The sequence below is a fragment of the Megalops cyprinoides genome, chromosome 3, assembly GCF_013368585.1.
Source record: "Megalops cyprinoides isolate fMegCyp1 chromosome 3, fMegCyp1.pri, whole genome shotgun sequence".
Lineage (NCBI taxonomy): Eukaryota > Metazoa > Chordata > Actinopteri > Elopiformes > Megalopidae > Megalops > Megalops cyprinoides.
Genome location: NC_050585.1, coordinates 23,776,661 through 23,842,923, shown reverse-complemented (window position 1 = coordinate 23,842,923; position 66,263 = coordinate 23,776,661). Strand labels below are relative to the sequence as shown.

The 66,263-nt window shown below is 42.2% G+C and overlaps 4 protein-coding genes across 7 annotated transcripts; 2 read left to right on the top strand and 2 right to left on the bottom strand.

Annotated features, from left to right (window-relative positions):
* Positions 1–7,223: 7,223 nt before the first annotated feature.
* On the bottom strand, positions 7,224–30,392 carry taf1 (TAF1 RNA polymerase II, TATA box binding protein (TBP)-associated factor). Of its 3 annotated transcripts, XM_036524165.1 has the most exons (41): positions 30,111–30,392; positions 28,583–28,697; positions 27,471–27,594; positions 27,209–27,325; positions 26,723–26,845; positions 26,378–26,619; positions 25,616–25,831; positions 25,098–25,322; positions 23,650–23,848; positions 23,309–23,422; positions 22,331–22,498; positions 21,891–22,018; positions 21,436–21,543; positions 20,865–21,038; positions 20,421–20,594; positions 20,240–20,344; positions 19,641–19,841; positions 19,334–19,475; positions 18,496–18,626; positions 17,918–17,998; positions 17,675–17,824; positions 17,079–17,198; positions 16,812–16,987; positions 16,397–16,626; positions 16,037–16,244; positions 15,608–15,773; positions 15,013–15,224; positions 14,631–14,739; positions 14,350–14,448; positions 13,705–13,882; positions 13,295–13,362; positions 12,963–13,085; positions 12,702–12,794; positions 12,349–12,433; positions 11,688–11,755; positions 11,435–11,551; positions 11,094–11,198; positions 10,592–10,690; positions 9,983–10,196; positions 9,337–9,508; positions 7,224–8,688 (listed from the first exon to the last, which is right to left on the bottom strand). In XM_036524165.1, the coding sequence occupies exons 2-41, from the start codon at positions 28,694–28,696 to the stop codon at positions 8,454–8,456; spliced, it is 5,913 nt and encodes a 1,970-aa protein (XP_036380058.1). In that variant the 5' UTR covers position 28,697; positions 30,111–30,392; the 3' UTR covers positions 7,224–8,453. The 3 variants fall into 3 exon arrangements, with proteins under 3 accessions (XP_036380058.1, XP_036380060.1, XP_036380061.1); XM_036524167.1 differs by lacking the exon at positions 11,094–11,198 and having other exon boundaries at positions 8,454–8,688; XM_036524168.1 differs by lacking the exons at positions 10,592–10,690; positions 11,094–11,198 and having other exon boundaries at positions 8,454–8,688.
* Positions 30,393–35,457: 5,065 nt separating this feature from the next.
* LOC118774721 (rho-related GTP-binding protein RhoG-like) lies at positions 35,458–37,896 on the bottom strand. Of its 2 annotated transcripts, none has more exons than XM_036524170.1 (2): positions 37,840–37,896; positions 35,458–36,456 (listed from the first exon to the last, which is right to left on the bottom strand). In XM_036524170.1, exon 2 carries the CDS (start codon positions 36,425–36,427, stop codon positions 35,852–35,854), a length of 576 nt encoding a protein of 191 aa, XP_036380063.1. In that variant the 5' UTR covers positions 36,428–36,456; positions 37,840–37,896; the 3' UTR covers positions 35,458–35,851. The 2 variants fall into 2 exon arrangements, with proteins under 2 accessions (XP_036380063.1, XP_036380062.1); XM_036524169.1 differs by having other exon boundaries at positions 37,826–37,880.
* A 3,341-nt stretch (positions 37,897–41,237) lies between these two features.
* On the top strand, positions 41,238–44,772 carry nsdhl (NAD(P) dependent steroid dehydrogenase-like). The gene is made up of 8 exons (XM_036523779.1): positions 41,238–41,317; positions 41,461–41,531; positions 41,815–41,976; positions 42,205–42,351; positions 42,529–42,657; positions 43,269–43,411; positions 44,112–44,214; positions 44,440–44,772. The coding sequence occupies exons 2-8, from the start codon at positions 41,511–41,513 to the stop codon at positions 44,770–44,772; spliced, it is 1,038 nt and encodes a 345-aa protein (XP_036379672.1). The 5' UTR covers positions 41,238–41,317; positions 41,461–41,510.
* A 16,102-nt stretch (positions 44,773–60,874) lies between these two features.
* LOC118775760 (zinc finger protein 185-like) lies at positions 60,875–63,748 on the top strand. The gene is made up of 6 exons (XM_036525837.1): positions 60,875–61,104; positions 62,066–62,107; positions 62,197–62,277; positions 62,848–62,953; positions 63,238–63,336; positions 63,707–63,748. Exons 1-5 carry the CDS (start codon positions 61,007–61,009, stop codon positions 63,334–63,336), a joined length of 426 nt encoding a protein of 141 aa, XP_036381730.1. The 5' UTR covers positions 60,875–61,006; the 3' UTR covers positions 63,707–63,748.
* The last annotated feature ends 2,515 nt before the right edge of the window (positions 63,749–66,263 follow it).

The following is a 66,263-nucleotide window of genomic DNA, read 5'->3' as shown; positions in this document are numbered from 1 at the left end:
TTTCCACAGCCAGAAGCACCATGTACAATTTTAAGTACTTTGATGCTGTGCATAAAGACATGAAGCTAACTGCTAAAGAACATCCAGCAATCGGTGCAAAGAGAATTGGGGGATCATGGCGACACATGATCACCTAAACAGCCTAAACAGCCAAGGTGGATTTCACCGCCATTGCCCAACAGTAAAACTTCCACCACTGAGTTGATTAAAGCATTCTCTGCCATGGAATAGGAGTTTGAGAAAATACACAAAGGACTGGGTTATATCTCTACTACAGCAGACATATCTACAGCAAATAAAAGTTTTTTTTTTTTCTGAATGATTGAACATTGAATTGATGTAACAATTTTGAAACAAGAGGAAGCAGCAATCGCCTGTGAGAGGTTTAAGCGAAGGCACACCTGTGCCATAACAGTTGCAGAGGTTGAACAGATCCTATGGATTGAGCTGTAAAGTGATGGCCACTCTTATTGACAATGGATCTATCTTTGTAAAACCTTTTAAAGTGTCCAAGCTAAAACTGATTTGAAGGACAAGGAAGAAGAGGAAGAGGATCAAGTCACATGTAGCAGCTTACAGACCAGCTGAAGGCATTTATGAGACCCAACACAAACACCTACTCCCTCCACACCAAAGCTGTGCTGTGCATATGCTGAATCTAATACCCAATAATAAAGCTGATAAATAGCTATCAATCAGCCAAAGTAATTTTACTAGCATATATTGTTTTGTGTTTTTCCATGACTTTTTTCTTGTTTCATTTTGATTGTATGTTGGTCCTTTTTGTATAGACTGGCCTACTAGGTGAGTGTGGTTGGTCATGGTTAGTACTTGTAACTAGTGCTTGTAACTGTGCAACATTGTGAAATTGAGCTTTTGGTTAAGAAGACTTCTTCAATGCAGACAGGAAGAGAAAGAGGAAAGGACACCAAAGCAGAGTGTTTTATGCTCAGAAGAGGATTACATCTGGTAAGTAATGAATCAGATACTCTTGTAATCCCCCATCACATTCCTCTCACTGTTGCTCTGTCCTTGGATTATCCAACATCCTCAGAATCACTGCAAGAAGAGCACTCCCTTACCTCAGCTCATTTCTGCTTAGTTACATCAAACACTTGCTGACTCTGCCCCTTGGGAGCCTCCTCCTCACACAGATAGCCTCAGTGCTGAAGAATTGCCCATTCTGCAATGTGACTGATGGAGAGTTGAGAGATTCCAACGTGCTGATGCACAGCTTCCTTTCAGCTAAGACAATGTGAAAATCCTTCCTGCGGCATCACATGTACATTATCAGAGTGTTTTGTCTCAGCTTGGGCCTTTCTCTTCTATTTAAGTACCGCTGCTGCTTCTAACATTGATTTTACACCAGGAGGCTGAGGGCACTGCAGAATATCCCCTGAATGCTGTTATCAGGTACATGCAGCAAATAGTTTTCAAATCATAGGAGTGGAACCCCCCTTATCTATTTCTTCTGTATGCCCAGCACACTACACCACACCAATCATCAAACGGTGAGGGGTACAGATAGGTGCTGGTGAGTGTGGAATGCAAAGGCAATTTGCATTCCTCACTGTTCACTTTTGAACAGTGTTCCATGATCTTTAGTAAGCAACCACTGTCACTAATGCCACCAGCTTGTTGCTCATGAAATAAGCTTTTTAAGGACATCAAATATGGCAATTCTGTATATGAAGATGGTTAGATTCGGAGATTTTGTCAATACAGTCTTGATTGTAGCTGTCCTCAGTAACCTGCTTACCAGAAGCAGTGGTGTGACAATTTCTATGCGGGTGGTGCAAGGCAACTGAGATAAAATGCATTGTTGCTTCATTGCATCCTGCTGGCCTTCAGCCAGCACTGTGAAGAACACTTGCACTTTGGGGGGCAGGCGTTAGACAAGGAGATGTGATTTTGTAAACCACCCTACACTTTCGCATCACACCATTGATGCATACAGTAGCTCGACAGCAGCTATCCAAGATTGTTCAGCATACTCTATAAATCCATTCATACGATGTTAGTAATCTGTGTTAATATAAGGACACTGCAGTTGATTCCTCATCATAAGCAGATGTTTTTCTTTTCCAAATGTTTTCAACAGTAGACAGACACTGGAATTTGTTGCCTGCAAGCTCCATTCATTCTTTCTGCATCTCCCACTGTGAATATCATGTTGGTTGATGAATGACATTTGTTCTAGAATGAGAATGAAGAGCACAGTCTACAATTATCCCTATCCATGCTGGTGAATTTGGAGCTACTGACCATGGCAATAACCACACACTGTAGATACTATGAAAAACACTGGCATTTGCAAAGGCTGCTTGTAAACTGAAAGATGCAACATAAACATATACTTAGATTGTTTTCAAAATGTCAAGAACAGAACAGAAATTTTCAAGTGCAGGCTGAGCCTTACAGCCCCAGTTTGATTCTGGCCATGTTATCAGATGACAATGACTGGGAGCCCACAGTAGCAGAACAAACTGGTTTCATTCCACTGGGGATGCAGGGGCGGGTAGGCTGGCCAGGAGTTTATCTCTCTCATAGCACACCAGCTACCCCCGCTGGTCAACCGTCTAATCACAGAGAGCTGTAGAAAGCTGTGCATGACGTGTCCTCTTTCCTCTGGCTCATGTCTGTGGAGGCTTGGCATGTTTTGGAGAGCACATGCTTGTCTGCACCCTCCTGCATTGTTAGCAAGGATTGTTGTGATGAACAGCACCTCTATGACACTGAACTGGGCATTCCAATTTAGTAGAAAAGTGGAAAAAACACTGGGCATTCCAAATTTTTCAAAGAATACAGTAAACATGCTGAAAGGCTCTGACCTTGACCCTGATTGTGTCAGCAACTGTGGGACAGGAGAGAGAAGCGACTGCAGGTAGTCGGGGTCAGCGGCTACTCGCTTTACTCTGTAGCACCTGACTGTGGTAAGGCAGTGCAGCAGGAGCAGTGAGAATGTTGTCCTTATAAGAAGACTGAATAGAGGAGGAAGCAGAGCGGGTGAGCAGAACCATAAGTGGGGCCAGCTTGCTACTTCTGCAAGGTGTTGGCGCTCTCTGTTGGACATGTAGCAAAGCAGTGTTTGTGTGCAAAGATTTTGTGTTTGGTGTGAAAGCAGCAGCAGCAGAGCTAAGACCAGGCGGGGATGTGAAGGCTGGTGTGGGGTGGATTCCGGAACCCACACAGTCAAGAGGAATGTGACCAACAGTGGAGAGGTCAGCAAAGCCGTGTATTTACAGGCTGTCGACCCATTCAGCTAAGGAGAGCGGGCACGCCTACTGCTGTTGGGTGTGTGTTTGTGTGTGTGACGACCAGGGTGTGTGACGATGAGCGGATACTGAGCCAGATACTGAGCCACCCACCTGTTCAGAGGTCTGCGAGGTCAGCAGCAGGTGCCGTGAGCAGCATCTGGGGGGCATTCATGCAAGAGAAGGAAAGAGAGACACTGGCATGAGAGGGGCTGCAAGGATTGGTGGCATGGGCACTCTGTTTAATTTTTGATGGTGTGCTCGGTCTGGCTGGCAGGACTACAGGTGTGGGGAAGAAGAACATACCTATGGCCTGGACAGTGGAATGCCAGCAGGACTTACAGCAGGAGAAGACAGCCCTGCTAAATGCACCCATCCTGGCTTCTGCTGGTTTTAGTCTGCCATTACGCCTGTACACTGGCACAAGCCTGGATAGGTTGGGAGCCATCTTGACATAGGTCCAGGACAAGAAGGACAGGGTGATCACATACACCACTTTGAGCCTGCCTCCCCCAAGCTCAGCAATCAGAATTGCAGCTCATTTAAGCTAGAGCTGCTGGCACTGAAAACAGTGCTGACAAGGAAGTTTAAGGACCATCTCTGAGGGGCCATCTTCATCAAATACAACCCCCCGGTGCACCTCCAGATGGCCAATCTGGGGACGATGGAGCACTAAGTGGCACAGCTGGTAAATAACCAGTTTAAGCTGAAGTGCTGCCGTGGCTTGGACAATTTGATATTCTCTCGAGGTTGCCAGGGGAGGAAGAAAAGGTGTGTCAGGACCACTTGGTAGCGGTGCCAGCTGAAGCCTAGGCAGCTGTGGAGCTGGTTTGGGCCACCATACAATAGAAAGGGGGGGATGTCCATCTGCAGCAGGCATATAACAACACTGTGCACAGTAGCACCGAGTTCACACCTCAGTTCGTCCTGACAGGTTGGCATGCACACCTTCCAATATACTTCGTTGTGCAGGATTTTTTTTTTTAAATCTCAGTCTACATTCAAACTGCGGGCTCTAATGCTCAAATTGTTGCTCAGATCATATTTTTTTTTATGACTAGTGATATTAATTTTTGAAAGTGGTGAATATTTGATATTAGCGTGACCTCTGACCTGAAATGTCCTACTTGCGCATTTAAACACCAGCAAAAGACGTCACAACTGTCTAGTCACTAGAATTATAGTGACAAGGGTAACTTGTCATGCGCAGAGTGATGTAAAAATTCCTTGGGCCACTTTAAACATGCTCAATTTAGATTTTAGCGTCCACACACAGATCACATACAAATCACATGGCTAGACATCCGATTTATTTCCGCTCATTCATGTGGCCCAAATCGGAACTGAAATGATGCGAGTTTGTGAGTTTCTTTGCCGCTTTAAATATTCTAAAAACATCCGAAATGAGTCACATATAACGGGGAAGAAATTGTAACTGAACCACATTTTAGCTGTAATCCGAACATAGCCTCATTTGCTAAGGATTTGTTCAGGATTGCCATGTGACCCTTCATTTTCTTCTGCAACTCCACCAGGAGGATGTTTTTCACTACTTCAGATAAAATTTGGAGTTGGTGTTCCCAGTGGATAATGGGATGTTCTGGGATGTTCAAAGCCTGATACAAGGAGTCTATACCTTTCTGTCACCATCTTTACTCCAATAAACCAGGGCATAATTGTTGTTATAGATGTCATGGCCCTTTCTCCTGTTGCACTGAAATCCTGACATCTTCAGAGGTAGCTTTTCTTATAAATAAGACCAAAACTGTGTATACAAGAAAAGTATCCGAATCCTATAGGTAAATTAGCAAAGATACCACATGGCACTATAAGACATTCTCAAGAGGTAGCTACCTAATTAAAAAAGGTTATAGGTCCCCATATATGATCATGGAGCTAAGTGTGAGTACAGTGAAACAGTACATCTCTGTATTTTAGAACTTGTCTTGTCTGTTATAGCATACCCCTCCCAGCATACTGCCTCTCCACACACAGTAAGTGCCAACCTAAAAGTTCAGTTATTCATGGCTTAGTGAGTAATGACTTTCCAAACATACCATGCTTTAAACAACCATAGACACTACAAAGAGTCACAAGTGACCTCTTACACATATTAAAAATTTGTATGTGTATTTGCTTTGTCTAGATATCAACAATGCCCACCATGAGCCATTTCCTATCTCATATGTTCCGGAATTCCGTATGGTTCCAATTCCTTATCCTCTCCCTCTGTCATTGTGATGTGCGTAACATTAAGCACACAGGTAAGTTACTAGTCTCTTTTTACGACTTACAACAGTTGTCAATCAACTTTATGATGGAGCACTGAGTGGAATGTTTCAGGTTACTTGGTCAGTATTCTGTTTATTCTTATATTCATATTATTTTTTAGTCAGCCATGAACACAGATTCAGTATAATTATGACACAATCTGGTAGACAGGCCAAGAAGGGGACAGAGTCTACAGGTCTTCCATTACACAGAAAATTACTGTGAGCATAGCCAGCCAATAGTACAGACTGGGAACAGCACTGAGCAGGTCAGAGAAATTTTATTTGTGATAAAAAAAAAAAAAAATAAAAAATGAGGGATTGGAAAATCAAGACTCTGATGGGAGCAATCATAGCCCACCTACCTTCACCATTTGAACAGAGGAGAGAACAATTGGAAGTATTGTGTTCTAAAATAACTATAGTAATTTTGTGCTGAGAGGTGCCCTGACAATAACATTTTGTAGGCTTTGGAGGGGATCAAAGATTGAAGGTATCTGAGGAAAATTGGAAACGGACATTGAACAAGGTTTTGCATTGCATGACTGCAGCAAAGACAGCTTCTCATGGCTGCGAATCTTACAAGTTCAGTGAAGAGCATTGTACATTTCCATTGGACAGCTATGATATCAGATTCCAGTCAGGCTGAATTATTCTCAGTAACATGTCGATTGTGTTTACTGTGCTGTCAGGCTGTCTGAATGCAGATGTTGCTGCTGAAACATTAGGGTTTGGTTAATTATTTGGTTGATTTTTCTCAGCCCCTTCCCCATCTTCCGATTTCTGTCCCTGAAGGTTAGCTCTCCACCCCAGCGACCTCCAAGATGCTGATAAGACAAGAGAAGATCCCAAGAGATGATTATCTAAACAATAACAAAGAGCTGCACCTGAAGAGGGGGTAAAAATAACAAGCTATAAACCTGAAACCCAATGGGATTCACCTTACAATGTACCCTTTTCAAGGGCAGACAATCATTTCTTCAGCTGCTGAAAGTTGCATACAGGCATTTATTCAGCAGTTTTCAACCAAACGAGGTATCGGTGAAACTGTTATCTGTAAGAATATGTAATTGCTTTGAGGGCAGGGTTCACAAAAATTGGCTTAGCACAGGAAGTCAGTTGTAGTGTGAAGAACTGCCAAACTTCAATATCAGAGTTTCAGTACCCCTTTAATATGGAGTCCCTCAGTGGCAGCAAGCAAGTCTAAATGGGCCAGTGCCTAACAAACCTCACCATCAAAGCACAGCAGCTGATGTACACTGGGGTCCAAAATTATTGGGACTCTCACTTTTTTTATGTCAACTTCAGCTTCATCTTCTGTGACCATGTTCCAACCTTGTTAGGTTTATATAGGCTTCAGTATGAGTGTTCAATTAGGGGGCAGGGCAATGTTCAATCAGGCCTAATTGAAGTGATGGTCATTTTTGTTCACTTGTCTGCACTCAATAAGTATGTAGGTACCTTTTAAAATTAAGTTAATGTCATGGAATTGTCAGTTTGTTTGGCAGAATTAATGTCATACATATTATAAAAATGTTGCTCATAAGGGTAGTCATCAGGCAATCATGTGCGAACCACATAAAGAGATGTTTTGAAAATGTTAATAGTTGCCAAAACATGTAACTGTTTTCGCCACACCATAAATTAGGTTTGAGTGATAAAACTAATAGCTACATGGCCACATCCACACTTAACCACAAAATGCCCAGATGCCCCAATAATTTTGGACCCCAGTGTATGTCCTCAAGTCCTAGGAGATTCTCAGGACATATGCATGCATACATGTATAGTGCAGTTCAAAATACAATAGCTCCAATGATGAAACATTTCACCCTGCTTGATAGCTGCTGTCACTGGCCTCACAGCATGTGACTCAGCCTGTAATTTGATAGGGAAACCTTAACTGAAAAGCATGTGAGACACAGCTAAGTTGATTGCAGGCATTTCAGACTTCGGGCAACTTGATTAAAGGTTTTTTTTTTTATCACGAAAAAGTTGAATGCTCAAATACCTGTCCCATCTAGATTCAGCAAGTCAAACACAGCAGCAGCATGTAAGATTTCAAGAATGGAGGGCCTTACTCTCTGAGCTACATTTGATTAAAAAAAAACAGGGGAAACCCTGCTAGGACTAATGGGCAGACATTCTGGGGAGAAAAAAAACAAAAAAACAAATGTATGCTTCCTTTACATAAAGTAAAGATGAGACATCTGCATCTCAGTGTGTAATAATTATGTTGACAAAGTATGTTACAAAGCTTGAAACATCTATTATATGTTACGGCAATAGTCCGAAAAGGTTTCTCGTCAACTTAAGATGCAGGCCAAATGTTGGAAGCTGGTTTCTTCATTTATGGAATGTGTAAAGATTTCTCTCATTGCTGAGAACAGATTCTATGTACAACAGACATTTACTCACATTTATGATCATAAATATACCCAATTCCATTGTTGGGTATATGTCTTCCATAGAAAATACACCATCCCACTACTTCCACCTGATGGCCAGAGGTAAAGAAGGATTACATGTTCTGAGGATCAAATATGGAGTCATCTGCCTATACATATCATAACCATTTTAATTGAGTATTCTTTTAATATTTACAGAATACATGACGGGATTTACCCACATTAACTTTAGCCATAAAAAAATGCACAGGCTACATTTAGGGTCCTTGAAGACACCTAAACCTAAAATAAACCACAGCACAAAAATGGCCCACAAACACAGCCTGTTCATATAAAGCAGAGACACTTCCCTGTGGTCTTAATAATGCACAATACAAAACTGTATACAACGAGAAACAAATGTGGGCTGAAGGTGGGGTAATATTTGGAGTGAGTGTGAGGTCACTGACGAGAAAGTTCTGATTATGTGCAATGCAGCACTTCTATGTGACATCACAGCAGTTCAGAGGTTTGGATTCCTTCTACGTGTCCGAGTCCATGTCGCTGTCCCCCCCGATGGACCTGAACTCCTCACTGTCCTCCTCGTCCTCGCTCAGTTGGACCTGAGACAGCACACTGGGGCCCCGTCTCCTGTTCCCGCCTTCTTCTTCCTCCTCTTCCTCCTCTTCTTCCTCCTCACTCATTCCGTATCCCTCTCCATTGCCCAGGCTGGAGGCTTGTCTCTGGCTCTGATCTACTTCATCATAGCTGCCATAGCTGGGAGAGGGAGAGAAAGAGTTAGAGATGTGTGAGGATTGCCATCAAATGTTTATAAAACAGACCAACACTTGAGAGCTACAATGAGAACATTTTTCATGGAATTGGTCAATACCACGCTCCAATGTGCAACAGAGCAAGTTTCTCTTTTTTGTTTTTTAAATGAATATCAAAACTGCAGATGCACACTAGCGGTGTAAAACAGGGCAGATTCCAACACGGGGAGATAACACTGCAATGACTGTTTTGAGATTTTGATTCTTCTTGTTACGAAGAGGGGAAATGACTCATAAAAGCCTGTACCATGCCATTTTTATATCGATTTTGTGTGGCTCAAAGTATACACTAAAGCAGCCAATAAATCTGACCTAACTGCTGCGAACATCAGTCACTAAGGGAATGCAGCTATGAGGTGACGTGTTTTGAGATCTTTTATGATTAACCACACAGATTAACTGCTAAAATCGAACATTAGAAAAGCGTTACCTGACATAGTTTTTGCTTGATAATTACAGTCCTAAACCTTGCAAAATGACATGGACATTCTGGGTGGTACATCTTTTACTATTAGTTAAAACCTGATTTGTCTTGACTAATACTGCATTGTGAGCTTTTCCTCCAGTGGCTTTGTGGTCAGGAGTCTCTAACCTGACATTACTGTCCTCCATCTGACCCTCGTCTGGCCCCTCGCCCTCATACGACATCATGCTTTCATCCTGCTCCATCCCCATGCGCGCCGTCTCCTGGTGGCCTCTGGGTGGCGCCCCCCGAGGCTCCAGCTCCCTGTCTGAGTCACTGCCGCTCTCCGATAGGTGGATTGCTGGGAGGAAACAGGACAGGACAGGAAGTCAGAGACTGGAGTTCAGTCTGTACCCTTACTCCGTGATTCCTTAATCCTTGACCTGAAATTGGTGTTAAGAGAGTTAACATGGTGATTACAGCTCAAGATTTCAATCTGGAGGGAACAAATGAAGACAGCTATTTGGACTAAGGCAACAGACAGAGATGCACAACTGCAAAGACATGATCTAACAAATCCACATCTCAGAGTGCTTTCACATCTTCATGTAACAAAATCAATAGTTTGATTTCTGGCCTCTACCAGTGGGAGGCTGAACACCGCAGTGCTCTACATCATTTCATACTGTCGGCACTTTCTGTTACCAAGAACATGTCCAAGAATATGACAATGAACCCTATCCCAAGCCAAAATCACTTTGTTAAAAATTCTGAAACTGATACAGGGTCATTGCTTGCAATCTACACCTCAATTCAGCAGTGCCCCCTCACTCACAGGAGAAAGGGTTGTCCCCCTCCTCTTCACTGGCGTCATCCTCCCCATCTGACATGAGCAGATCTTGGTACAGCACACTGGCCTGGGCTGGACGGCTGGTGCCTTCATCCTCCTCATCATCCTCGTCTTCATGGCCATGCACCCGTCTCCTTGGCGGCAACAGCATCTCCTCATCATCCTCTTCATCGTCTAGGTCACCCTCACCATCCTCTGCCTGGGGACACAGAGGTTTTTGTGTGGCCATGAGTTTTCACACATGCAGCATGAACACTGCTTCCTCCCCTCAGCACAGAAAAACATGACACCAAACTCCTACTTTGGTATCACTCAAAACTCCTAGTCAGCATAAGGATCCTTCTTGCTTTCCAATATATGTGCAGAGATCGACCAAAATACAACAACAAAACTGCAATTGTAAAATACTGAACCACTACTACAACAGGTCCATTCCTGTCCACAATGAAGTATTAGTTTTGAAACACCAAACCCACAGCAGGGTTGACCCCACAAGCCAGCCGTCAAAAGAGACAGAAGGGGAAACAAGAGCAAGCAGTGATGCCCCGTCCCAAGCCCACCCCAACCCCCATCTTTTCTCTCCACAAGTCTTACAGGAGCCGGGGTCTTGGGCTTGCCGTCTTCATCCTCCTCGAACCCTTCGATGTCCACGTCCGACTCCTCTTCACCCAGCCTCCCGCGCCCATGGCGACCCTGGGGGACACAGATGGGGGTTGGAGGGCATTGAGGGACAGAGGCCAGGAGAGAAAGAGCGACAGAGAAGGAGGGGAGGAGGAAAGAGGGAGGATGGCTGGCGGCACAGGAGGAAGAGGAAGACAGCAGACTGCCTGACAGGCAACAGAGGGCTGAGAGGGACAGCAGAACAGAGAAGAGGCTGGCAGCACACGGGTAGAAAGAAGCTCCTTTGTTCCATGCTTTCCTGGACCTGACACAGCCCTACAGTGACCTGAGCCCGGATCTGCCCACACAGCCCACACTGCACGCATGGAGTGGGATGGATGAGATGGAGGGGGGTGCGTTTTGGAGAGGTGGCCCTCGGTTGAAACCCGTCCCATCCCCACCACCACCACCCCCCCCACACCTGCTCTCTCCATACCTGCGCCCCCCTCTTGTCGGGGGCTGCGCCAGGAGGGCCATCAGCAAACAGGCTGGCCTCCCTGTGCAGGCTCATAGAGGTGCTGCTGTCGTAAAGGTCAGGAGGCTGGAGGGGAGAAGACACAGAGAGAAAAGAGAGCACAAAGGGAAAGAGAGAGAGCAGCAGGGAGGAGGCTGAGGCCGCAGGGGAGAGAGTACCGCGCGCTCCACCTCTGGAATGGCTTCCCCACACGAACTCTGCGCGATTCTGTGGCAGCTGGCGAGCAGGCGAAATCAGCCACCTCTACATGCGGCGCATGAAGAGGCCTGGGTTACACATACGGTGGCGGCAGGGGAGGGTACCTGTGGTGTGTAGGGTCCGGGAGTCATGGGGTCGAGGCTCTCCAGGTCAGCCGCGTCCAGGGCTGCCTCCTTGGCCGTGGAGATGTCTTTCTCCAGCTGAGTCAGGTGCTCGTCGTACTGAAAACACATATCCAGCACAGAGGTTACTGATGTCAAAAACACTGACTGACAGAGACAGAGACACACATCACACACACACACACACACACACACACAGAGGTTAATGACTCCTTATATTCCCATGATGACTTACCTCTGCCAGGGTCTGCTTGCACACATTGACGATCTCCAGGGCTGTCTTGGTGTAAGGGCTGTCCGGACCTGAAGTGCAGACAATTTCTCGTCAAGTCCAACCTTCACTCATTACTTCACACCCCAATCAGTCACGTTCCCTACACCATCTTTGCCTTGTGGTCAAAGAGAACAGTAAATGGGATCCACAGTTGCTGGGACTCTAGACTCCTGAGAACAGCTTTGCAGTGTATTTATGGCAAAACCTTTGCAATACAGAAAAAGCTGCATCCCCTCCACCGCTCACTGATGCAGAGGCACACGTTCACTGTACATTTTACCACAGCAGCAAGGTCCTCTGCATCATTTAGGCACCCCTTCCAGTCTGCAGCAATAACCTATCTGAATGATTCCATAAAAAGTTACTTTTTTTAAAGTAAGTGTTAGTTATTAGTGCTGACCGTGGGCAAAAAAATTCTAAAGGATATTCAATGTACTAAAGCGGTGATATAGTATGTTTATTCTGAATTTTGTAACGTTATGGTAAAAATGTAAGTTTTTCATGCATCTACCTGTATCTGTGTTTCTGCTGATCCCTGTGGAATCAATTAGATCTATTATAGTCTTCTCTATTCTCAATGACCTCCCCTGTATAGACAAAACTCCACTTCCTTCATACTCACCATTATACTTCACACTATTGGTATGGATGAGGCTGACGTCATTAAGGAAGACCTCCCGGTTCTGGTACTTGTGTTTGGATATATTCTAAACAGTCAGAATGACACAGAGGTGGGTTAGTGTGTAACATACTCTGTTCAAACAGAACTAAAACAGCAGTAGACCTGTGAGTTTAGTTATCAGCAAAGATCATCAAAGTATCTTTTCTGAGTTCAGGCTTCTGTAAGTCAGTGGAATTAGCCATAATAAATATGCAGTGTTCACTGAAATATCTGCAGTACAGTAAACACAATAGTTGCATGTATTTTATCTTTCAAATGAAATATTTCAAAACAGACACTACAGCTCCTCTCACCTTGCGGATGTTCTCCAGGTCCATGGGATTGGCAATCACTTTGTAATAATCTGGGACAAACTTCTTGTTCACTGGGTGGTGGAAGGGCCATGACTAGAGAGGGTGACCAATAACCATGTTGTAATACTTTACACACATATAAGCACTGCTTTCTGCTGATTGGGCAAAATACCCATTAAAGCTCTTTCAAGCTGAAATTAATGTCGCTTATAGAGCGCTCATGAACAGGGTGGCTTGGTGGACGGCGTAAGAAACACTCACATCAGGCACGGCCATCATCTTCTGCGTAACGATGTTGTCCAAGATGAAGGAAAAGGCCACCTGATCATCATCGTCCAGGAGGGGGTTAATGGCTTTCTCCAGCCTCACCAGCCTGTCCTCCTTCTGCACAGAGGAGAGATGGGAGCAAGCAAGAAGGGGGAGATTCAGGGGTAAGGCAAAGGGTCGAAGCCACACAGTCAACCACTGCATCTATGCAACTGGCACTAACTGTAAGTTTTATATTTGAAGACATCATAAAGCCTCTGTCCAGATGTGACTTGATGTTTATTGGCAGACACACAAACAGCGGCTGTGGATTCAGTGGCACCAACCTCTTTCAGCTTCTCATCACACAGGTCCAGCATGGACTGAGCCACCTGAGTCAGAGGGTGTTTCGCCCCTGTGGGGCCAAAACGCATGAGAAAGAGAAAATAACAGCACCACTATTTAGCTGAAGTATACCTTTGATGCTCAGCGCAGCACTATTACAAAATATGGCTCTATGGTCACGTTCACATGTTACATGCTAAAGTTCTACTGTAATTTGTATTTATTTTCTCAGCAATCTGTCATTTACTGCAATTCTGACTGATCTGTGTGCACTGATTTTGCTCATGTTGCTGCTGTGACACATATTTAATGCATTACACCTCATTAGCCTTAAAGTCACTCAGTATGAGACTTTCTGCCAAACAGACAGATACAGTAATTGCAACGGGCTTTGGGATGGTGGACGCTGTACCATTATAGGTGATGCTGTTTTTGACGATGAGCTCCACGCTCTCCCGGAACTCCTCACGCGACGGGTACATGCGCTTGCGAACGTTCTCCCGCAGTGTCTGCAGGTCCATGGGTCGCGTGATAATCTTGTAATAGTCCTTCACCACCTTGGCATTGACTGGCGTGTGGAACGGGTATGTCTGAGAGACAAATACATATCACAGTCATGAACCCACAAAAAAAAAATGAACAGATACAATAAACAGAAAAGTGGGCAACTGAAAATCTCAATTCCACCATTCTTTCTACTTTCACACCTCACTGCATTATGAATTACTCATCTATATACAGTTACGTCCATACCTATTCACACTCCAAATAATTAGGAATACAAAAAAAACCAGCATGACTGAAAATATGAACTGGATCATTTGTTTTGCTTGATGCTTTATCCTTCAATCTTAATAGCACCGCATAAAGCAAAGTCATAACGTTCACAAGTACTGCCTTTTATTCTAGACAGATTATAAATTTAAACCAAAATAATCCAGCATGTCCATTTTGTCTGTTACATCATGTTTCGTTTAATCAGCGGTATGAATAAATACGGAGGGTACTGAACTTCGTACTACATTTGCAGAAGAAAGGGTGGACAAGCTGATCTTACATTGGGGTGATCCCGCATGTCATTGATGATGCCTTCCAGTACTGAGGACAGGGTGACCATGGGGTCTGTTCTGCGTCTGTGGATGGACTTGTGTGGCCGCTACAAGAAAGGAGTTTGAGAAAAGTCAATTACTGCCCCGTAGTCTGACTGACAGATAAAAAAAAAAAAGATCTGACAAAACCAGCAAACCCTGACCTTTAATGCACAAAGAGAGAAGAAGAGACAGGCAGACACACACACACACCTACACCCCCCACCCAGTCACACACTCAGCAACTCACATTGAGGTAGTCGCAGTGCACCGTGGTCCCCACACGCCTCTTCTTCTTGGGGGGAAGCTGCTGTTTGGGGAATTTCAGCACCAGTGACTTCCGGCGCACCTCGTCAGCACTGCAGAACATGGTCAGATGGTCAGCAGGTCAGCAAGATAAGAAAGGTCACACCACACATGCTTAATAAAGTTCAGATGTGCTGTGTGGCAAAACTAGTGCCAATAGTTAATGATTTCGCTTGTCTTGCTTGTTACTTTTGCTTGCTGTATGTTTTTTATGTTCCCTCTGGATAAGAACACATTTACATCTAAAAAATCTTTATGACTACAAAATTAGGCCTTGTCAGACTTGTCAGTGAAATTCAGTACACGATACAGGGACATTGTGATACCTCTCAATGAGCTGCTTGCCCAGGACGATCTTGGTACCCTCCACCTTAATCAGCTCCTCGTTGTCATTGTGGATGACAGTCTTCTCCAGCTCCTCCTCCTGCTCCTCTGTCATGGCAACTGGGTTCGAGGGCGGAGCATTGGTCTGGTAGTATAGTGGGCAGAACTTGTTTGTGCGCATGTGGCCTATGGCCCCGCAAGCACCACACTTCAACTAGAGAGGGGGACAGAGAGATAGAAAAAGAGAGAGAGTGGGGGTCAATATACAAGTTTCTGAAGACAAGATTGGCTTGGGTGAGTTTTCATTCAACTTGTGATATACTGGTAAGGAGTAGGGCTAGTAACTGAAAGGTCACTGGTTTGATTCCCCACCGGGGCACAGTACTTAAACCACAATTGCCCCAGTACATATCCAGGTGTATAAATGGATAAAACTGTAAGCTATATAAGTAGCTTTGGGTAAGAGCATCTGCTGAATGACAAGTAATGATATAATGCAATGTAACTTTTCTCAAACTCTGCAATGCTATCATGTTCTCTCATCATATCAATGTTAAGAGAGCACTGCACATTAAGCGGGCAGCTGGGATAGTGTACCTTGAGGTCAGGGCGCTCCTTGACTTTCTTTGCCTTCTTCTCCGGCGGGCCCTTGAATTTGTCTTTCTCCTGGTTGCGCTTGAGACGCCTCAGCTGCTCCTGGATGCGCCGCCGCTCCTTCCTCATCTCCTCACGGTGCTGCTCGTCGAACAGCGCAAACTTGCGTCTACAGCCACCGGGGGGAGACAATCAGTCAGAGACCAGAACAGATGCTTTGTTCAGGCACCGCGGGCCTCAGGTGATCTCCACTCCCAAACACCCACCCAGAATAACATCAGATCATCCACTTTTAATACAAAATAACCATTCAGAGCTTGACTGAAGATTCTATGTACACTACGTGTCTCTGCATCGGTAGCCAACGTTTCCAGCTGACAAGAGTGAGGCTGACCAGGAAAGAGCATCGCTCAACCCCACACGCGGACTCACATGAACTCGTCGTCCTTGGTGGTGCGGATGCGTGTGTAGGCGTCGATCACCGCGGGCTTGCGGACCGTTTCGCAGCGCACGTACTCCTTGCCCTCTTCGTCCCGGAAGGTGCGGTAGATTTTGAGGCGCCGCCCGGTGGCCGAGGAGTTGAGGCTCGTAACGGAGGAGGCGTCATCGTCCTTGTGGGAGCCCGTAGAGAGGGCGCTGGCTGCAGGGTGGAAAGCCAGACAATACTTACATTAGCTTTACAGACACAAGTCTCACAATACCGCTAACTGCCTAAGAACTAAGAACTCGTTGTTCCACATTATTAGAGACACAAGCACGTGCGTACAGATGTATACACACGGGGGGACTCACAGAAGCCCTTGCGGCGATCCTTGCGCCCCTTGTCCCGGTCGCTCTCCTCTCCCATGAGCATCCTCTGCAGCTCCTTCCTCTCCTGCTCCTCCCTCTCACGGGAGAGCTGGGAGCTGGTCTTCTTGTTCTGCAGCATATTCTCAATGTTCTTGCCCATCTCCTCGAAGTCGCTGTCCTCCGCCGAGCTGCTGTCAGTGTCTGTGGAGAGGACCTCGGTCGACTCCAGCACCCTGGGGTGGAGGGGAAGAGGGGTTTGGATCCACCAGTGCAGCACCAATTAACTGGGTGCAAATGGTAACAAAATTTGGTGCTAACAAATGTGAACATGCAATCAGACAGCCCTAAACTTTACTGCCATTTACAGCCGTATCTGTAGACCCAGATGTTGGAAACAAGAAGAGAGAGCAAATCTCACTTATTCTGCAGGTCAAAGATCCTCTGGCACTCCTCCTTGTAGCGCTCCTGGTGTTCCGCCACAGAAAAGCGGGAGCCACGGGCGAACTTGCTCATCGGGCCCTCTCCGGAGCGAGCCTGCTCCGTGGACATGGTGCGCACCACGTCGATCACCTCCCAGCGGGACAGCTTCTTAATCTGCAGAGGGCACACAGGCTCGTCAGGCCCCGGGTGCTACGCTGCCGGTAATCGCAGTATAGCCGTGTAACAGAGCCCGTTCCACGCCTACCTCCTCCTCTGGCACCCCGAATTTGCGCAGCAGCTGCTTGGCATTCTTAAGGGACAGACGTCTCAGGTCAGCATCTGTCCCTGTCACAGTTTTCTTAGCTGGCTGGGGCTCCCTGTCATCCTGTATGGCAGGAAGAGATTGGTATTGGTATACATAAGTGTGTAAATGCTCTCACAGGGAGATATGATATCCATCAGTGTTCATATACTCACAAATATAAACACGCATACATACAAGAACATATAACCCACACATTACATATCTAACAGAATGTATATGAATATATAGTGAGGGAGCTACATGAAAATGCACCAGGTCATTGTTCAATCTACAAAGCAGGTATAAACTGAGAACAATTTCAAAGATCAGTAAAAATAAATAAATACACATAAATACATTTCTACAAGTTTATTCAGCACCGTTCAACAACAGCTAACCACTGCGTTCATTTAAATGTCAATCGCTGTTCCCTATTAGTGAGCAATATCATATGAAAGACACTGACCTTCTACACAGATAAGGCAGGACTAAGACAATCTTGGGAGCGGAAACACTTTCAAGGACAGTGAACAGTCTGAGAGTGGAGCAGGACTGACCTTCTGCTGCGTGGGTTTGTTGGGAACTTTGACGTAGGAGAAACCCTCCCCGCAGCCTGTGGGGTCGGCCACGCCCGTCACCTCCAGCAGACACTTCCCCTTCATGGCAGCGATGAAGGCCCGCGTGGTGTTCCACGGAGCTGTGCGCACCTAGAAGCGAGAGGGCAGTGCAGAGTTTACATTACACTTCGCTGCAGCAAGACTGTCTCTGAACAGACAAAGCGTGCGTGTGTTCAGTCTGACCTCATCGTCGATCTTCATCTGGAAGTCTTCCTCGTTCTCCTCCTCAGGGGCAAAAAAGGACTTCTCTCCATATCCAGCATCCTGAGAGACAGAAGGACATTACCATACACCACGCTGACCTTGAGCAGCAGCATTAGGACTCCTATTATCTACAGACTAAGCCTCACGTGATTAAAAAAAACACTGCCAGCAGACACGGCTTTAAAGACACAGGGAAAAAGTGTTAGATGCATGAGTGGGATTTATTCAGTACTCCTCACCCTCAGTGCCCTGCAGTTCTGCTCTCTCCATATTTCTAGCTTTCTAAGAGTGGGCACTTAAGCTTGGACTGTAATCAAGCAATTATTTCAATGGGAAATAAAGGGATGAGGTGGAATCCAAAGAGAAAATATTGACCATCCTGAAAGTGCCCTGAGCCCTTTTGAACAATATACACACTATAGCATGCAGACACTGAGGTTCTCAAAATACGTCAGTGATATCTTAGCAATGTTAATGGTCACATTACTGCAACGTAACGGTCACATCACCATTCGGTCAGATGTAAGAGCGTAAGTTGCGGTTCGACCCGACCTTACCTTAAGTCGCTGTTCTGCCACCAGCATGCTGTAGTAGGAGCAACACTGCTCTGGGGAGACCATGGCGCGGATTTCCTCTTCTGTCGGCAGCCTGAAATCCGGCTTCAGGACCCACCAGTTAGAATCCATTCCTATGAGGAGCAGAAAATGACACACATGCTCACATTCTCCCTCCTTTCTTCATTACGGCAAACTGCTTATAAGCACTGCACATTCAAGATCTCTCTTCATTTCACACGACGTATTCGCCTGCCAGACATACTAAGCCAGAATGACTTCTACAGCTTACATTTTTTACATACTACCCACTTACAGCGCTGGATATTTTACATGAGTAAACACTTCAGTTCGGTGTTCTAGGGTGCAACACACCCCCAGGCAAAAAGACAGCCTTCCTCTTAGTCAACATCCAGATTTCTCCTTGACCTCCAACCTTCACTTTGTCCTGACTACTCTTACCTTCACAAAATCCTGAACTCTGCCTTTCCTGATGCCTCTCTGTCCAAGTAATGCACACCGTCACTGAGCTCACCTGCTCTGTAAGTACCCAAAATGCAACTGTTCTCTCTGAAGCCTTCACATCACTAAAGCAGAGGTCATTGAAAGAGGTCCTCAAGAATATTACAGCAGACACGTCTGTTTTGATCACAGACAATGTGATCATATAGCTGATGACCGATATGAGGCAACACGATTTGGACTCTATACGTCAGTATTATGACAGGATGACAAACATCATTAACAAGACAGAGTATGAGGGGACTGTGGAAGGGTGTGATGCAGGATGGGACTGTTTGGATAGGGTAGGTGATGGACATAATCAGTAGAACAGCTGTACCTGTGCGCTTGAAGTCGGCGCACAGTTTGAGCCTTTTGCGAATGCTGCTTTCAGAGTGTGACGGGAAGGCCTTTTTAATGTCTTCCATACGGATTCGCCGGGGCCGGTCCTTACTCTTCCAGAAAAGGCGGTAGATGAACACCTACGAGAGGAAAGGATACAGAAGCAGCTGTGAGGATGCCTGTTTGCGCACGTATGTGTGTGTGTGTGTGTGTGTGTGTGTGTGTGTGTGTGTGTGTGTGTGTGTGTCTGTCTGTCTCTTGGTGTCCCTTAGCACCTGTGTGAGAGCAGGAGAACCTGACTGTACCTGCAGGAAGTCTCGGATGTGTGTGTTGGCACGTTTGGAGTTGGGCCCAGGCACCTCAAAAAGAGGGCACTCCTGGCCCACCACAAAGATGTCCACCACCTCACGGATGTAGTAACCCTGCCGCGTTCGCAGGACCAGGAAGTCTGTCTCTGCGACCTTGTGCAGGTAAATCGGGGCTCGGAACAGGTTGTTTTCAAACGCCTGGAAGAGGAGCACAAGAAAACACACTGTCACAGAATTGTTAGGCCTCAAAATCAAAAGTGAGCGATAGCTGAAGTTGGATCTTATTCTAAATGGATGCACGGTTGATTTGAGCTGAGTGGAGGTGCAGACACTGCAGCCAAATCAGGTCTCTCTTCTTGTACCTTTGAGGGTAAAAAAGGAAAGCACGCCTGCCTGACATAGCTGAGGTGCTCAGAGAACGCATGAACCGTGAATGAACAGACAGCATTTTTCTAGTGCTCTTCCACACATTAATGCACACTGAAAAAGTGAACTGCAAGAGAGAAGGACATAGCTTAAATATTCTTGGCCTAAAAAGATTAGTTACACCTTTAACACTTTAATGTTACCATCATGGCAACTGTTGCCTGACTAACCTGCAGCAGCTGGCCTGGGTGTAGGGACCCCAGGAAAGGGGATGTGTGGCAGTACACGGTCTCTCCATATTTACAGTCTGGAGCTCCAGGATCCTTGCCGGGTTTCTGCAGGGAAACACTTGTTGAACTCCACTGTAGTAACCTGTGCACTAAGCTGTAAGCTGCAGCATGTGCCACTCACCCTCTTGTAATAGTTCTTGATTTTGGTTGCCATGCCAACTTGCATGATGAGAGGGGGGAACTCCTCACTGTACTCGGCCAGGATAAGATCCCCGTCTTTGCCCGTCAGGTCCTGCGCTGTGCGCATGAAGAACATGTCCCCCCCACCAGAGGCCTGCCTCTCCTGCTCCCTCATCTGCCCACAGACACAGGGGTGGGGGAGAAATTCACCATTTGACACACACTAAGAACAAGTTCCACCTACTGCAACATATACAAGTAAATGAGCAATTACGCGCACACACACAGTCACATCCACAGGGCAACTTCCAAAGACTGTAACACATGCAAGCAAAACTATTAAATGAGTGGTCATATGCAGGCCATTAAGACATAGAGTTGGGAGAGCAAGAGAAAAGCTGAAAGGCTGGAGAAGAGATGGGGTTGAGACCAGGATAAAGCATACCTTTGCCTTCTTCTTAATGTGTTTGAGGAGGGGCTGTGCAGGGTGGGGCCCTGGCTGGGACAGCGCTCCGAAGGAGTACTTCTTGAGTGTGGGCCGGTGGAACTGCCTCAGTTTCATGGGGCCCATGTGTGTGGGGAAGAATGGCTGCCTCAGCTCCACTGCAGGGATAGAGTGCTGGAGAGAGACAGGCACAAAGTTTAGATGGAAGTCAGGACCACTAAAGTCAGTTCATTCCTTCAGGAGAAGTGGCATTAGCGCTGAAGCATTTTTGACATCCTAGATTTACTGAGCTCAGAACTCTGAATTCAAACATTCGTAAGTCTGGTTAGCAGTTTAAATTATGCAAAAAAAAAAAGCTGACTGGCAAATTAGCTGACAGAAAAACTGAAAAATGTCATACATTTACCGTGGCAAAGCCATAAAGTGTTCCATATTACAACTTGGCAAAACTGAAATGTGTTTGTCTTACCAGGTCTGCCTTCTTGTCATTAAGTCATATAAGAGTATTTTCAGGAAGCATGTAATGAGGCAAAGGGAAGGGCACAATGGCCTGGGTCCATGTGACACCCACCTGGATGATGTTACCCCCAAAGGTCCCCCTTAGACCCTGCTGTTTCGGGTAGTAGAACTCATCATTAGAGAGGTTCCAGGGGTCCTTAACTTCTGGCTGGGACATGTTCTGCACAGAGGGACAGTAAGATTGCTTCAGAGACAGACTTGCACATGATGGGATCTTTATTAAAGTGGTCTTTAAACTAAGGATCATGTGGGATGCAGACCAATTCCTGTAGAGTCCCAGAATCATACAGAAACAAAGGTAATAATACAATGTTCAATTTAAGAATTTCACAGCTCATCTACTAAACCTTCCAAGGTCTATTCTATGTCAGAATAAATGTTCATCATTCTGTTGCATCTGATATATTATTCCAAAAATTAGAAATTAGATCACCGTGTGATCTGTGGCGGTAGATTGAGAAGTACTAATTTATGCCATGTCCCTCCTCCCTCTCCCCTTGATCTAACCTGCTGGGGCTCGTCTTTGATCACCCCAGTTTTCCCCAGCAGAATACGACTCTTCTTCAAAGCAGATTCCTTCTTGTTCTCCTTAGAGGGAGAGTGTGATGTCCGCTCCTCCTTCTCATCTGGGATTTCTGCCAGGAAAGAGACACACGTGCTCAGAGATAATGTTTCAGCAATACACTTACATGTGATTAGTGCTGTAAAGCATTAGATGTATCATTCTTACTGGCAAGTGGATTTTTGCAATTGTATTTGTTAAAACTGACTGTGTAAATGGATTTTATACGGCGGACTTGAAATCCAATTTATTTTAGAAAACGGGTGCTTTATAGTGTCAACATAACAAATTGCCTTTTAAATATATTGCCATGATACATTCAAAAATGAATTAACAGTGAGGCAGACACAAAGAATAATGCAGAATGCAAATCGTTTAAGCCAACCCAAAATGATGTTTTCATCATTAGGGTCCAAGGTGAGGACGGGAGGCGACAGCATGCGCTCCATGGCCTGGTCGTCCCAGATGATGTTGTCCTCCCAGCGGCCATAGACCAGCTCCTCATTGTCAATGGGGAAGATGGAGAACCAGGGAGAGTCATCCTCATGAGAAGCTGTGCAGGAGTGGGACAAAGGGGCAGAACACTCACAAATCAGGTCCCGTGCAGGGATGTAAACACTCTGTCAACTATCAACTGTTCTGTCAGTCACAAGCACATGTCAACAACCACAAGATAACAAACAAAATTTTATCAGACACACTTTTCCCACCCAAACCATTCAAAATACAGGAGGGCCATTAAACGTTTCTTAGTGGTGCTGCATTATATTCTAGTAGGAGTGAGGTTCTCTTTCCTATTCCAAACACTTCAGTTGAAGAGATGGCTACCGTGCACAGGACTAGCCCATACTATACTAGCCAATACAAGTTTGGATTCAGTTCTGGAACTGCTGTTAAATGATTCACTTCTATGCAAATAATGTGAGGCCTATTCATTTAATTTCATCAACATATTGCTGCTATAGTAGCATATTTTAAAAGTGCATCATAATAAAATAAGTATAAATGGTGAATACAGCACAACCGATCACAACACAGAAAGACACTGCAGTGTGGTCCAACTTTTGTAAGTGGGCAAAAAGACTCTAGCTTGCTAAATTCAGACAATGAAATATAAAGCATCTAGCTACCAATATAAATGTGAATGACTTGAAATTTATAAGCAATCCAGCCATTTATAAAAAAAACCCTGCCAGCCAAGACAGCTACCAGTCTTAACATTCTTTACTTCATCTGACCTGCCTAGATGGTTTCTTCTATTCCTGCCCTTCCCCTGCCAAAGCTGTGCACACCAGCACTTCACCATCACCAGCATGCTGACTGCAGCAGACAACCTTTTCTTTAATACAGCATCCCAGTGTACCTTGTTGATCCAGGTTGTGTTTGTCCCTCTTGCTAGATCCAGAGCCAAGGGCCGGGACTTTGGGCATGGGAGGAGGGGTTGGGGGCACCAGCTGGGAGTTACTGCGGCTCAGACCTACGCAGTACAGACAAGTAGGAGTCAAAGACAACACACTGCACTGTCAGACAAACATGCAAGTTTAGTCAAAGGCGTGAGTACATCTGCCAGACTAACAGAGAAAAGCATGGCTACAAGCTAAAGAAGTCACTGTGTGTGGTAGTGGTCTAAGGGAAAAAAGATGGTTATACAGGTAGACGACCAATTTATTGTTGCTGTGGGAATGGGGGCTGAAGGTCTCTCACCCTGCTGAGCATTGTACGCATTGGCATTGCGGGTCATGCTGGAAGGCAGCCAGCCAGCCAGACTAGCGCGCTGGGTCTTAGTGCCCTTGTGCTTGATATCCTCCCCATTCCAGATAATGTCATCTTCCCATTGCAGTTGAGTCACCATTAAGAAGAGCTCATCCTCCAGGTCTGCACCTGCCTGTCCCTCTTCACTCTCCTCCAGACCCAACACACACACACAGACAGACACATAGACACAGAGACACACACACACACAGACAGACACATAGACACAGAGACACACAGACACACACACACACACACACACACAAACACAGAGGAACAAGTTCAGGTAAGGTGTGGCACAACAGGCACCCACAGTGTCACACCACATATGAACCTTTATCATAAATTTGTCACTAAGGTTTGCTCTTGCATGGACAAAATTTTTTCCATTTTCATCCCAAAGCATTAAATTTCAAACAGCAAGACATGACCAACACAGTTCAGCCATTTCTTGGACTCAGTCCCTACAAGACAGTAATTATAGTTATCCTGATTATATGTTATAATTGATCACGTTGTAAGCAGCAACAGGCCACACAAGACACATGACAAAATCATTATTTTACATGACGAGAATATACCTGACAAGAAAAAATTGCGTATTACAGCTTGCAGAAAACTGAAATTGGACTATCACAGGTGTAACAGCAAGACATTTGGCTAATGTGTTAAATGTTTGTGGAGAGTGTTTCTTTTGATATTGTGATCAGAAGTGGAGAAAATTCTTGACTTCACCTTGAAAATAAATGCAGAGTACGAGATTTAACCATATGTACGAGAATGAATCATATGTTGTCCCTGACATGATTGAGTGAGGATCTTCTCTCTCCACTATGAATTATCTGCTGCATGTACCGATTTGACATTGCTGGATTTGAAACTAATTTTGTCAACTTTATGGTCTGAAAATTATGACTGATGAACTACTGAAAAACCACAGTGGAACAATTTCAATTTTCTTTTTCAATATTCAAAACAGATTGTTCTAATCAAAATGTCATAGCTATAATGAACTGTCCCCACACGTGGCTGGGATCAGACCTGAGAATCAGCCTTTGTCTGTGCAACGTCTTCAGTGATAAATCACACATTTTCCATGATAATGTCCTTGTGCAGCGTTCGGCTACTTGTGGTTCTTAATTTCTAATAAATGAGGGCTGCAGAGTGTATTTCCATGATCAGAATCAGATGGCCATCCAAGATGTGTTAACATAACCATCATTTCACAGACTGGCGGGTGCAAAAAAAGTGTGTTCTCTCTTTACATACGACAAGCGATCCAGCTTAAGAGGTGAAAACATAAATAATATACCCAGTTTAAACATAATACACATGCAGCTTTACCAGCTTTAAAGAGGCTGACATGGGAATATGGTTACACCTAAGAGGGGAGGTCTCACCTCTTGAGAGGATGTGGGCTGTGGCTCCTGCCCCCCCGGCTGCTCCTCCTTGAGACGGAAGCCATAGTGGAAGCCGCTGCCATCTTCCGGCACTCCCAGCATGTCGTACCACAGCTGCGCCGGCCCGTAGCGCCATTCCGCCACTTTGGGCCTGGACTCGGCCACCTTGTCTCCATCACCAGCCACCTGGGAGAACTTGGACTCCACTGGGGCCATCATGGTGATCTAAGACGGGGGAAAAAAGACATGGGGCTACAAAACTAGATAACGATTACCAGCACAGAGCCACGGTCAAAACCTTCCAAAAGTATAGGCTATCATATGATAACATTTACGAACTGAACACAGTGCAGCACAGTGGTGTTTCAACACATAGCCTGCAGACTAAACCATCTCTCTCAAGGCTGGATCTGTAGCACTCAGACCGATATGAATACATTGTTTTTCCTCCTCCTTGGGAGTAATTGTAAAGAGCATAATATGTCAGCAAGGTGCATCTCCGGGTTGCAGATCCTGACCTCATCATCCGACAGACACTGCTCCGGGGGTGGGGGCAGGGCGTACTCGTAATCCCAGCCCGATTTCTTGTCAGGCCCTTGCTCCGCCTGCTCAGCTTCGGGCGGGGGCGTCCCGGGCTGCGGGTCCCGGTGCTTCCGTTTGCGCTTCCGACGCGCGCTGCGCCACACGGACGGCATGTTCTTCCCCGGGCCAAACAGGCGCAGGAAGCGGAGAACCTTGTGGGGGAGAGAGCAGTCAGAGCCAAGCCCGACCTCCTGCCAAATCTCCAGCACGGCCAGACAGGGCCTGTTGCAAGCTGAACTGGAAGTTTCAGCTTCTTAGTATTAAAAATGATTCGCGTACCGCTGCACTCTAACCGCTTCTGTGAGCAACCATAAAAATCACAAAAATCAGCAGACAGGGCTGCACTCAAAAAAGAAGAAAAAAGAATTGTTCATTAATTCATTTATTACTACAGGCAAGGGAGCAGCAGAACAAAGAACAACAAACACTTCCTGCACACTGATGAAGGTTTCACAGGGCAAACATTTGTTCTTTGTGCTACTGCTCCCATGTCTGTAGAAATAAATTAATGAACTGAAGCTTCTTTCTTCTTTTTTTAGTGTGACCCCACCTACTACTTTCTTCTAATCACAAATTTTAGAACTGCACACGATTAAAAATACAGTAGAGTTTCGGTAATTTGGAGAAGGATAGTTTTGTGGCAACAAATTCAAATGCAGTCAACCAAATGCAGTCTTATCCCCGACGAGATGACGCACCTTGCCAGGCCTGAATTCAGGGAAGAGCTCAGTGACGCCAGGGAGGGCTTTGGCTGCATCCTTCTGCATGATCCCCGCCAGCGGCAGGGTCAAGCTACCCGGTGGCCCACCGACTCCAGACCCCTGGGTAGGCCGATCCGTCTCAGACTCAGAGTCAGAGGAGCTGCTGAAGTCCACTTTGTCCCCCAGCGATGAAGGGGCAATGATGGACGGCAGGATGATCCCATCACCTTCATCCCCCACTGCTACGAACAAATGAGTTCTGTGAACTAATGAAATCTCAACGCAAATATGTTGTGCTTTACATAGCGTAAAAGAGCTCTGCTGTCTCTCGCCAGGCCTCACCGCTCGTAGCCTGAGTGGAGGGCTCCTCTTTCTTTCCTGCCAGTGGTAGAGTCGGTGGGGGTGGTGGGGGCATTAGTTTGGCATCTATGTCTTCACAGTCAGCATCATAGTCATCCTCATCATCTGAAAAGGGAAGAGAGAGAAAGTGCAGGTTTGAGTGACAGAAAGAGCATGAATAAATTCAAATGACCACAGACCAATCAAAGTGTGTTTCAAATAAAAGCCACCAAAGACAGGACACGGTGTGGACAGTCAGTTGTAAGATACAGTTTTCACAACATTTACAGTGTATTTAGACCCATCAAACATCATCATTTACTTCAGCTACAGCCGAGTTGAAGGCAAAAACTTGAAAGTATTCCAGTCGACACTGAGAGTGAGAGAATGACAGGCATACTGCTTGTGTGTCTAACATGTGTTTGTATGTGTAGGTGTGTGTGTGTGTGTGTCTGTGTGTGAGGGAAAGTGAAAGACATGAGCACAGACCTGTCCTCCTGGAGGCCTGCAGGTTTCCCATTGCCTGCCGGTATTTGCGGGTTTCATCCTCAGCCACCTCACTAATGTCCGAGTAATCCACCGCATCCTCCGTGCTCTTCACCCAGCCTGCGAACAAAGAGAATCGGCACAGTTATGATCCACACTGAGCCCAGCACTTCCACACGCTGAATGAAAAAAGCTACACTGGAACCATGAGCACCAGTAACTTCGTTGTCCTGGAACATGACAATGAAGCTCTCATATGTCTTACCCTCTGCGTCAGTGCCGCTGGGGTCCTTCTCCCCCTCAGCTACATCCTCCTCGCTGGCAGTGATTTCTGTGAGGAGTGTGCCCAAACCCAAGGAGCCCAGGCCAGCCAGGTGCTTCTTAGACTCCTGCGAAGAGGTGAGTGAGATAAAAATTCTCAAACAGGAGATCATGGTGCCGAATTTTCAAAATGGGAAATTTTTCATGGGAATTTATGGGATTTTATGGGAATTAATAGGGTTTTTTTCCCCCCACTGACAGCTTTTGCCTCTATTCCCTATCAAATGAAATATACTCTTCATTACAAAACAGGTTTTTTTAAGGTTGAATTTTAAGTAAAACTGAACTTCGTAACATTTCTTGAACTGTTTAACATGATTTTACTTGTTTACTTGTTTTAGGTATCTTCTGTGTACTATACACCAAAATCAAAATGTATGAAATCAAACTTAGTCGGAAAAAAAGAAGTCAAAAACTTAATTAAGTTAAATTAAAATTAAATCTCAACGTCTATGAGGGAACTTGCTGCATTCTGTCTTTACCATTCTCTACAATGCACACATTCCTGTCATTAAAAAAGTATAAGAAACACATCAAGTCTGTAGACTTTTACACAATGTACTGCAATGTTTTGCCCTTTCCATTACATTACGTTATTGTCATTTGACAGACGCTCTTATCCAGAGAGACTTACAGGGGTTACAATTTTTACTTGTTATCCGTTTATACAGCTGGATATTTACTGAAGCAATTCTGGTTTAAGTACCTTGCTCAAAGGTACAGCAAAAGCGCCCCAGTGGGCAATCGAACCAGAAACCTTTCGGTTACAAGCCCTGCTCCTTACCACTATGCTACACTCCTACCCATTTCCAACTTATTCCAGCTTAGAGGCTTTCTTGGCATGAATGCATGAAAAGTGTTGCACATAGGGAGAGAAAAGACAGTTCTACGTCATGTTGGGAAAAAAAACTGTGGCCTTCATAAAGTCTTCCCTGACATACATCCCTGAAATCCTTGCAAGGTACCTCTGCTGGTGCCTGTCTACTGTATGAAACTCAATATACTTTCTTCTCCCCATTCCCTTTCATTCTACCCACTTCAAACTGTTTTACTTACAGTGTCCAGAACACTGTCATCTTCCAGTTGCCCATCTTCGTTGATGTTACCAAACAGGAAACCAGTGAGGGAGAATGGACGGTCCTGGTCTTCATCACTGTCTGAATCCGACATCCTTGAAGGGAAAAGAGGCTTATATATCCTTTCATACATTACACATTCATTAGGCTTGCTGGTTTATGACTAATTCAGAAGGGTCCGAAACCTACGGCGTCACAGTGCTTTTTGATGCTTTCACGAAATTTGGAGGGAGGTTTCAAAAAGATTTGCGTTTCTCTTTACAACTGCCAAAGTTTACTTAATCTTTGTCATCGCTTTGGTGGAACTTTGCAATAGCGGTTGGTAAAGAACCAGTGAGAGTGTTGCCACTCAAAGTATGGCAACAAAATCCAGTTTGCAATGGTTATATCAGAACCAGATTCAGGTGCCACACCAGATATTTCACTTTGCAGAAAACAATCCAGCAAATGTTTGAAATACTTTACATCTGCACGACAGGTGGACTACAACCTGTAGCTGGAGTCATGATTAATCTGAGCCAGAACTGAAACTGCCACAGACACACTTTACACCAACTTCCACGTCTGAGCACTTTTCTGTTGAGCAGGAGAAAAAGACTTTTCAGTTTTAAAGATGATGTCAAAGGGTATGTCACTGTCCAGCATGACTGTAAACTGCTCAGACTGGAGGTGTTTGAGTCAGTTCACCTGCAGCAACAAGGGATAGACATTAACTTCCAGCCAAAAAAAGCCGACCCTGTTGATCAACTTAATTCCCACAGCACACTGACCAAAAGACTTTTTATCTGGGAGATGTGCCAAAATGTGTGGCACCACCTACATTAACCGGCAGAACATAAAGACTGCCCAACAAGTACGACGCAAGTACAGTATGCAAATCCTTGGCAAAGTAGCTACAAACAAAAAGTGCATCTTCGAAACAATGCAGCGTAGATGCACAATATCCACTTTCAACCTCAATGTGTAAATAATGGTGACGAGATTCAGAATGCATGCGTCCTTTTCATGCACATTTTATTCATGACTGTTGTGATAATTGCAAGATTTCACTAAACCTCATACAGATAGATTAAGATTATAGGAACAGAATGTTTTATAGACAAATATCAGCAGCAGCTGATGTTCCACTACAGGGCAAAGTTCGTGCCGGCTATCACTGCAGGGAAGGGTAAGTTAGCTAACTCGTTAGCCGGTTGGCGAGCTAGCATGCCGAAATAACTAGTTACACGTAGCCTGAGATAAATCCGCTTTTATTAGCCTTTAACAACTCGGAAATTTGTTAGTTATCAGAATGAAAAATCAGAAGTAACTTGCTAGCAAGTTCTACATCGAATACCATTTCATGAACAGCGAATGAGCCACCTAGCCTTTGTTTACGTTTTTTTTTCTTGTCCAATCCATTGTTTTGCATTAGCTACGTGCTAATACAACCAGTCCAGCAGAATGCTATATTGCATACTTGCAGAACTCACAAATTGAGACTAGGTAGCCAATTATCTATACTTTACCTTGGTACCCTCGGTTAGAGGCCTTCTATCCCCGGGCTAGAGTACTCCTTGCTGCTACTCTTTAAATGCTTTTTCACCGCAGAGAAGCGTCCAGGAGACAGTAGCTCATAATTTCCGTCTCTTAGCCAGTATTACGAAAAGGGACGACGGAGGAATGGGATAATGTAATGTTAGAAAATCTTTCATGTAAAGTCCAAAAGCCACTTTTACTTTTGTAGCTACCAAAAATTCAGATAAGGCTGAGGACCACACACGCTTTCACATCCGATGTAACACTCCTTCGCTTCCGTCTACTACCGTCGCAAGACCGAAAACAAGAGTTGCGCCCCTATAGGCCATACACAGGATTGCAGCCTTTACCGTGTTCAAGCTTCACAATCAGACTCGCCGGTCTGATTTGAACGGCAGCCTCGTAGAGAGAAATCACCCAAGCGGAGTGAATAACAGAATTTATTTCAAGAATACTCTGAACAAGTTATTGTGCCCTCTTTGATACAATTCAAGTTGGCCTTTTATCCCAGAATCCATTCTGTATGATACCCAATGTTGCGGCAGACCCTGGTTTATTTTACTGGAGGGCCATTCAACCGAGGAGCTCCAGTGGTAAAGGATAACATTGCCATAACACATTAGAAGGTACCAGGTCATCTAAGCATTCATCAGAACAGCTCCATTCCAAAGCCAATAAGGTGGACAGGGGTTCGAAATAAAGAGACCGGAAGAATGGCAAATGAAAGAAAGTGGTGGTGCACCAGGATCAACTGACTCCTTATTTCAAACCCCAAAGATGGTAGATGCCGGGGTGCACCTGTAATGAATGTGGGAGAGGTCCACATCTTCATGAGTGAAATCTGAACACCTGTTCTCATTGCATGTCTAGATTATAATGGCCAATGTCATTACCAGTCGGGCTACAGACAATCACCTAGCTCCATATATCATCTGCTGTAGCTGTTGTTCTGCTGCTTCTTTTCAATGAATGGGCAGTCGGTACAAGGCCTGGCAGATGGGATGTGCTTTCCCTGTGGGGTATCTGCATCAAAGAATATTATCATTAAATATTATAAAAAGAATATCCCTATAGCATGTGTCACTCTAAACTGGTAATTCTCATCCTCAAAGTAGCCACTTGTTCTTCTTCGACAGATAATCAAAGCTCACTCCAGGTCTTGTAGTAGGCTTTCCGACATTGAGAGGTGGCAGTGCTATAGTCAGGGAAGAACCGCAGTGTCTTGCCTGCTTTGTAGATTGACCCCGCTGATCTGGCTCCTTGTAGGGTGGCTTGGTGGCCGTTGTACCAGAGGACATGGAAATCAGTGTCCGCAGTCGATCAGCAGAGGCATTCCCATCTCTGGATGACATGCGGTGGGCTCACTCAATCTCAAGTGTGTTTAATAGGTGGTATCTAACACGGGAGCACCTAATGTTTCTGTTAGTCAGTATTCAGTTTAACATGGTCTGGAAAAAACCTGCTACCTATAAAACGTGCCTGCCATGAACTATGAAGGGCTCTATAAACTGTAAAGCCCTTTATTTTCTGCTCAAACTATGACAATGGGATTGAAAAGATACTAGTGTTAATCAGTAACATCCAAAGAGACCAATATTACATTTTATTTTATTTAGCATAGTTCTTAAAAACCATTTCCATTGTTAGTTTTTATACAAATATGCATTTTGTTAAACAAATGACAAAGTAATCTCTACAAATAAAGTTCCCATTTTACATTTAGTACCATGCTGTTGCAGCCTGAAGTAAGGCACTTTCTGTATGGCACCCAGTCATCTGTTCAGTTTTGGAAGCATACTGTTACTATGAAGGACAATGGAAAGAAAATTTTACTGACATTTCCCCAACTCATTTGCAATCAGCCATACATGCAGTCTCTCGTTTCTGGCAGAATATTTATCATTTGAGAGTATCTTATGTTATGCAAATATCCATTCCAAGCACATACTGAAAGCTACTCACATACACAAAACCTGAGATCACTTCACTCTTACAAAAACCATCAATCATTTCCCCAAGTTTACATGTCGGATAACTACCACTACATTTCTCACATGAATAGCTAACCAAATATAAGTCCCTCTAGCTCTTCCTCTCTTAGAGCAAAAACAGAAATCATAAAATTCTGTGTCTTCACAGTGCCTTTGTTTAGCTGGAAGTCATCGCTTCCCTGTATCCCATGTCTTTATTCCCATCATCAACAATTAAGGACCAGATTCAATTTAACCCTAGAGGTGTTTGCCCTCAACCTGAATTGTACCGAAATTTGTGAATTGTTTCTTCTGCAATGTGTTTGGCAGTTGGTGAAACGAACATAAAATAAAGTGACAAGAGTCACTTATTTTATTTATTCACTTATTTATTCTTATTCTCTAAGGTTAAACTGGATCTGGGTCTTAAGCTAACCAACACTTCTTTTTTTAATCAGATCCCAAACTCATCAATCTGTGAACACCCATATATTTAAGGCAAAATAAATCCATTGACTTCCCCAGATCTGAAGGATGTGTGACAACAGCTCTCAGCCAGGTTTCGGGGAGTCCGCTGGGAACAGTTACCTGCCATAAATGCACCAATACTACTTATACAGTAAATGTACAAGTGGAAAAAGCCCCTTTAATGGGAAATCATTAAATGCCAGTTGTACGCAGCTCCTTAACCATGACAGCACCAAACCGGGAGGGCACAGTTTTAACATTTAACTTTCCTGACCATGTCAAAAGGGAGATGAAGGATGAGGCTTGAATTCAGAGTCTTTCGTGTAGTTCTGCATTGGACCAGACCAATGCATCCAAGTACTAGATGGGTTGGTGAGGGACTTCACCTGTAATGCACAACAAATAACTCAGCAAAGCAAGTTAAGGGGCTATGTTGTAAGGGGCGTTGTGAAATTAGTCACATTTTATATATGGGATAAATTTCTGTTACAGGCAAGCAATGAAGATTTGCTACATTCAAGCAAAGTGCCAGTCACGCTACTATATGAGGCACATGTTGAAAGTAAAATATGATCTCTGAGAGAACTGACAGAAATGTTGCTCTTCTGTAGCTTGTGAGACAAGACATCTACTCCTGATAGCTCTTCTAGTATATGCACCTCAACAACTCATGCAACTACAGCATCAGGGCTAGGCTGCACTGGCAAATATACTGGCAAAACTCATTTCAGTACCAGTACAGTATAAATCAACATCCTAGATAGCACTTTCAATGTTAGCCATTTTTTCCACTAAATCTTCATTGGAGTCTGCACATTGTTGACACAGCATCAAAACCCAGGATAGACATAACAATATGAAATCAAAATGACAATTTATGGCATGTTTTTAAACACACAGATTTTTTGGCAAACAGTATAAAGGTCATTGCAGTTACATTGTAATATGTGCACTTAATGAAATATGCTCAAGGTATCTTCAATTTGGAAAAAAAAATAAAACATGAAACACATTTACTTTATTATAAATACAGTAAGTCATTGTTTTGATATGAGTTTCTTTTAAGAAAATGTTTCACATCATTGGTCATTCATTTAAAAAAAAAAAAATTTAGATGAAAAAATTGTTTCAATGGGCTAGACCCATCAAATTGCTGATCTATTCTTTAATATAGTGGTCAAAACGTGTACCTTAGTACAGGCTAATCACTTGTCATCTTAAGAAACCCTGTTCAAGCTTGAATGCTTGACCATACTCGGATTGCTTCCGCTGTTATTACACCATATTAGCCCCCTGTACAGGCCGTCCAACCGTGGCACAAAAAATACCACACCATTTCCAGAACTGTATCAGGAGACAATAATTGGGACAGCCTGTAGTGCTGAAATCATGGATGTCTAAACATTCATCTGTCAGCTTGTGTGACAGTTAAGGCTGTGATGCCAAGAGAAGTGATCACTAAGTGGCAGTGTTTGCAACTGAGTGATGTGCGCAAAAAGGCATTGACCCCACTTTGTGCACAGGAAATGTTTGGACACTTATGCTTGCTTGGTTTAATGTATCACATTGAACTTCATATTAACTTAACCCTGACACTCACATTTCGGGGGATGGCAGGGCAGAAGCCAGATATCATTGTCCATTTTCTCCCTGGTATTTTGCCAAGCATGGCAGGAACAGAAGCTTCAGGCTTCAGGGTTGTGAGACATCCTCCACAAAATATCAACAACAAAAGATTTCCACATGAAACTGCAATTAAGAGGGCTTCTTTAAAAAGTTGCATTCGTTGAATAAAGGGGTAAGTGGAGAAACAAATTTTTCCAAATTAATGAAAAAGCAGTATACCGTTTTGATATTTAAAAAAAATGTAACCCTACATCTGGGAAAGCCAACAATGGAAAGTAAGGCTACAAGGAAACAAGATAGTTATGTGAGTCACCTGATGGGTACCAACACTGCATACAATGGAATGCATTTGGCTTTTGATTATTTCGCTTGTCTTGCGCAGCAAAATACGAAAGAGATTTTAGGTCCACTTTCTTTGGATTTAGCTTCACTATACCATTTAGACAGTGATTTTCACTGACCACACTTACATTAAATATTCTAAATAAGTGATTCAACTGACTTCCAGCCCATTACAATTAGGATTGGTACCTGTAACATACTATACTAGATTCATTAATATATTATAGGTACACAACAGCCAGCAGATCTGACAATCAAAATTTTGTTGCAATAGTGAATCATTGCACATGACCAGACGGTTCATACAAAATGACACACTCAGACCTACATCACTGCATCAATCGGGTCTAAACCAATCTAATCAAAATTAGTATTTGTCACTTAAAACTCGTTAAGTGTTGATTTCTCACTTCAACTATGCTTATCATGCAGATTTCCTCAGACCAAATGCATTACTCTTTCATTTATCATCAGTAATGGGGGAGTGGAAAAGGAAATGAATAATAATGAGCTTCTTCCATTTTGGATGAATTCAGGGCTCAAAGTTCTAAAGGCACTCAGAGTTTTGAAAGTTTTGAAGAAAGCTCTTTCAAGTGGAGTGGCCTTGATCAAGACTGTTTCCTGCTGATTCTGCTCTTGCAGAAGTCTGCCCTTGCATCAATTTCAGCTGTTTGCACAAAAAAAAGTTTGGTTTATGAGTGCAGTCACGATTAGATGATTCTGGATCTGTGCTTCATGGCACGATAAACCCAAAGCTCCAAGCTGCTCCACTCCCACTTCAGGAGATGGGTGGCAGGTGGTGCAATGAGAGGTATGACCAACCACCCTCATCCTTTTGAGTATAAACTGTACGCTCCACAGGAAAATACATTACACACTTCTGAGGTTCTTTTTCAGCAATATTGCGTGTCTCTTTTTGATATTGGCTTGTTTTTGACTGTACATTGACTTGTTTTAATCCATGTAAAATCATTAAAACCCGAAGGATCAAAATAGTGTGAAACTGAGAGCAGGCACATTTTACACAAGGTGTACATTCCAAAGAGGAAGTGAGGCCACAGTACTGGGCTTTAGTCACAGATGGGTGAAATACAGAGATGCAGCCACCCATTGCTATTCCCTCAGTTACTTCACTTTGGTGTTTGGTTTGGGATATCACAGTCCACATGTAAATTATTCCAAATAACTACAAGTTCAGGGGCAAGGGGTTAAGCCAGTATTAGCAACAGAAGCGCTAGATGTAGTGTGTGGAGGCCAAGACTTGGGAGCTGAGAATACCAAGCGCACCAGGTCCACCTCCTCCCGCAGTCTTCCCCACCGCAGGACTATAGGAGGATGCATTTCTTGGGGCTCTTCTTAGTGGCAGGGTAGAGCACGGCTCGCACAGCCTCGGCAAACACCTCCCGCACACCCTCCTGCAGCAGTGCAGAGCACTCCATATACTTCACGGCACCGATCTGCTTGGCCAGCGCGCTGCCTTGCTGGGGGGTAGTGGGGGCCAAGCCCTGCTCCTTTAGCTTAGCTACTGTTTCACTGTCGGACCGCAGGTCCCGCTTGGTGCCCACGAGCAGAACTGGCACGCTGGGGCAGTGGTGCGACACCTCGGGGTGCCACTTGTGCCGCACGTTGGCGTGGGACGAGGGGCTGCCGATGGAGAAGCAGATGATGAAGACGTTGGTCTGCGGGTAGGAGAGTGTGCGCAGGCGGTCGTACTCCTCCTGGCCCGCCGTGTCCCACAGGTTGAGGCTGACGGTGCGCCCGTCCACGCTCATCTGGGCGCTGTAGTTGTCGAAGACAGTGGGGATGTACTCCTCGGGGAAGGCGTTGGTCGTGTAGGAGATGAGCAGGCAGGTCTTTCCTACTGCCCCGTCGCCCACCACCACACACTTGATTGTCTGCATCCTTCCTTCATCCACACAGGCTGCAGGGGCTATAGAGAGAGGAGGGTTGGAAGCATCAGTGAATGCAGGGGAGGAAAGACAGAAACAATGTGTAGAGTGACCTGTCAAGTGGCATTCATAAATTCAACTCATTAAGGAAGAGTGTGAGAGGGCATCAGTGCCCTGAGCACTCCTACAAACCATGGGCCATGCAAGAAGCAGGAGCACTCTGAAACTTCAACTGTGAAGATCACACTATTCACATGTACAGGTGTGGAGAACTTCCTGAGCGTAAAAGGTTTTTTTTTATGGTGACCTAATATGTCAACAAAAAACTGGCAGTCTAGCTACTATGTTGACTCGTGCTATAAGGGGTTGACACACATTGTCCGCAATGTGCACCCTGTGCACTTGGAGAGTCTTTGCTCATCTGTATTTGGACTAATTAGGCATGATTAGCATCGGTTTCGCTGTCAGAAGATACATTAATCCTACACTGATGATTACAAACACTTTAAGGAGTCCTACACCATTAGCATTACAGCTATGGGGAGGCGTGGACATTTACATGCTTAGAACTAGGCGAAACCTCACAATAAACGTATATGGGGGGGTTTGACATCGACGTAATGGTAAAAAGCATGAGGCATAATGACAACTCTATCCCCGAAGTATTCAGGCACAAACCTTTCACTTCAGGGGCAATCTTTCTCAGACAGAGACGTTTTCTAACGTACAGAATCTAACGCACACTTCTTTTAGATTTCTAACATTGTGCCAGGATATTGCTGAACTTGTTGTGTAAATAGCTGCTAATTACCTTACAATAAGCGATCAGTGGGAGAGTATTCACTTTCCCATTGCTAACTCTGCTCGCTAGGTAGCGTTTTCATTATGCGTTTTCGTGGCTCCGACTTAAGCTAACGCTACAAACATATCAAGTTAGCTATAGTTAAGCAGATTTCGGCCTAGATATCCTCTTAAATACCCAACGACTTCTCCAAACTTTGACTGAATGAATTATGTGAAAATAGAAAGCTAGTAATCCTGCTAGCTATCCGTTTAAACTAGTAAACGAATTTACATGAGTTTGTATACTAACTAAAGAATGCGTGACTACTGAAAAACATATCTGCGTTATCTACCTAGCACTCCAATTAATCAAGTCCATAGCTAGATAGCTAGCTAACTTAAAATTAAGTTCATCGTTAGACTGATAGCGAGACAGCAAAGTTGCTAGACAATTAACTTAGCTAGATAGGTAGCTGCAGGAGCTGGGCTGCTGTGGTCATAAATAGCTTGCTAGCCAACTTAAACAATTATTGGCTAGTTAGCTAACTGAAGCACCATGCGCTGAACTAAAATTACGGCTAAGGACACACACGTGAGAGTTCACGCAACCTTAGGAAGAAAATTTACTTTAGCTGTCTCACCGCCTCTTTCAGGTCTCGCGCTCTCCTTCGTTCTCACTCACTCAACCTCGTATCCGGGGGGCGCTCCCAGAAAATACCGACTACGTATGCGTCGCTGTGCACCGCTGAACTCTGGTAAACGTAGTGCTAAATATAGAAACGACGCCCATATCTTTTTGTATTTCCTAGCATTGCTAACAACTGTGTAGCCCGTAAGAGTACGTGGTTGAAAATAAAAAAAATCCCATCTTATTTCGTACCCCCAATTTAACAACTGTACCCGCTGTTTAGTAAAAAGTTCCATCGATTTATCAGTCTGTACCAACAATTTAGTAATTCGTACCCCTATATTAAGAAGAACCCTTGGCAAGGCAGATTCGGTGAAAGCTAGTTGGCAGCTGTGTTATTGACAACAGCAGTTGCCCGTGCTGATCACGCACCAAATGTTTTCCATGTCCATATGAAACCAATTTCAGTTAAATGGTCACTGCTCTCGACCAACATATTCATAAACACATTGCACAGAATGGGGCAAGATGTGGGTTTGGACTGTTAAATAGAAGGCTAGGTTTACTAAACCATGGGTATGGAGTTTGGGAGCGAATGACAACATGTTTTGTTGTTATAAAAACAGGGACTATGTTGAGAGTCGCATCATAAATTGCCCGTAAATGATCAGTTTAAAATAGTGAAGCACAGAACTGTGGTTGGGGAATCTGATTTTAGATCAGAATTTAAAGGGAACCTCTGTTGGCAACAACACTGCTGACAGTTATCTTGCACAGTTTGCCTTACCCAGAATTCCATCTGATTTGTGGTTACAAATTACTAAGGCTGTGTCCCAAATCGCTCCCTATTCCCTTTATAGGTGAATACACTACTTTTAATGGCAACCATTTTGTAGGATGTCTTAAAATACAAAAATAGTGTTCTACATAGTGTAGGCCTACAAAAGTACGCCAGAATGCACTGCCAAATGAAGTGTCCAAATACAGTGGACTACTCAAAAGTAGTGTATCCCATATATAATTACTCTCAAACCTCAATTTCTCTCTAATTTCTCTTTTTTTCCTATTTTGTGATTTCTGAGGTGTCAATTGAATGGCCATCTACCTAATAGTGAGATGGTCCTCTTTTGTCCTCAGAACAGCCAGGATTTGTCAGGGCATGGACTCAAAAAGGTGTCGAAAGTGTGGCACAGGGATTTTGGTCCATGTGAACTCCAGTGCTTCCCATACTTGGTGCTGGTGTTGGAATAGCTTGTTCCACCTCAGTCCACAGATGCTTGATTGGATTAAGATCTGTTGATTAGGGAGGCCACCGCAGTAAGCTGGATTCACTGCCATGTTGCCAGAACCATTCGTGGACAATCCGAGCCTTGTGGCATGAAGCTTTATCCTGCTGAAGAAACCCATTTGCAGATAGATAAACTACTGCCATGAGGGGATGCACCTGATTGGCAACGATGTTCAGATATCCTGTGGAACTGAACTGCCACTCTTCTCATATCAAAGGACCCAATATGTGCCATAAAAACAAACCGCACACCATTACACTGCCACCACCAGCTGGCATTGTTGATACCCAGCAGGATGGATCCATGGACTCATGGTTTTTGCCATATCCTGGTCCTCCCATCAGCGTGAAACCGCAGGAACCAGGATTCATCAAACAAGGCAATGTTTTTCCAGTCTTCCATTGTCCAGTGTTTGTTTTCCTTAGCTCACTGCAACCGCAACTTCTCGTTTTTTGCTGACAGGAGTGGAAATCAGTTAGGTCATTGGCTGCCATACCCCATCCATGACAAGGTGCAACAAGCTGTGCACTTTGATGTGCCTCTTTCAGCACCACTGTTACACTCAGCTGTTAGTTTACTGACTGCAACGTGTCTGTTACTCTGCACAAGCCCCTGTTAGCCTCTTTTATCAACGGTCTGTTTCTGTTTCCACAGGACTGGTTTTGGCTGGATGTTTTTTGGATGATGGACGACCATTCCCGATACACCTGTGACACTGTGGCTGGTGAAAACGCAGCATTGCTGTTTCTTACATACTCATACTGATGCATCTGGCACCCACTACCATGCTGTGTTTTGTTTTGCCCATTCACCCTCTGCACTGCACACACACACACACACACAATGCATAGATACTTGCTTACCCGCTTTAAATAGCATAGTCTGAACATGTGATACAGTAACCAATTGTGCTGTCTATTTCATAGAATGGACAGGTGTACCTCATGAAGTGGCCACTCTGTGTATATACGTGTCGTATGCCAAAGCCTTTCCTTTATTCAAATTTACATTACTCCATTGGTTGACATGTTAATCAGTGGTTTCTAAAAGCAACCTGGCTTCTTCTTAGATGCTTTACAACAGTCCCACAGTGGTGTCTTGAAGACGATGGTCAAAAGGTGTTACATGGACCTGAGTGCAGGTACAGTGGAGTCACAGTTATTTTAGCACTGAAAATTAAGTCAAAGTTTAAACTTTGACTTAATTGTAAAATGAATCAATGTTCACTCTTCACAATAAAAAAATCATTTCTCTCTTTGGTATTTTTTTTTGTGCCATTCACAGTTTTCTGCCACTTGTGATCATCACCTAATGGTGAAGGCATTAACATGCTCAATGACAGCACTCACAGAGTTGATTGTAACTGATTCATAGCATTAATCAGAAGTGGTGATATCTGACCATACAAACTAACATAAATATTACCTGACACATTAAACTAGAATGTACTAGTTAATGACTGAACTAGAAAGTAACGAATTTCATCCAAATCATGTCCTGTAGTAAACATTACAATTTCTCCCAAAAGAGAATGAAGAATACAGCATTCGCCTCTGAAGCAGTTCACCGAACATAACGTAACATCATTCAGAGATTATTTTCATATTCACAGATTGACAGCTACATGCTGTTTGCAATGCAGATTTAACAGTCTGGCGACAGTGTGTCTGTGTACGGTTTGTTTTCATTTAATATAACTTTTAATCCATGGCTGGTAGAATAAAAGATGTTTAAAACCTGTCATTGACTGAGCTGTGAGTCTTCAGCACACCGCAAAAAGTTACAAAACACGTTAGTATCTATGGAAATAAAACTCGCTTCACGCGCTGCTCCTTCCCCTGCATGTTAACCTAGCCACATTTGAGGCGGGACTTCGTCTTTTCATTGGCAGTGAGCTAAGGACATGAGATTTCCCCATTGGTTTTCACCATGGCGTTTTTGGGCTTCGCCTTACAGTATTGGCTACTACTCATACCCCCTGACTTTGTATCTTTATTTGGCCAATGAGGGAGCTTAATTGGCTCAGCAGATAGTGACTTCATTCTCGTGACGTTTGTTCAGAGCGTGCCGCCGGTTTACTACAGGTGAGTTCTAGTTAAATTTCTGCAAAACGGGCATACCGTCTGTATTCACTAGTCTTGTTTCTCTTGTCTTCAGGAAAAAGCTTGCTAACTAGCAACATATTTTCTGCAGCCTTGTCGGGTAAACGTGTCTTCCTAATGTATCTATGTTTTCATGAGCGAATACCAAAGCTGTTACTGTTTATTCTGACCACAACCTAGCCGGCTCGATCGCGAAATATTTTTCTCATGTAACTTTACGTTTGCCTTATGTTTACTTTTTAGGGCTGAGCACTGCATGAGATATTATTCCGCAAGCTAACTGATACAGAACTATGGCCACAAGGATACGACCGGTAGGTGCATTAGGTTGTACTATAGGGAAACACTCCTATTATGTCTCGAACAATTTCCATTAGACCGTAGGGAAGAGTTGCTCTGTCAGTTTATTTTTACGTTTAAGATGTTGATTTATTTTTTTAAAAATCGGGATGTGAAAACCTTACAAGAGTTCGATTTTAGTTGGCAAAATAACGACGTGGTTATTAAATGTGGCTATATTTAAGGAACTGCAGAGATGGAAGTGATGACAGAGAGTTAGGCCAAGGCTTATCCTGAACTTTTATTTCCCTCCCCCAGAGTAGCAAACGGTGCGCAGTCATTGGTGGTTCAGGGTTCCTTGGGAGATACCTGGTGGAGCAGTTACTGGATCGAGGTTACAGTGTCTCAGTGTTCGACATTCGCCAGACATATCAACTCCCCGGGGTTACCTTCCACCAGGGGGACCTGTGTGACAAGCAGGTGAGTCTGCCAGACAAGCAATTACATAGCACTGTTACGGTGTGTATCACAACTGACACAAGCTGCATGATGCACTTTGAGTAGTGATATTGCTCTGTTGTACGGGGTGCACGCAGTATTAACAAACCTTGGGCCTTGCCGTCTGTACAGTGAATCCAGGAAAGTATGCTGTGTCCTCGACAAGGGCACTTTGAACATAACAGTGAAGTTGTGTGTCTCCATCCTCAGGCTTTGCTTGCAGCTTTGCAGGGTGTGTCACTGGTGTTCCATTGTGCCTCGCCTGCTCCCTCATGTGATGACCGGGCCCTCTTCCACAGGGTCAATGTCAATGGGACACAAACAGTGATACAAGCCTGTCAGGAGGCAGGTGTACAGGTAGGGGGCACCACTGAGACAAAAATACAGAAGCAGACTCTTGTATAGTCTTTCTTGAAGAGCAAAGAATCCTGATCCGCTAAATATCAAAGGAATTAGTTCTAAGTTTACAAAATTAGTAAATCAAAACTTGAAGATTGAAGTACCAGTGTGTATGTAATTCCCTTTATGTTACAGAAAATGGTCCTGACCAGCAGTGCCAGTGTTGTGTATGAAGGCACAGACATTAAGGATGGAACGGAAGATCTGCCCTATGCCAAGAAGCCTATTGATTACTATACAGAAACCAAGATCCAACAAGAGAGGGTGAGGTAAACCACAAGAAGAAAAAAATCTTGACACAGAAGGGTATTTGTCATTAGTTTTTCAAATGGTTGCTTGCAAAACAGTTTTTGGATGTGAGCAGTTTAGAGCAGTGTACTCAGCCTTGTCACATTGGAGGAATTAGAATAGATTTTTTTGAAGGAATATTTTGCAATGAGGTCAGACCAGCCTCATGATCAGTATTAAACAGTGCATAGTGTGGAAAAATGATGCTTTGTGTTTATCGATGTGGTTTTTCAGTGATATGTAAGTAAATGTCAGACTGTGGTGTGTTGTTATTCTGTTGGTTAAAAGGGCCAGACCTACATTTTTGCAAAGACATTGATCACATTCAGCCTTTTAAGACAGATTGAAAAAGAGTTTTGGAGCAATTGTTGCATGATGAAAAAACATGAAATATAGTATACTGTTCAAAAGTTGCTCTCACATACAATATCAGAGGCTCATCAATTGTGAAAAAGACATTCATTTCCTTTATGGTGGTCCTTTGAGTCTTTTACCCCTGTCTGTACCCAGGGTCGACGTCATGCCTTTTGTGTGAAACTAATTTGGGGAATTTTATTCAACATTACCCTCCTCTCCTTGTCTCTCAGCTGGTTTTGGAGGCTTGTGACACTGAGAAAGGGTTCCTCACTGTTGCCATTCGTCCTCACGGGATCTTCGGCCCTCGAGACCCCCAGCTTGTCCCTATCCTAGTGGACACAGCCCGTCGGGGAAAGATGAAGTGCATTATTGGGTCAGTGCCCTGCAGCTCCAGCTCTGACTACACCAGGGCCCAATATTTTTGATCTACCCATCAGGGTGGCTGGTTTAATTACATTGTCTGAACAGCAGAGGGTGTAATAAAAAAGTAAACTTGTTCAGTTTTATTCAGCTTTGCTCTGGAAAGCACAGCCTGAATGTGGGCAACTGCTTTTAAAAGCTGTTTTTTGTTTTAGAAATATTTTAAAAAAGAAATCCCATAATATGCACTTAATACATTTTGTTTGTAATTTTAATAAGAAACTGTTATAAAATGTACAAAACAATATTTTTACATCCAGAATAAACAAGGAATCTTGTTTAGTCATAATTTGTTTTGATTAAAATTTTGTTTTAAGTATTGTGACAATATCAAACCATCAACCCAGTATTGTGTATGGAACCATACTGTGATCTGAGTGTATTGTTACACCCCTACTTAAATTCATATTCGCAGCGGGGCATGTATTTGGGCACTCTACATTTTACAAGGGTTCTTTGACTAACATTGTAGGTTGTGATAATTTTATTCATTTATTCAATAAAAACCTACCAGGGTGACTAGTGACCCTGCAAATGTGACCTGCTAAAGAGAAAATCGTACTGATGGCTTGAGGGTATTAATTTTGCATCCTGTTACAATGTAGACTGGAATGCCCTTTGTAGAAGTAACTCTGCTGTGTGTGTGTCTACAGTGATGGGAAAAATCTGGTGGACTTCACCTTCGTGGAGAATGTCGTGCATGGACATATCTTGGCTGCAGAGCGCTTGCGGCCTGAATCCCCTCTTTGTGGCAAGGTAAGGCCTGGCCTTTGTGTGAGTGCACCCTGCTGAACACAAGCTTACTGTACATCCCACCCAGCCACAACTGACCTGTTTCGTATGCACGTGCCTATGTAGACAAAAGATTCCAAACATATAGGGTCGTTATACATGAATTTCTCATCATACCTTATATGGTTCATCTCATAAACAGAGGATATGAAAGCTAAATAAGAAGTGTGTCTACCCCCTCTTCTGCAGGCATATCACATTACGAATGATGAGCCTGTGCGTTTCTGGGACTTCATGTCCCAGGTCTTGGTGGGGCTCGGTTACGACCCTCCTCGATACCGTCTGCCCTACTGCCTGGTGTACACTTTGGCTCTGCTGCTATGGCTGCTGGTGCTGCTCCTGCGTCCTGTTCTACAGCTGCGACCCACATTCACACCTATGCGCGTGGCCCTTGCCGGCACACACCACTACTACAGCTGCGCTCGTGCTAAGCGGGACATGGGCTACCAGCCGCTCGTCAGCCTGAAGGACGGAATTGCTCGCACTGTGGAGAGCTACTCTCATATACGTAAAGGAGTCTGACCATAGATGCCTCTGGGGTTGGGGGTGGGGATTTGGGGGCTGGAACAGTATCTGGACCTTGTGCTTTTGTAGCAGCATTTGAGCAGGTATGGATGACCAAATGTGAAATTTAATTCTGAAAGTGGAGTGATTTTGTACTCTTTGGGTGTGTTTGAGCAGAATGTATTCGACTATACGGTGCAGATCATAAGTCATAGTTAAAAGAATTTATTACTTTTGCATCTGTTAGCTCCTCAACTTGATAATACTGTCTGCCTTCACTTGTGTGGTGATACCATTTTTTTGTCATTAGATTAGAGGGGACTAGATGTGTTAAATGTCATACATAGTCTGTCTTGTTTCCATGTGTACATGACAGTAAAACTGTAAACGTATAAATTTCTTTAAAAACATTTAAACACTTAATTTAATTTGATGGCATTGAGTATTATTCATAGCTTCCGTTAAGGCAAACATACCCCATGAAAAAATCACCGGGCTGTTGATGCTATATATACAGTGAGCAAGGGGAATCTACTTTCTGGAACATGCTTTACTGTTTCTAACTGGATCCTACACATTCTTACAATTTGCATTAAAACATTTATATTCCAATCAAAATGTCATTATTTACTATAAATTAATATTAAAACATTATGTCTTCATCTTTTTACCACCACGGACAACAGCAGAGGGACTAAACAATGTCATGGTTTCAGAAGCTAACCCACATTTTATGTATTCATCAAGAAGCCCATTTGCCCGCTTTAAGTCCATGACAAACTTTTACTTGCTGCTGTCACATTTGCCGCTTTTTGTTTTCCTTGAAGATCTCACGTGCATTCAAAGTGATGACTTTGTTGGGTCATCTACCGGCTGATTGGATGGCAGTCAGTAGGTGTGCAGGTGGTCTGGCAGCTTCAGGCCATTGCTGAGAGTGAGTTTGTTCACATAGTATTCTTAGTTTCATGTGGATAAAAAAAATTAATCCATCAGACCGTTACTGACAGTATCGCTGCCAATTCATAACTCTGAAAATAAGATGCACACAGTTTGCTAGGACTACAAACTGGGGTCTTTGTATTGACATGAACGGTGTTCTTGGAAACCAGTATGCACGCGCATCTTCCTGCTGTGACAATGTTTGTAAACGTTTGAAGGGGTCTATAGCTGAAATTCTGCCAAAAGGGAAAAAGGAAAATAATTTCTGATTCAATAAAATGCAATAAAACTTGCATAGTTTTATTGGAATGACAAAAAATAGTTTCTTGCTCAAATGTGTACTTGTGTAAATGGTGCATGTAGTCTTGAGCAGTCATAAGATTTGTTTGAATAGAAAAAAAATGAAATAATTAAAAAAATAACCAAGAAATACGTGAATTCCAACATATTCATTGTATACAGCTTTTGGGAGCTGATTTCAATATGCATTAAAAAGCACCTGGGATGATTCACTGTGAAAATTAAATCAATTTCATGTAGAGACATTTCTGATTGGTCTTTTAAGAGCCAGTGATTTCTGCTTGGGATTTCAAAACTAAGAACTTTTCTTGGGGTTCACTGTTAAAACTTTTGAGTTTCAGAGTTTCTGATGAAGTTTCACACTAAGTAGATGCTGATTTACTATCTTGCTAATAAGAGCTCTTTCCTTCAATGCGATTTGAAACTGATTAATTGTAATTGTCATTTTATGTGTAATGGTTTGTCCACATCATGTATGTGAGAAGACCAGCTACTGGTATTGAGAGTCACCTGTGTAATTAGCAACACTTTAAATCAGGCATGGGTGCTGCTGGTGTTGAGTATCTAGTTTTGTTTAAATTTGTGCATGCGCCTGTCCACCTGCCCAGATATCCCACGCAGCCCATCCATTCCCAACCATTCCCCCATGTTATATGCAGAGCATTGCCCCTGTAACATAAACACAGGAGCAGTTGAGAATACTATAATGACAGTGGAGATGGTATAAAGCCACTGCTCTTGCAGCCTTGTTTGTCTGTATCTTATGGTGCTAACAGAAATCTCATGTTCAACACGAGGCTCTGTGTGCCCACTGTGTACTATAAATTATTCATTTTTATGCTGGACACATTAATCATGCAGGATTTTCTGTACCACTGAACTGTTGAATACCACATAAATACATATTCTGTCAGTGTTCATCATGGAATTCTTTACATTGATTTATGGTCTCAGCAAACACCCTTATTCAGGGCTACTTGCATGGTCACAGTTTACATTTATACATTTACACAGCTAGGTCTTTACTGAGGCAATTTAGATAAGGTAACTTGAGTGGAAGGGCAGTGTCTCACCTAGAAGTCAAATCCCCAAGCTGATGATTACGAGCTGGGCTACTTACCCATTTTCTTGATTTAAACGTATATTCAATGGCTTTCTATATGTTTACACCGTTGATGATAATGTCTGAGTTTATTCCATTTCAATGCGCACATGGGACCAATATTTCACCTTAATACTCATTATAAAATGAAAAATGATACCCATATTTTATATATGGTTTTCATAAGGTGTTTAGACAATTTAACATTTGACAGTAATTGCAATGTGTACTCTGCAAAGGGAACACGATGTACAGCATCTCTTGCCACTCATTATTTACTCTCATTCTTCTGGCTAACAGCTTTAGACTGGAAGCACAGATCATGATGTTCCCCTTCTTGTGTGTCAAATGTCGTAAGTGTTTCACATTGAGAGGAATGGCTGAACTGCAGATGGTTGTGTTTAGGTGACATGACAGTTAATGTTTGAAGAATGATACATTTTTGACATTCCTATACTGGGGCACAGGATTGCAGATGAGATACCTGAAATTCCACGAAAGATTCTAAGAAACAGTAACAGGCTGTTGACTAGCTGGAGAGAGGGGTCCAACCAGTTTCTGGATGTAAAATGGAGAAATATGATTAGAGCTGCACCACCAGATACTGACTAACCTGACAGTAACAGTCCATTGGAAACATTGTCCAGCAGATTATTTATACAGAAAGGCCTTTTCAAAAACAGTACAGTTTTTGAATCACCCAGCTATACACAATAAGGCCTATGGTTGACCTTTATGTTTGAGAATGAGGCAGTTGTGGGTTACCACAGCATGTAGAATGCTTGTTGACAGTAACTCCATGTCTGCTTCTGTTCACTTAACAATATGGAGACCTGCCATAAATTTTCTGAATGTTTTAGTTGTTTTAGAAAAGTAATTTTGATTGATAGGGAATATGTGGTAAATTCTGGTAGCCTCCACACATGACAATCATTTGGTCTACAGTGGCATTCTGATAATGCTGTGATCATGTAAGGGACAGAGAAAAGGCTTTTAAAGTGATTCAGTGGTTCGATAAGGAAAATCCAGAGAACAGACCGTTGTCTTGGTGTGAATGTTGTGTTTAATATTCACCCTTTTTGAGAACAGCAACATCCTCTGAAAAATATCTGAGTAGATTTCTGAGATGAACCTCCTGTACACCCATCAGTTGTGTCACTCATTTTTCATGTTCTTTGCCCCCCATTCTTCTGAGTCCCCCTTCTTCTACACTCCCTCCAGCAGAGTGTATGGCATGAGAAGAATGTGCTACCACCTTGCAAGAGGGAAGATTAATAGATTGCAAATGACTGAAAAACAGCCAGCCCATCCTACCTCCCCCAGTCTCAATGCGCTCTCGTGGGCCCCACCCACTCGGCAGGGGGTGGACTGGGCTGGGGTTTGTTGAGCTTCTTACAACTCCTGTTCAGAGTGAGGGGCACCTGTTCTGTACAGTGAAATCACATGCAAACAGGTGCATTCTCAGGAGGCCCACGGCACATAGGACTGCACTGGGATTCTTTAGGTGAGTTCTTTCAGATATGCATACTTTCTGCCCCTAAAAACTGATTCAGAATCAACTTACTTAAGTACATTTTGACCCCAAAGTTAAATGTGATAAAAGTTTTAATGGATCCACAGGTTTAAGCATGAAATCGATCTATTTCAGTTTCATGGCTCTCTCCTACTCAGGACCATGCTCAGCTTATCTATTCATACATTAGTGCTTTCATTTACGATAACCAATACTGTAAAGATGCATCAGCAGATACCAGCAGCGGGTACAGAGGAAACACTGAGCTATCTGAATCTATAACATGATGACAAAATACATGACCAGGGAGCGTTTTTGTCTGGCCATGGCATGTGGTTTATTGGTAAGCCTGTGAGGTTAACTTTACCAGGGTTTGGTTTTGGTGTTGGATGGGTGGACTACTATCTTAGACGTTAGCATATGTCTGTGTTGATTGCTCATAATTTTCATAAGGTGAAGCCCAGGGGTATTCTATATATGTGCTCAAAATAATTGTAATAGCCAATGTTCACATATTTTGATAAAAATATGATCTTATGATATTCCAAGATGTGACAATGAAAATAGCATTGGAAACTAAAGTTTCCCTTCATATGTCTGTGTTCAAGATTTAGTTCTGTGCATCACATATAGAGGGCAGGGGTTTAAGTCTGTTTTGATTCCTTGAAGCATCCAAAACAAAGGCAAGAGAGGGATGTTTTAATTAATTGGTTGCAATGCTTGTAAACCATGACAGGTGAGCGTCAAAAGTTGCGATCAGGATAGTGTTCAATAAGAATAGTTGAAATATAGTCATCTATTTTAGCTTGCTGCCTCCACTGTCCAGATGCACAGTTAAGAACATTGAGTCCTCATATGAAAGCTGGCTCTGCAGGCAGAAAGCATTCAAATATAAGATGGTGTGATATAAGATCTAATGTGATGGTAGTTTCTGTCACTGGAAATGCTGATATATGCTTAGCATTTGTGTTTCATAGTTGGACCAAAATGCTGTACAGTTAGCTATGCTTATCTTGATATGAGAAGGGATTATATTAATGTCAACTATATTTATGGTTTCCATTGAGGGACATTAGCACTCATGACTAATGAGTTTTTATATGTCTAATATAATCACAGGTTGTTTCTTTTACTGTAACAAAAAAAAAAACCTGTGAGCTCAAATGGTTTATGAGTAGTGTCTCTTCAGAGTGAGATGGGTGTATAAAGGGGAGAGAATGTGTGGTATGAAAAAACTAGAAGAGCAGAAATTACCAGTAGTTATGTAACCTCATACCTTCCCTAATGAAAAAAGTACTATGTGTTTAAAAGGAAATCTAAAAATAAATAGAAGAATCACAATAATATTAATTTCAGTAATAATTACAATAAAAAGAACTGTAATAACATCAAACTATTCAGTATATATTGTAATGCAAAAAAATCTAAAGTTGCCACATTCCTAATTAATTTTATCCACATTATGGATTATATTGTAAATGTTGCATATATTGCAAAGTACATTATACAACATCTGTGAAAAGGAACACACACTACAGTAGCAGTAATTTGTATATGTTATGATGTACTGTGCATAGAAGTATATACTTAATACTGTGGATAACGTGTACATGCACTGACACATCATTTTGCCTCCCCAAATCGTTGCAAGAGAAAGGAAGGTAAAGCCTGAAGAACAGGTGCTTTCAGACTTGGACTGAGGGGACCATTTGAATACAAGCCTCTTTTCCTCTATTTGGTGAAAATGATAAATGTATCTTTATTTGTATCCAGCTCTGTGTGTGTGTGTGTGAGAGAGAGAGAGAGAGAGAGAGGGAGAGAGAGAGAGAGAGAGATTAAATAATAGGTCCTGAAATGAGCATTTTCTGTTCATGAAGCAGAATGTGGCAGGACAGGACATACTGTGTGCGTAAGCAGAATGTCAAGAACGCTACTAATGCTCATGCCACTATATACAGTATGCATGTGTATGTATCTCTGTGTGTGAGAGAGTATATGTAGGTGTGTGTGTGTGTGTGGATGTATTTGTGTACAGATCACAGTGCGATTGGAGATGAGTAACAGACAAAACTGCACACTTCCTCTTTGTGGCTTTTATTTAGTTGCTGTTATCTCTTTCATTTGCCTGATCGAAAGCAGCAGATAGTACATTGTTAAGGCAGTACAATGTTAAGATGATCTTCTCAGTACTGAAAGGTAGACTCATAGATTCATTCATCAAATATCAGTTGAAAAAACTGGATTCCAGATTAATTATTAAATAATAACTCATAATTATAAATAATAATGTATCACCTAAATTCAATAGCAATATGTAATAATAATGTTATGTGCTGCTGAGCAGATATGATTGTTTGGTATGCTAGACAATGAACATGAACATGAATAGATTGTTTCATGTCAACTTGATGGACATTGATTTTTGTTTTTGTGTTAACTCTGGCTGTGCATTACAGTGTGACAGCTTTTCAGATCCTTCAAGCCACATGTCTCCTGTTTCAGCTCTTCTCTGAGATTGGTTTAGTTAACCTGGCTGTGTATGCTTTATATAGATCAACAAGCAGAGGAAGCACAGAAGAGTAGCAGATATTGGCAATGTCCAAGGGTAAGTTTAATATTCAAACAGAATGTGGATATAGAGATGATTCTACTCAATGGGCCTGTGCATCCCTCAGTGATTAACCTATGACAGTTACAATACAGATGTATGATAACATACATCAATGCTATGATTAACAGACAAAACTCATCTAGATGTACTCTCACATTCCTCTAATCCACATAAAATGCTTGATAAATATCATTCAGTGGGTTGTAAAATGACCAATGCCACCCCATAAGTGGTAAGAGAGTTGCCATTTTTCTTTGTTTGCCCATTCACATTAGTATTACAAAATTTGATTTTAGCAGCTGATAATACAGTGGTATCCAACAACATGAAATACTGATACAACAATCAACCATAAACAGCGTTCAAAAACACTGGAATAGAATCATTCCTACGTGAACATTGTCTGACAACAGAAGAATTTTAACACTGTTCATCAGTCCCAAATTACAAAAAAACTTGGCACATGAAACAGTTTGAGAAAAAAGCTGTGGAGTTTAACCACTGCCTGGTTGTAAGTCATCATGATAAGAGAAATTATGGACAGTTGTCTCAACATTTAGGGTCTGAATTAGACAGACTTAATGAAATGACTACACCTAGGCAGAAGTAAGCACAAAACAATTTTGGGGCTGAAATGACTGAAATGGACTAGACTGGACTTGAATAACTGGAATTTGCTGATTGCTCCCTCAATGCGTCTTTCTAGTCATGAACCTTGGCTAGTAACAAACCTGATATTAGCTAGCAGTATGATCATTTTAGTGGGTAATGTACTCACAGGTGACTTAAGTTTATATGTAATAAAAATAAGACAAGCTGTTCTGACATTGAGTCATCTGTTGGCTGTAGTTAACTACGAACTTGAAGGTTAACTAGAACCAAGCTTGGCTCCACGAGAAAATACAGAGGGGTGCAATTGTAATCCATGGGGGTGCACAAAAAGTCATAAATACCATATAGACATTGGGATATGAGTAGAAAACTGGGGTGCACTAAGGTCTGTCTGGGGGTGCAACAAATTGCCAATAGTGAGAATGAGGTTGTTATTCATGAGAAAATAAATGTTACTATTAAGGAACAAGTCATCACTAGTGAGACAGGAATTGCCACTGGTAAAAAAAAGGGTTTTTTATTGCAACTCGTAAGAAAATAAACATTACTCATATGGAAAGACATTTCATTGTAATGATTATCACAATTTCATAATGACATAATGATAATCATCACTAATGAGAAATTAATTGTTACAAGTACAAAAATAAATGTCACTGGTAAGATAATAATTATCACTGTTGAGAACTTAATTCCCACTAGTAACAGCACAGCTAGCATTCCTAATTAACCAGTACTAATGGATGCTAAAGTGATAAAATGGCTTACTATAAGTAAGTGTCTTTCAGAAAACTACCTTGACAACTAGTATCCTGGCACCTAGTGTTATGTACCATAGAGTCATTATTGCAGAACAGTGTTCGTACAATTCTACACAGCACATTGGGGAACTTCCCTACTGCCTGCTTCAATCTTGCTGTAGTCTTCAGAAGTTGAGATACTGGGCATTCATATACCTCACATGGCCAAAATTCTATGAAGAGCTATGGAGGAGTCATATCATGTGAACAAATGTGTGATCAGGCAAGGTACCAATAAGCATGGAGACGCTCAAAATAAATAACCAGTCCAATGACCTGCTTTTACATCAGAGTGCACTGTATCTGAACATGTACAGTATGTTATGAAATCTGTCATGTTAGTAATTACTAATAATCACTTCTTCAAAAAGGTCTACACACTGCTTTGTGTCATTATTCAGTATGACAATGTGGTATCATCTGGCTACAGTGAGAATGTGTGTGATTGAGTGGGTGGTGTGATGAATGTAAGTGGGAGGGCGAGGTGTCTTATGTTTCTGTCTAATGAGCTCATTAAACCACAGATGTTGCGTGTCATGCTCATTTGTGTGTGCTAACATTTGCAGTGCATGTGTGTTGCAGACAGTGACAGACAGTCTGTCCTTCGGACCACTAAGGTCCGAACCTCTCTGAAAGGAGACAGCAGCTGGATACATCGCCGCTCAGAGGAGGAGGAGGAGAAACCATGGTAACACAGGGAAGGACAGGAAACAGAAGGAAGGCACCATAGATAAATATTTTCTAAAGTGAACATCATGAAAACAGCTCTCTATGGCTATATTAGCCAAGCATTATAAATCTAGGATAGAAGCTACAACGATTTAGTCAGGGGTTTTAAAGCATTCTCCATGTATGCATCTACCCAGAGCATGCACCATTACTTTACACTTTACTGTATAGGAGATACAGGGATGGGAAAGGAGGAATGGGGTGGGAGGATATTAATGAGGTACTGTTTGTTTGATGTGAGATCAGTGCGTATTGCATGTGCATTGAAAGTATGGCTGTGCATGTAGGTGTCACTGTACATACTGTGTCATTGTTCTGTTGTATCCATCAGTGTTTTACTCCTCTCACAGGGTGAGACCTAAGCGTCTCAGTACCTCCTCCACTGATCTTAGTCCCATCTCCTCGCCCACTACCATTGAAAGGTGATGGCATCGACATCATTGAAAGCTTTGTTTAGCATTGAATCAAAGTAATCATGTTATGTTTTGTGTCATATAAATTGACAGAGGATTGATATAATAAGATAACATCTTTATGTGTTGAATGCCATCATCCATGAGCATCCATCACTATTATTATATGCTTATAGGAAATTATAATATAACAGAATGAAACAAACCCAAACACTACAAATACCAGCTAACATACAGTACCAGTCAAAAGTTTGGACTCACTTGATTAAGATAATGGGAAATATGCAATCAAAGACATTTTGATCTAAAGACGTATGCTTAAATGCTTGAAATTCAATATTCACTATTTTCAAAAAAATAGTTTCTTATGCAAATATAAAAAGCGAAGTTGATGCCTACATATGAATTTCTTTCAAAAAATATTAAAAAATATATATTTTTGGCTGCTTTGAAGATTCTTCAATAAAACATAGTTTTAATTTGTTTAACTTATTTTTGGTCCCTGCATAATTCCATTTGTGTTATTTCATAGTTTTGATTTCTTCACTGCTATTCTATAATGTGTAAAATAGTAAAAATAAAGAATAAAAGTTGTGTCAAAACTTTGGACTGGTACTGTATGTTATTGACCCCTTTCAGATAGTATGTTACTAATTTAGATAATACACTGCTCTCCAGTATTAAGTATGAAAGAATTAAAAGAAGATAAAAGATTAGAATTCAGGGTTATATCTTGTTGTTGTCTGGGGTCTCAGAGTTTGAATTTCGGTCGAATTTGATTGATTATACTTGCCTGTTGTCCCCAAGCCAACAGTCACTGAGTACTGGAATAGGAAAGGCACCATTGACCACTCTGAACCCTGAGCAGCCTCATCTTTCACAACCTGTGTACTCTACATTGTGTATAGTATAGCATTTATATGTGTGTCTAGCCCCAAATGTACATGATTGGCTAAATAAAGTCATATTGTATTGAGCTGTATTGAAAGGGGAAGTAAATGTATGGGAGGTAAAAAAAAAAATCTACTCAGCATCTGAGCTTTCATGTAGATGTTTTATTTTCCCACTGTTAGAGTGGGTTTTCATAAAAGCTGATGTAATATTCTTCCAATAATGTCTCCTATCTGCATGTTTGTATTTGTATTTGCATTTATAAAAGTGGCAATTATTGTAATATTTTATTCTGGCTTTTATTTTAGCAACATGTGTGCATATGTTAATTTCTTATTAAATGAGTACAAATTCCAACAAATTTAGCTTTTTACTCCAACTGTCATATTTTAATCAATGGTTGAGTTCTTTGGGTTTCATTTCCATCACTCCCACAATTACAGTCTGGGATTAATTTCCATCATTCCCACTCATATGCATTTCGTCTACGGATCTCTTTACTGGGACTTGCACAGTTTGACATCCACTGATCTAAGTCAATGAAGTATTTTTTATGTTTCAACAATTCTTGAGATTTAATGATGAACAGTAATACATTTCACTTTAAAATGTTCACTGTTAGGCTACGAGAATAATGAAACATTTCAATGATCTTTTCGGGTCCTAGGGTCAAGATCTGCTAATCCTGTTCTATATCCAGTGCACAAAGACATCAGCTCTCTGCTAAGCCTGTACTATATAAATATAGTGTAAAAACACTATATTTCTTCTGTTCCTATTAGACCCAGTACAAGGGAAGTATTGAGATGTTTGTATGTGTGTTTCAGAGTGGCTCAAAGCATGCTACCCAGTTCAGGCAGCCCTATTCAAGTGGAGCCATCCCTCTCCCCTGACGAACCAGAGAAACAGTGAGAAGAAACAGATAATTACATCAGACTTAGAACACATCCAGAACCGTGAAGAACCAGAGAAACATACAGTGCCAGTCAAAAGTTTGGACATACTCGATTAAGATAATGGGAAACATACATTCAAGAACATTTTGATCTAAAGACTTATGCTTAAATGCTTGACATTTGTTTCCTAGACAAATATGAATAGTGCAGTTGATTTTTATGTATGAATTTCATTACAAATATTTTTTACTTTTGAAAATATTTTTTGGCACACACGTTTTATCTTCCTGTGTTTGTCTGTGAACTCAACCTCTCTCCTTATTATTGTCTCAGGACAAAGGAAACCAATGGTGACCTCAAAACCTCACCTGTCCGAGGGAGCTCCTATGTCCTCTCAGTAGCCAGGAGATTTGAGTGAGTGTTGCATTTTCCCTGTAGACACATGTGCGTGCGTGTGTGTGTGTGTATGTGTAGTGCATGTGTACCCAGTATTGGTTTTTCACCCATTCTTCATGTCTGTTTGTCTGTCCACCATCTGTGTGTCTGTGTCTCGGTCTAGTTCAGCTTGACCACTTGTCCTCAGCCTGCCAACCCCTCACAGCTTTCTCTTTCTCAAAGTGTTCATGTAGTTCTGATCTCTCCACATGTCATCAATCTTTAGGTCCATAGACCCACCACAGACCTCACCAGCCAAAACCAGCCGGTCTTTTGTGGCTAAAAGGTGACAACCTGTTCTACACACTACAATCATCTTCAGAGCAACACTTGAAACACACGTCACAATTCAATTCAATTCAATTCAATTCAAGATTGCTGTATTACAAAACAAATGTATTTCACACAAAATAGAAACAATACAAATATTTATTTGAGCTACATATGTACATGTAATTATTTTTTCTTTATCTAAACATATTCATGTACATCACTAGCTTATACAAATGTTTCCAATTCCAATACAATGACATATATATGAATACATATGTTGGTGTTTATCATAAAACATGATCTCCTCAAAATCATATGCACCTGTACAATTTCAGTTGTATTGCATGTGTATGTGGGTACTTCTGTGTATGCAGGGTGGTGATCAAAAATGATGAAGAAGAAACTGTTTGCACTGAGACCACAAAGGACATCACCCCCACAGCCTCCCTACCCCAAGAGGCAGTACATGAAGCCACTCCACTGCAAAGGTGAGACTCTGACCAGGGCATTTCAGTTTTTTATGACTCTCTGCAGTATTTCTGTATGGAACACCTGTCCACTCTCTCCCTGTCCAGTCCACCTTCTCCTCTCTCTCTCTTTCTCTGACCAGAATACCCTTTGTCTCTCCCATTCTCTTTCTCTGACCAGAATACCCCTCCTCTTACCCATTTCTTTTCTCTTACCAGAACAACCAGGCTTTTTCTGTTTGCTTCGTCGAAACCTCTCCCATGCATGTACAGTCAAGTGCAGTTCAAATCCATCTTATCTCTCCCTCTCAGCTCAACAGATGCTGAGTCAGGCCAACAGGGACAGATAGAGCAAACTCCAGCAGAGGCCAGGTATAACCATTTAAAAATACTAACAAGTGTGTGTTCAACATCACTACAGTTTCTTTGCATAGACATCACACAAACTGCAGACTTTAGTTGTATGAAATTACCATCTTTCTCACTCTTTCTCTCTCACAGCCTTAAGATGGACAGTGAACAAACCCCTGCATTCAGTTCTGATTTACGACCTGCTCACACTCACTGAAAAGTGTGGTAGTGATTGTCACTTGTCCCATAATTGTATATTAGCCTATACTGAAGTGTGCGGTTTGCAGTATGAGCAAAGGAGGTGCTTGAATTACCATCTAATTGAGAGGACAAGCTCACATTGACCTTTTTTTTTATCTTGGAGCATCAGTTCTTTAGGTCTCACTGAAGTAACACCCAGGATTGTCTAACCTGGTCTAGTTTCATTCAAATTGATACTTTAATATAAAAATCAATAGCTGTATTGCTGCTTTTTTATTCCTGGTTATAAAACTCCATATCTCCTCATCTATACAGACCAGCATGAATCCTTCCCTGTGGAGTCACAAAATACTGTCAGAGTAACCATTTGACTATATATAAATCTATATAAAATATAAAATCATCACAGTGATTATTAGGGTGCTCAAAATTTTCAGTTAATTGAATTTGTTTTATGAGAAAAGAACCATCTTCAGACTATGTAAATACAAGACATCTTGAGATGTTTAATCTAAATTATTCAGAATTATGCAGAAACATTAACAAAACATATGCAAAGCTGCTGTCCAAATGAGGTAACATAGGTGCATGTAGGTGCTGGAATGGTTAAAGCTTAAGTCTGGATCAGCAGTATGCATCGAATAATCACTGCATTATTAAGAAAGTTAACCACATATGTACTACCTGTACTAATAATCTCCTCTTGATCAAAAGGTCTGCCATATCTGAAATATTCATGTCTCTGTGTGTGTTCATAGAGATGACAGTGTGGAAGCTGCTGCTCTTGATGCCCTTGCAGATGATGTAATTCCAATCACCACAGATATGACGAGGTATGAAAGACAAACTGTAAATAATTTTTATTATCATCAACTCATACACAGTTGGGGAAAAAAAACAATATTGTCCCCCCCTTCACTGTTTATGGCTCAGTGCAAACAAAGCTCTGGATTCTCCCAGTACTGAAAACAGGTACTGTATCTACATTGGCAAACATTACTTTTATATTTTGTTGCTTAGTAAAATGATCCAAATGATAACCCTACATTTACACTTTTAACATCGGGTGGACACTTGTATCCAGACTTATATCCACACTAATATCCCTGTCAAACACAAAGGGCATCCAGCAAAATAAAGCTAAGCATTACACAAACAAGGACATCAGCATCCACACATGAACAAGAGCCACTGTCAAATACTCAAGACTGAGACTGCAAATGTGCACTCGGCCCAACATGTGCATCTTATCCCATCCATTTTATGTGGATGTTTTTCTTCAGGGTGTGTATTAATACTGTGACAGAATGGTACACTCCTTTCGGGCAACACAATACAGATGCACATAGTTTGTTAAGTCAATTATCAATATAATATTAGACAGTTGATATACATGTATCTCAAGTCTGAATTGGCCACTAAATGAATAGCTGCCACAAATGTAATACCAAATATTGATTTATTAACTTCCACACATTATACATCCAAAAGTAATTGTATGTGCTATCTATAGTGTAGCTAAAAAACAAATGTCCAAGAGTTGAACTTTTTAATACTTTAAATTTCAAGAATTAGACTGTAACGTGTTTGTCTTTAATACATTGAGCTGTTATTGATGGCGTTTTATAAGTTTAGACTAATACAAACGCCAGGCTTTCCTCACATGAGGTGCTAATTTCGGTAAATTTATTCTCATCATTCACAGACCACAGTGAATCATTAGCCTTTACTCCAGACTAATAGTAATGTAGCCATGAGAGTACAGACAACCACCATAGAAACACAGACATACACGTACACTGCTACTTACATGTTGCTGTTTTTTATATGCTAATAATCATCACCCTATTCATGAGAATATCCCACTTGTGCCTATTCAGCCCAAAGGAAACTGCTGTGGATGCACAACCTACTCAGGAACTTGCAGAGAAACCCACTCAGGGACATGCTGAGAAAATTGCTGTGGAAACCACCCAAGGATCTGCTGAGGAACCTGCTGATGAACCTGCTCAGATACCTGTTGAGGAGCCTGCTGTAGAACCTGCTCAGACACCTGCTGCAGAACCTGCTGCAGAACCCGCTCAGACACCTGCTGTGGAACCTGCTGCAGAACCCGCTCAGACACCTGCTGCAGAACCTGCTGCAGAACCTGCTCAGACACCTGCTGCAGAACCTGTTGAGGAACCTGCTCAGACACCTGCTGCAGAACCTGTTGAGGAACCTGCTGTGGAACCTGCTCAGACACCTGCTGTGGAACCTGTAGATGAACCTGCTCAGGTGCCTGCTGTGGAACCTGTAGAGGAACCTGCTCAGACACCTGCTGTGGAACCTGTAGAGGAACCTGCTCAGGCCACTGTAGAGGAACCTGCTCAGGCACCTGTTGCAGAACCTGTAGAGGAACCTGCTCAGGCCACTGTAGAGGAACCTGCTCAGGCACCTGTTGCAGAACCTGTAGAGGAACCTGCTCAGGCCACTGTTGAAGAATCTGCTCAGGCAGTTGCTGAGGAACCTGCCAAGGAACATGCTAATGATGAAGAGATGGTTAATGTCACTCACCAGACAAAGTGAGTCAGCCCTGGCAAAAAGGTCCTATAGGACATGAAAACCCTGAAGTAAAAGCATAATCATAAGGTGAATTGGCATGTGCTGTACGGCTGTCTCTGCCATATTCTGAGTTACATAATCAAGTGAGTGCTTGAATAGCTACTGATTAAGCACAGGTTAACAGCTGATCGAAAAAACATTGGTGTAATTGTGTTAAGAAGATTCATATATACTCAGTGGTCATCTGATTGCCTTATCCCCCCTCCACCCCCACCATTAATAATATCACATTTTGTCAGGCCTTGTGTGTTTTCTGTGAAATGAAGCCTTTAAATATCTCATAGAGGGCTGCTTATCATTACATTTAGAACTGACTGATCCAAGATTAAATATTTAAAGTACATGAAACAAGGTCTGCTTTGTCTTATGCTCTTGTTAATACAAAAGCAATTAGCTAGATAATATGTATGACAAAACAGTAGCAATTAGTATGTGCTTTTTGTTCCATTATCAAATACATCTCCTGTAAATTGAATGCAGAACTTCATCACAGACATGGGAGATGTTGCTTCTGCTAAGTCAATATTGTAATCACAATTTCATAGTAGTCAGAAATAAGTGACACTAAAAAGATGAGAAAATCTTGTGAATTTATTGCAGATTTGATGCTTTGGTTGTCTGCTGCAGATTACAATTGAATAACATGAGTGTGTCCTTTCTTCCAGTATTGAAGATTCTGAATCACAGGAAGTCATCACTGACACTGTTGCAAGGTGGGTACATTTATTTTCTCATAATTACATGTGCCAGCATTCTCCACTCTGTAACACAACCATGACTGCAAAATTGCTAATATTATGAATACAATAGCAAGAGGGACAAACAAAACAAATAAACCGGGCACTGAAATCAGCACAGGAATGGCACAAATACATGCCACAAAAGGGTTAATAATATATGAAAGAGTAATCGGGTTAGGCGGGGTAGTGTTTAACTAGGGCAGGGCCTGAAATGACTACACCTCTGCCATAAATACATCGGGAGACTCTCAGTTTAGCAGCCATTGAGGATTACTAACTTCACAGAGATTTGGAAGAGAAAGTGACACACTATTCACTTTTCCTGAACAGCAGAAGAACAGGATTGATTCACACAAAGAGGCCAGTTGTCTGTTAATGTCGCAAGACGCTTTTTCAGAGCCAATGACAGAGTTTCATCCTTGTCTCCACAGCAAGCTAGAGACATGCAGTGACCTGCCACCCTCATTGGAGAGGTGAGTCACAGTTTTGTTCCTGGAGTATAGGGCATTACACAGCTCTGTAATCTTTGTGAATAGCTAAAATGTTGTACTTTGTCCACTAATGTGGGATTATTAAAATCTATATAATAATCACTGTCCAGAGAAAAACAGACAACCTTACACCACACCCCATATATCCACTGACATGTATACTGGAAATCTTCTGCAATGCTATTGATACAGTAGTCAGGGGGAGTGAACTTGAGAAGTTCTCATTGTAAAGGCTTTGCCTTCTTGCTGTGTGCTTGGGAACAATTGTGTTGCAACAGATTAATCTTAGCAGATATCTGTTGCAACACACTTGTGAATGAATCCTCTTGATGCTGACATACCAAGGCTCAAAAATCCATGATAATGGGTATTACTACGCTCACACGGTGGCACTCCCTCAAATTGGTCTAATTACCAAAGTGATCTAACCTGTAAGGCTACTACACCTTCTTTGAAAACATGAGTAGATGGTAAAAGTGTGTGTGGGGGATGTAGAGCAGGTGTGTGAGTACATACTAAGCCCTATGGTTTTCCAGTTACCAATCATACTTCCATGTAGCATAGGCTTACTTCCCACTGACGGGGCCTTATGAATACTCTGATTCAATGTTTTATTCATGACCCTAGCAAATATGTCCACTGCAGCTCAGTTTATTGTAGCATTTAGGGCATTTCCTGTAAGATCATCCAGTGAAAGGATTATACCTATAGGGTATTTTTGGACGGCACTCCAAAATTGTGTTACATTTATGGCAATTATGTGCGTAGTGGTTCAGCTGCATACTTCAAAAATGCATGCCATTTTCACAATGTTTCTGCAATGTTGTAGTCCTGTCTTAATGATGTTATCACATTTTCTCAATATCACTGAGATCTTCACACCCCTGACTAACACCTCCCCATTCTCTGCTGTCTTATTTGCTTTCCCCTAACATTTACCCAGTGCCAGCCAGAATGCTGAAGCCTCAGACTCGGAGACAAAGAAGTGAGTGGGACAGCTGGGTCAGGGAAACAATGAGTTGCACCATATATCACCTGTGTTCACTTTGGACTCACCTTCATCATCTCTCTTAGGGGTTTTGTGTTTGTGAAGGAGTATGTCAACACTACAGAGCTGTCCAAACACAACACAGCGGGTGCTGAGAACGACAAAGGGTACAGACTGCATTTGTCTGATTACATGTTTGTAGCTAATCATGGTGCGGGCATATCAAATCTGTATGGCAACTCCTGGACAAAGTACAAAGCTAAATAAAACATTGTAATAGTACCTGCATGGAATTTGTAGAACCTAGAGTGCAGTGCACTAAAGTAGAGAGGGAATTCTAATAACCAGTAATTTGCAACATACCATTTACAAAGGTAAATAGCTGAATCTCACAATCCTTTGAAATCTCTTTTAATCCTCACATTCAAGATTCTAGACTCTAGATAAGTCCATGTCATTGTTTTGGAGCGGGAGATTTTTTTACTGGGACTGTAGAATAGTCCTATATTACATTTCAATATATATTTTCTTAATGGATTCTTGGGTGACTGAAGTGAAATTGCTTATGTCATTCACACATTCTATGACAAGTTTATAGAGATGAGTCTCTTTTCTGAAGAGTTTACCTTTCTGAGGGTATTTTAGTTGCCCCATTTGTGTTATTTGAAATCATGGCCCAGAGACCAATGAATTATTTAAAAGTCCAGTCTTTGCAGTGTATCTCTCTATATGCCTAGCTGTGTTGGCACTTCTGCCTGTAAGTGCTGTGGGGATCCAGTGCGGAGCGATGGCAGGATCATCATAGAACATCTCAATGTTTTCTACCATCCCAACTGCTTTAAGGTACTGTCGTGTTCCTTTACTGGTGCAGTGTTTCTGCAGAGTGAGCTCTGACTTCTTCAGAAAGGACAAATGATATTCAATGTACTGATTGAAATATTGCATTGATTTTCTCTTTTGTATGTTTCATATTTTTCTTTATTGTTTGTTTGAAAAGCACATTGAATGATTTGTATAAAGGCATTTTATTAACATTAAGCCAAACATTACATAGTACTACTGCAATATTTCAATTGTTCTCTGTTCTACTGTCAGCATTCACTTAATGACAATTTGTCCTGTTGCAGTGTGGGGTGTGTGCTAAGCCAATGGGGGACCTGCTGTACTCCATGTTCCTGCGCGGAGCAGTGGTCTATTGTGAGACCTGCTACCCCGGCCTCTCATAGGTGAGACAGTCCTTCATAGGGTTAAAACCTGCAGCTATGGGGTGGACACAGTCCCACATTTAGAGTGAAAGTGAAGAAGAAGTGCTGCTTTGCCATGTAGGCAGGCCTGACAAACAAAGGAAAAAAATGAAAAAGGAATATATATGTATATGTTTTTTATGTATATACATTTTTGAACTTTTTCTAGTGAGATATTTGAGCATTCCTCAATAAGCACAGTTTTTTTGAGAGACGAAGGAAATAGGAGTCTCCTCTGCATTCATACACATCCACCACTGTGTTTAACAGTTAGGAACAGTGCAATGTGAGTTGAAAGCTTCCTTTGAAACGTCACTGTCTGCTAACGTTGCTTTTCCTTGGGTTTCTACAGATGGAAGGAAAAAGACAACACTGCTTCTGTTTTTGTTACTTCATCTGTGCACGAAGAATATGGCAATGTGTCTTTTTAACAATAAATTCTGTATATTCCTTTCTTTCTCATGCATGTATAAACTACTGCATTGAATAATGTGAATCTTACACTGTTGGAATGAAACTAGTTTTTTTTTCCAGTTCATCCATATCATTTGGTGTAGAAGAAGCAATATCGACAAATGTTATTTAAGTGTATGAACAGTATTCCTTTTTTTGGCTCATTCTGAGTGATACCAAATGTCACTCTTCATTGAAGACACAAACAACAATGGCAACTACTTCAATTAATGTTCATGTCTCAGAAATGATTTCAGATACAAGTGTGAAACAGTGCCTCAGTTTTTATCTCCACAAGGAAGATGCATGTTGCAATATTCAAGAGAATCAGAGAGTCATGCTAAAGGCAGGTTGATTTCACAAGGAATTACCTGGATAAAGGTGAAGCACCATAAAACAATTCCTCATGGACTGGGCCAGATATGTGTACCTTGAAGCCTCCCACATGTCTGTCTGTTCAAAATAAAATCTTTATTATTTCAGTTCCATTTTCTTTGTGATATTTTCTGACATTTTTTCTGTTTCTGTAAATTGTATCAATATACTGAAGAACATTATCAAAAAATCTGCTTGTGCTGAAATTATGTTAACAAAAAATATGAAGACAGTTTAAAACAAAACCATCTGCCCAAGAACACTATCTGAAACCCAAATAATCTGAATTTCTGTAATCTGTGGAGGGAAATAAATTTAAATTTAAGTAAAATTCAGACAGTGCAGTACAGCATTCAGATATTTTGTTCCTTCTGGGTTTGCCTGTAGATCCTAAAGGAGTATGCAGAACAGTTTCCCTGTTCAGCTCTGCAATAATATTTAGAGTGAATATTCAACTATTGTTATATTCAGTTATACTAATATTCAAAACCATAATCTATATCCCTCATGTAGGTGAGCAATGGAACACAGAATTAAATGAAATGATTCATAATCAGGCAGTATGAAACCACATTGGACTGACCCATTCAAAATTTAGTGTGGTATTTCTTGCATTTCCCCCTTTTTTTATCCAACTGTAGTTGTCATCAATTATGTATTTATGCTCTTAACCACTGAAATAACAGCCGCCATGCTGATGGAGTGCAGGGCAAGGTCCCTGCGATCCTGTGATACACCTGCATACCCACCACAATGATTTTTTTTTTTTTTTCACACTACAAGTCCCACAGTGCACCAGGAGGCAACACTGGTGGAGGATAGGCACATCCTCCTGATGCTATCTGAGTAACTCACTGGTAGCCACATGTCCATGGGTATTGAGAGCAGAGTGGCAATGGGACCCAGACTAAACCCACCCACCCCTGTCAGCCAAAGCAGCCAAAAGTCAATTTATTTTAGTGAAGTTTAGGAATCCCAGTCATTACTGGCAAATATTATAGCTGGTTTCACACTCATGTCTTCTTAGATGTGCCTTGCCTTAAGCAATCATTTATTTCAAAAAACGAATGTGATATGATAAAACCCTATTTTGTCCCATATAGATGGCAATATAATTCAATATATATTTAAAACACAAAACACTATACATAATTGTGACAGTGTGCTTAGTTCAGTGGTTTTTTTCACTTTATACTTACTGTGATGTTGGATCAATAATACGGCAAACACAACTGGACATAAGGATTACAATATACATATTGTTGAAGTACTTATAGTATTATAGTATAGTGTGTGTTTATATATATATATATATATATATATGTCTGTGTATGTATATAGTGTATATATGAAACATATGATTACGTGTGTAAAGTTGTCTCTGTGCCCTAGCAGCCTGTATGGGCACTGGTTGGAACACACAGACTCTTATGGATAGGAACTTGTCAGTGATCTGAACTAATTAGTTATTTGTCCAGACCCCTAGCTACTTAGCTTGCTAGAACAATTGTGTCAGCTCTCTCATGGCATTGTGTGCTTTTTCTGTTTGCATCTGTATTTACACAATTTTCCTGTTATGATTGTCAGTACGAATGGGTCTATATCAATGCAGCCTGACTCGCTAGTAGTTTGAAGTACTCACAGCACATTGCCCACTCATTTACGCTCAGTAGAAATATAGGTGTGTATGATATATGGTGCGTTCTAGTCACAGGTAGCAAGAATGCCACCCCTTTGCTTCATCGTGTTTTGAAACAAAATATAGCTGAAGAGGTTGTTTGGAAAGGGACATAAGCTTAGCTGGCTGGCTAGCTGACTAACATCATGACATCAAATCCAGACCACAACCACAGGTAATAATTGCATGGGACCAAATCCATTTGGTAACAGTGTTAGCTTTGTGCTGGCTTAATGCATGATGCCAGCCCTGTCAATTTATGTAATTTTAGATTATTCCAGCCACTATTTTGCATCCACTTGCGTATACGCTTGGTCAAAGTGTTCAGTTCAAATGTCCAATTACGGCCCATAGTGTTTTCTGAATTCTTAGCCTAGTTTTACACACACTGCCATATTCAGAC

What these genes read in the sequence shown, in the direction of transcription:
- LOC118775760 (XM_036525837.1), top strand. Translation starts at nt 61,007, where the DNA reads ATGTCGCAAGACGCTTTTTCAGAGCCAATGACAGAGTTTCATCCTTGT. An exon ending in CTGCCACCCTCATTGGAGAG is followed by an intron (nt 61,105 to 62,065) that starts GTGAGTCACAGT and finishes ACATTTACCCAG; the next exon opens with TGCCAGCCAGAATGCTGAAG. An exon ending in GGTGCTGAGAACGACAAAGG is followed by an intron (nt 62,278 to 62,847) that starts GTACAGACTGCA and finishes CTATATGCCTAG; the next exon opens with CTGTGTTGGCACTTCTGCCT.
- LOC118774721 (XM_036524170.1), bottom strand. Translation starts at nt 36,427, where the DNA reads ATGCAGACAATCAAGTGTGTGGTGGTGGGCGACGGGGCAGTAGGAAAG.
- nsdhl (XM_036523779.1), top strand. Translation starts at nt 41,511, where the DNA reads ATGGCCACAAGGATACGACCG. An exon ending in GGGACCTGTGTGACAAGCAG is followed by an intron (nt 41,977 to 42,204) that starts GTGAGTCTGCCA and finishes CTCCATCCTCAG; the next exon opens with GCTTTGCTTGCAGCTTTGCA. An exon ending in AAGATGAAGTGCATTATTGG is followed by an intron (nt 43,412 to 44,111) that starts GTCAGTGCCCTG and finishes GTGTGTCTACAG; the next exon opens with TGATGGGAAAAATCTGGTGG.
- taf1 (XM_036524165.1), bottom strand. Translation starts at nt 28,696, where the DNA reads ATGTCGGATTCAGACAGTGATGAAGACCAGGACCGTCCATTCTCCCTC. An exon ending in TCAAGAACTATTACAAGAGG is followed by an intron (nt 20,345 to 20,420) that starts GTGAGTGGCACA and finishes GTTTCCCTGCAG; the next exon opens with AAACCCGGCAAGGATCCTGG. An exon ending in GTGATGAGAAGCTGAAAGAG is followed by an intron (nt 13,086 to 13,294) that starts GTTGGTGCCACT and finishes TCCTCTGTGCAG; the next exon opens with AAGGAGGACAGGCTGGTGAG.